The sequence below is a fragment of the Xenopus tropicalis genome, chromosome 3 (assembly GCF_000004195.4).
Source record: "Xenopus tropicalis strain Nigerian chromosome 3, UCB_Xtro_10.0, whole genome shotgun sequence".
Taxonomy (NCBI): Eukaryota; Metazoa; Chordata; class Amphibia; order Anura; family Pipidae; genus Xenopus; species Xenopus tropicalis.
Genome location: NC_030679.2, coordinates 56,183,259 through 56,255,347, shown reverse-complemented (window position 1 = coordinate 56,255,347; position 72,089 = coordinate 56,183,259). Strand labels below are relative to the sequence as shown.

General features: G+C 38.0%; 1 protein-coding gene across 3 annotated transcripts; it reads right to left on the bottom strand.

The window, feature by feature from the left end:
• Positions 1-20,855: 20,855 nt before the first annotated feature.
• socs2 (suppressor of cytokine signaling 2) lies at positions 20,856-61,747 on the bottom strand. 3 transcript variants are annotated; one of them, XM_031897658.1, is made up of 3 exons: positions 60,946-61,447; positions 58,544-58,855; positions 20,856-24,318 (listed from the first exon to the last, which is right to left on the bottom strand). In XM_031897658.1, exons 2-3 carry the CDS (start codon positions 58,689-58,691, stop codon positions 23,861-23,863), a joined length of 606 nt encoding a protein of 201 aa, XP_031753518.1. In that variant the 5' UTR covers positions 58,692-58,855; positions 60,946-61,447; the 3' UTR covers positions 20,856-23,860. The 3 variants fall into 3 exon arrangements, with proteins under 3 accessions (XP_031753518.1, XP_012814072.1, NP_001120898.1); XM_012958618.3 differs by having other exon boundaries at positions 58,544-58,848; NM_001127426.1 differs by lacking the exon at positions 60,946-61,447 and adding an exon at positions 61,649-61,747 and having other exon boundaries at positions 23,861-24,318; positions 58,544-58,848.
• Between the last annotated feature and the right edge of the window lie 10,342 nt (positions 61,748-72,089).

Sequence of the window (72,089 nt, the reverse complement as noted above, 5' to 3'; positions counted from 1 at the left end):
TAGCACACAAACTGAGGAACAACATGATATATGTGTAATCATTGTTGAGGAAAGGTTTAAGGTAGCTCTGCAATTCATTCATTTCAGCACAACAACCCTTTTCATCCACAATACTTATCCTGTGGTCATCCCTGAGCTAGTAAGAGTGGCTGCATTTGCAAGAATTGAAGTTATCATAGTATTCAGATAACTTAGAGAAATCTTAGGCAAAAAAAATGTTGTTTTGTGTAGTTGGACATCCAGTAATTGAGTTTTGAAGAAGTGAAGCGAATTGAGCAAGCCTATGTGGTATGAATGATCACAATAGATTAACATTTTATTTGTCATGTATTCATACCTAGGGGTATTTGATGCTATGCCTTGTTGATTTTTTTCCAGTTAATAATGGCCAGCTATAGAATATGCTTCACCACGGATTTCATGCAGTGTAAGGTAAACTATTGTTAACTTAATGTAGTGTACAGGATACTACAGGCAACTTGCTGGCTTAGTTTTTCTAGTTGCCGTTTATACATGTAACATGCAACCCTGGGCAGGCTTAATGGCAGTAGACAACTACTACTGAAACAAGGTTAGGATTTTTAGCAGTTTCCTTGACTTGAACTTTAATCTTGAACACAGTATGGACTTTAAAATTGACTTTTCCTTATATTGTTGGACACTGTTGCTTTTAGAAGTGGTTGGGAGAAGGATTATTTGGGGTATTTATATCCCAGAATGCCATCACAAACATGTAGTGTGCTTTCACTGCTAAATACATTTCACAATTCAGTTTAAAACGACTGCCTTGTGCTGCTTGATTACGGCTTTTCTTCATTTTTGTATACAATAGGTGGTACACAGACACCGTCAATTAGCAGCCATATAACCTCTTTAACTTTCAGCCAAGACTTGCATTTCATTTTTTTGAACTGTGTGGTTTGCACATTAAAAAAGTATACCATTTTCTATACATGATTAGTTCTTCATTATGGATTACTTATGTGATTGCCACACGTGGCATAAGGACAACAACCATATTTTATAAATAAATGTTTGTTGTATGAGCTGGTGTCATAACTGATGCACACACACAAAATTTATATAATTGGCCTCATAGCAGTCAGTAAGGGAAACAATGAAAAGGACTACGTGTTCCTTTAGCAAAATTGTAAAGTAAAAAAAAATACATAAGGGCTCATTTACAACAGAAAAAACAAGTGCAAATGACATTGTTCAGCAAGAGTGCCATCTGTGACACATCTCAGAACAGACGCAAAGAGTTATGTCTATTTATGTATGACGCTGCTACATGTTACAAGGCTAGAACACGGGTAGGTTATGAGAAATGAGGGCTATGTGATTTAATTTATAATGATCAACAAATTATTGGCATTATTATTGCAAAGTCACTGAAACACTACAGATGTAGGGGCATGTTTATCAGAAACTGAATGGGGAATCCTTTGCTGGGATTTTGGATAGTGCTGGGCGGTATACCGGTTTAACCGATATACCATTTTTTAAAAAAAAAAACGATATGGTAAACATTTTAAACATACCGCTACACCGGTATGTGCGCCTCCTGCTATTTTTCTTCAATTATATCCGGGTTGCGCCCGTGCGCATGTGACGTCGTTAGGACGCATCGCTGGAGGAACCACAAGTTGGGTAAGTTCTGCTGGGGGGTTGTGGTTGGAGTTGTGAGGGGGTTGTGGTTGGAGTTGTGGGGGGGGGGTGTTGGGGTTGGGGGGGGTTGGGGTTGGGGGTGTTGTGGGGGGGGGTGTTGTGGGGGGGGTCGGGGTTGGGGGGGTTGTGGGGGGGTTGGAGTTGGGGGGGGTGCTGGGGTTGGGGGGGGTGTTGGGGTTGGGGGGGTCGGGGTTGTGGTTGGGGGGTTGGGGGAGGGGTCGGGGTTGTGGTTGGGGGGGTTGTGGGGGGTGGGGTTGGGGTTGTGGGGGGTGGGGTTGGGGTTGGGCCACCAATATTTATTATTTATTTTTTATTTATATACCGTCAAATACCGTGATACCGATATAATTTTGAAAAATACCGTGATATAAATTTTTGGTCATACCGCCCAGCTCTAATTTTGGATAAATAAATCATATTAGCTCACCAATTTGATAGAACTGTTAAAAATAATTATTTTTCATTGTCTGGTTTTTTTATTGTGACTGCCTGAAATAGTGCATAGTACATTCTGGCTATGGAAAATAATTTTGTTTTGTTACTTTTTTTTCCCATTGGATCAGATTAATTTCAATACTGAGCAAAGCCACTTTCAGATGAATCAGAAAAAGCCAGTCTGACTCTGCGTTGAACTGATAATATATTCCAATAACCATTACAGACTGATTTAATGTAATATCGATAGCTGAGAATGCTTCAGACGGAGTGAGCAATAAGCTATACAGTCATACTAATATGCATAAATGTACATATGTAGAGAGCTACAGAGGTGTAATGAGAACGTGACGGGAACCCCAAGGGGTCTGCTTCCTCTGTAGTCTCACTGGAGAGCTAATTAAAATGTATTATTATAAAGAATATCCTTATACTATGTGTTAATGAAGAGAAATAGAAGTTCAATGTTGTTTTTAAATTATGTAGACTAATTCCCCTTAAGCTCTGAATCTTTATTACAGGTATAGGACCCATTATCCAGAATACTCGGGACCAAAGGTAAAGGGTAGACTTTAAGGGGCTAATTTACTAATCCACGAACGGTTCGAAGGCGTCCGAATGCGTTTTTTTCGTAATGATCGGTATTTTGCGATTTTTTCGTAAATTGTCGCTACTTTTTCGTAGCCATTACGACTGTTTCGCGCCGAGTACGAAAGTTTCAGATTCATTCAAGCTTCAGTATCGTGACTTTTCTTGGGCCAGGTTGGAGCTGCAGAGTGCCATTGAGCCCTATGGGAGACTTTCCTTGGGCCAGGTTGGAGCTACAGAGTGCCATTGAGTCCTATGGGAGACTTTCCTTGGGCCAGGTTGGAGCTGCAGAGTGCCATTGAGCCCTATGGGAGACTTTCCTTGGGCCAGGTTGGAGCTGCAGAGTGCCATTGAGTCCTATGGGAGGCTTCCAAAATCATGCAAAGTCTGAAAGTTTTGCCCGCCGTTACGAGCGCTCAATACGAAAAAGTCGCGACAATGTACGAGCAAATCGTAATGGTTACGAAAAAGTTGCGACAATTTACGAAAAGTCGTAACGGCGACGAAAAAAATCGCAAAAATACGAAAAAGTCGCAAAATGATCGTTTTCCAATCGGAATTTTTCCAATTCGGATTCGGATTCGTGGGTTAGTAAATCAGCCCCATAGTCTACTAAAAAATCAATTAAACATTAATTAAACTCAATAGGATTGTTTTGCATCCAATTAGGATTATTTATATCTTAGTTGGGATCAATTACAAGGTACTGTTTTATTTCTACAGAAAAAGGAAATCAGTTTTAAAATTCTGAATTATTTGATTAAAATGGAGTCTATGGGAGACGGGCTTTCCATAATTTGGAGCTTTCTGGATAACGGGTTTCCGGATAAGGGATCCCATACCTGTATAAGCTTTTTTACTGTGCCTCTGTACAATTGTTACTCAAAGGGGCAGGTCATCTTAGTACTAATCAATTAGATGTAAAAATGGTATTCTAAGACAATTTATTTAGATTCTAAACTGTTATATGGTCGCTAGGGTGCCACTTACTATCTAGCAACCAGTGATTTGAATGAAAGGCAGATGAATAGGAGGAGGCTCGATTTTTCCGGTTCAGGTTTTTCGCCGCCCAAAAAACAGCAAAAATCTGAATAAAAAGATATATGGCAGCTAAAATCTGTTAAGATCATGTAGAAGTCAATGGCGGGTGTCCCTTTTAAAACTGGAAGATCTTTCTTTGCTTTGTGGTTTTAAAGGTTTTCAAGTTTTTTTATGTTGGCTTTTGTACGACAAAATCTGCGGTTTTCACTTTTTTCTGCCAATTTATTTTTTCTTAATAATGACTGCTATTCGTGGAAATGAGTTTAGTCGTGGTTTCAAATAAATATAAAACCACAAAAATCTGAATGTTAAAGGGGTGGAACTGAGTATAAAATGACTAAAAATGACAAATAATAAAAAATCAAGACCAATTGCAAATTGTCTCAGAATATCTCTTCATCATACTAAAAGCTGATGAAAAGGTGAACAAGCCCTTTAATAAATTCTCTCCTACATGTCTAAGGGGCAGATTGAACTGGAAAAATATATATATTTTTTAATTATTGATGCCTAGCATTTTTTCCTGTGGATTTCTCATGGACCTTTATTGTAAAAGATTTCCCACAACTTGAAAAATCTTTGATTCTAGAGAAAAGTTGTGAACATATTGTTGGAGAAAAGCTTTCATTCATAGGAAATAAAATTAAACCAGCAGGAAGTAAAATGCAGAGAAGACAATTTGGCCTTTGATAAATCTGCCCCTAAAAGTGCTATTAAATAACATTGAAACGCCCAAGCTATTAGTCGAACTCATGGTTAAACTGTTGCTAAGTTACGCATTTCCTCTTTGCTCTCAGTTATCTTTGTGCTTTACTCAGCAGAGCTATTCAATGAAATGTTAGATACCATAACATCTTGGCAGTTGCAAACTTTTGCCATCATGTTACAGACCTATAATTTGCTCCATAAGAAGGGAAGGGAGAAACAGATGAGGTAACGTATTGTTCTCAACAGATGACAGAGTTATAGGAGGAATAAACAGAAGAGACCATTGCAGAGATTGTGCTGAGTAGCTGGGTGCTTTAGGAAAGAGAAGCAGCTCTATGGGTGGGGTACATCACTGTAAGTAATACCTTATATTGCCTAACATATAGAGAATAAGGAGACATGGATATGTATGAGCAAAGTTGACATTTTAGTCTCATTTTCTTTTCTTTTAATAAACCAGTAAAGCCATGCTGATCCTGAGTAATTCTATGACTTTGGAGGCAAATCAATATCCCCGAAGACTTCTTGCATACCAAGCATTCCGCTGTTTTAGTTCATTCTGGTTCATGTTTTGCTCTTTTTGTTTTATTTCTTCTGTGTTTTCTGTAATTAGATTTCGTTTTAGCTGTCTCACCCAAGCTAACAGTGTAGCTGGAACGGAGGACCATATGCCTGGAGGATTAGAGGAATATGCCAAAGAACACTCTAAATACGCCCAAACAATTGCTAGTCTTATTGTAATCAGAGAAAGTATTCATTTATCCTTTTAAAATTAGGAGCAAGCTTTGGAACTCTGCTACCCCTGGTGAACTTTCTGTGTTTTTAACTGAATACAATCCTGGCTGCCTTGGACATCAGTTGATTTCAGCTGCAGTTGGTCAGGGGAAGTCTCTGAATACTTTACGTTTCTCCCTGCAAGACGCTCCTCTATGCCGTGTGCTTGGGTGTTAGCACACATCCTGAAAACACTGCATTCAAAACATTTTCTGTGCACATACATTTCTGAATATGAAGTAAGTCCAACCTGTTGCTCTGGGCAAACATTTTTCTTTAAATAGTTTTTGCCTGCATGGCCAAGAACAAAGGAAGGGGGGAGATTGCTGCAAAAAACACGTTCAAATTTCACTTCCATGTCACAAATTATTTTTTTAACAGTTTGCTATAATCTGTCCACTTTTATATCTATAAAAAATGTATTAACTACATTACTCTACTCATCATCCACATCTCTAGGGCTGTCAGACTCTTTTCTTGATTTTTCAGAAATAATGTTTGCAGACAGAAACATATATTAATGGTTAGGTATACAAAGCCATCAAAACAAGTTAAAAGGAAATCAAAAACTAAAAATACATTAATGTTAATTTACTCCCTCTGTGCACATTTGCAGTTTTCATTACCTTTCTATTTTTAGCCCTTTCTGAGATATTAGCAGTTTTAGGCTCCTAATACCAGGCTTTTGGCTCAGAATCTCACACCTAACATCAGAGAGTCAGCAGCCGTAAGGTTAACTGACTGAAGAGCAAATGCCTAGAAAGTGCATAGACAGTAAGGGTCGCTTACTCTCAAAGACAGCTGTTGAACTAAAAGACTAATGTTAGCAGTAAAAAACTGCTAATATCTCAGAAAGCACTTCCAAAAAGAAATTTAATGTAAATTGGAAAAGTCATTAGACTCTGAGTAAGTTTACATCAATTCATTTAATGGGTTTAAATCCCCTTTAATCATGTGCACAATTATATAAAATGTCTCGCAGCTGTTTCTATATAGACAGGACAGCCTTGATCACAGAAACCTATAAAGGCCAACAGCTATGTGGAACATCTATTATGGTGTGGATAGGATCAGAAACATGGCCGCAGAACAGGCATTCTTAATTTGCATTTTCTGTTTGAAAACATTTTTTTTTTACACAAAAAAGCCCACCAGGCTTTAATATTATAATAACAAAAAATTCCACTAGGTATGAAAGTGATAGGGAAGCACCGGGGTAAAGACTGATATAAAATCTCTGTAAAGAGCTGCTTAAAGGTGCTAGCATGATATAGATGCCAAGAAAAAATAAGTAAATAAAGTCACCCAGTCTCCTTTACTCGATTCTGTATAAGAAACCCCTCTAGGGTTACATTTATCGATGTACAAAGATGCAGTTGCAAAATTATTATTGAAAATTTCCAAATGAAAAAAATTGCAAATATTTGGAAAACTTTGTCGCCTAAAACCTGAGATTCTATAGAAGTCAGTGGGAGAATATATACAGCATTCAAGCAAGTTGATGTCTGAGGTTTTTATTAAGAGTTTAAGAGACGGTTGAGATTTTACGGCCTCATTAAAATGAATGGCACAATGCGATTTTTGTTTGCAATTGCCTGTAATTTAAAGTAATCAGGATTAACCCATAGAAATTTCTTAGATATACCAGCGATTAATGAAAAAAACCACACAAGTTTTTTAGTGATTCTTTACCTGTAATTGCATTTTTTTTTGCAAACCCAAACTAACTGATAAATTTGCCTCCCTGTATGTTAGGATTGCAGGGTGAGTTGTTGGCTGGCTGGTGAGGAATGAGTTAACATGCACTGGCCACGCAGCCTATCAGAGTCAGGCATAGGTTTCTGCGTGCACTCCCCTTTGCCAGTTCAATCAAATCTCTCACATAGCTAGTACCTTTGCAAACTTTCAGCATTACCTGGGAGCTGGCCTGTGAGTAGTCACAATAGTTTAAGAAACCTATGCTTGACTCTGATAGGCTGCGTGGCCAGTGCATGTTAACTCATTCCTCACCAGCCAGCCAACAACTCACCCTGCAATCCTAACACTGTGACATCTGCCCAAAAACTCTAAAAGAAATACATGAAGATACACAGTACAACTACTGACTTATTCATTCGCCTGACTTACAAGTCAGACAAACTGTCAGTAAAGTAAATCAGATCCAACTGGTAAGATCAGTACAAAGGAATTTGGATGCACTGACTTCTGCTGAAATCAAATGCATGTTCCAAATACGCTGTCTGCCTTAATCAGCTGGATGACATAGTCAACAGATGTCCAGTATGTGCCTACCGCCTTGCACATGCATGGAGTCTGGCCCAAAATACATTGCCAGCAGTTGGTTGAATAGGAATCAGCTGCAGTGTATAGTATAATTGAAACCTAAATATAAATTTCCTTTCTAAAAATAAATTGTTGCCCTCACTTTCTATGAACAAATAAATGCATTATAGTGCTGCATTAGCTATGGCAAATGTGGGTATTCAGCTTTACACTGCACCATATTATAAACTGTTTAAGGAAAAATGTCATCAATTCCCAAAGAAGCTTTTGTTAATGAAACCACTCAGGGTCACCATTGTGGTCGCCTGATGCAATTGTGCATCACACACAGTTGCGCCTGATGCAATTGTGCTGAGCCTGTGTGTGCATTTTTACAAAAATATCAAGTCCAATGGACATCATTTCTGGTGTTCAACGTGCAAGTGATGTCTGCACCTAATTCTTTAGGCCTATGTGTGCTGTGCATATTGACACTGGGTGGCAGAGAGTACTGAAAGGTGCTGAGCACAACTATAAGGATGTGCAAAGAGTGCATTTTGACACAAGTAAAATGCAAGTAATAAAAGGGGTTAAAATGTAATCACTGTGGGGAAAGCACAGGAGAGCAACTGCGCTTGTGGACCTTAATGCGCCCTAAACTCATAAATATACAGACAGCTGCCTAGCAGAAATGCAGCATAAAAAATTCCCACTGCAAAACCTGTGAAACCAATGGGTTTATTAATCAATTTTCAAGTTTGTGAAATCGAATAAACTTGCATTATAAATGCTTGCTTATTTATTGATATGCAAAAGTCGTTTAAATAAAATATTGAATATTCCGAATTTGCAAGTTTACAAACAAAAAACACTTGAAAATGTTGAATTGAAAATATTGCTTGACTTTGCCTAGGACATCTCCCAGTGATATCTACATGAACTTGTAAGCTTTACATTCAAACGTTTTACATTCAAGTTTTCAGATTCTTTTCCCTTAATAAATGTCAGACATCATAGTTTTTGGGCAGTGTTGTGCCTCTCCATTCTAAGCATTGCAAGTGTGATCTCTATAACATCATGTTGCCTTGAGATAGCAATAACTTACAACCTCAGTAGTTTTGGCAGACAATTGACTCAATCAGAATGGCACCTTGGAGATCATTGAGAAGTTTATTCCAAACTGTGAAGATCTTGACAACAGTGAACACGTAAGATAGGTCAAAAGATCATCATATGATCCACTCCAGCAAATATACGTGTGTACGTAAAATGGAGTCTAGAGGTACTGCTGGGGATGGAGTTAACTACACAGACCGAAAACTACGGGGGGAGAGATGGGAACAAATGAAATGAAAGGCAAAGCAGGAAACAACAATGCATGTGTAACATGACAGGCAGTAATCATGAGTCCAGGGCTAGTTGCAGAGCTTCCCTTAGGTGGCATTTTTTTGATTGTTGTGGTTCTACCAGGGAAAAGCAGGGACATCAAAAACATTCTACCCCCAACAGCTGCTTTCACTTGAACTGTCTCTGGCCCAGACATGTGGGAGTAAGTGGGTATGGCTCATGAGGGTGAAAGAAAGCTTTTCCAGGTGGATCCTGTCGGTCACTGTATGTGCCTGCCATAGGCAAAGCATTTCACATTTATTTAAGTGGAAGTCCATAAAACAAAATATAAGACTTAATATTTTGAGCAAGCAATACAACAAAATAAAACCTATGGTTTTAGGGCCCTGGTTTCATAAATCCAAAAAGAGTCTGTTATTTTTTCAGTGTTAAGTAGAATGATTTTTATATTAATTTGACCTTAAACGAGCTTTTGTCCATGAATCAAACAACGTGGGAGGGACATGTGCGCGCAGCTGTCGCAGACCAGGTGGGTCCAGCCAAATAATTCTACGAATACGATAGTAATTTAACAAGCATGCCATACAAATCACACACATGCACGCAGAAATAAAATTCCAGGAAAGATAGTCCCATTTCTCCAAACTACCAAGCTGACTCCTTGTGTTATAGAGTTTGTTTTCATTCTGTGAAGTTAATGTTCTTGTCCAAAGTGTATATAAGGCAATGATCAATGAGAGTTTGGAATGGACTGGGGGATAACAGGCCAATCTCCAATTTCCTTTACAGCTGGAAGTAACTGAATTGCATTGTTCAGTCTTGTTACCCACACAGATCATATATCAGAATGTAAAAGACTGTGAATCTAATGGAGGACAGACAACACGGGGACATACAAGGAGTACTGCACAGACCCCATCATTCCAGGACCCCCAGACTGACATGGCTTTCTGAAGGTTGCTATACCTACTGCTTAAAATGTGCTAAATGTTCAAGTTAAAAAAGCAAAATAAGAATAATAGCATTTAAGCATGTCTGTGGAAGCTTGGGGATCAACACAAGAATTTTACACTTGCAAATTTATATTTGCTATACTAGCAAATATCCTAAAGAAAACATGAAATTAATGCTAATGTCCCACAGGGAGATTTAGTCACTGCAATTTTTAAAAAGCGGGTTCCAGCGACAAGTCGCTCGTTTTGTATCTACATAAAGAAGAATATAAATCGCCAGTACCTAAACTAACAATACTACTTCAAATCGCTTATTGCTCCAAATCACTTCTAAGACCCCTTTTCAAGCGATTTTACAAAGAAAGCATTGTCATTCATAACTATTGAAATCGCTGAATGTAAAACCCACTGAGCAGGAAGTCGCTGCGATTTCCCCATTGCAATTAATGTAATTTCTAATTGTGGGAGGGGAATATGACACCTGGATTTGTGGAAAATAAAATCGCTTCAATGTTGAAATCTCTAATAATCGCTTGTTAGGAAAAGACTTCTCGCTGGAACTCGCTTTTTAAAAATCGCAGCAAGGAAAAACTGTAAATGTGCAACACAGAAACTCTGTGTGGTCCAGAACACTAAATCCTGTGGCTGATATATAGCTGGCCATACATGCAGCGATGATATTGTACAAAACCTCGTTATTAGGTGCGTGTAAGGCGGATCGACGAGGCGACCGATATCGCGAAAGACTCGCCGATCGGCTAGGTTAAAAGATTTTTTGTTGGGCGCCACCGAAGGCACCTAAGCAAAATCTATGTTCAGGGCTGAATCGGCAGAAGGAGGTAGAGTTGTTTCTACCTCCATATCTGACGATTCAGCCCTGAACATCAGTGGAGGGTGGGAACGATCTTTCCCTATTGTACCTATTTCCTTTGAAAAGTTGACGTTTACAGTGGCCCCCCTTGTGTGGCCCCTTCTGTCTGGCTGCTGTGACTGCTTACCTTTGTGTAAGCTTTAAATGGTATCAGTACTGAGATTAACCCTGCATTGTTCACACCTCAGGCTAAAAGCCACTGTATTGTTCACACCTTTAAGACCCTGCATTGTTCACCTGTTCACACCACAGACTGTAGGAACAGTGCCAGCATTGTGTCACTGTATGTACTGCAGTACAAATTGTTCATCTTGGAGTGGTGATGATCATGATAGGTTTCCCTGTCTCCTTCCCTACTCTGCCTGCCCTGCTCTACTCTACCTTCCCTAAGCTGCCTGTGTGTGCCATACTCTGCCTGTCCTATGCTGCCTGTGTGTGCCATACTCTGCCTGCCCTATGCTGCCTGTGTGTGCCATACTCTGCCTGCCCTATGCTGCCTGTTTGTGCCATACTCTGCCTGCCCTATACTGCCTGTGTGCCATACTCTACCTGCCCTATGCTGCCTGTTTGTGCCATACTCTGCCTGCCCTATGCTGCCTGTTTGTGCCATACTCTCCCTGCACTATGCTGCCTGTTTGTGCCATACTCTGCCTGACCTATGCTGCCTGTTTGTGCCATACTCTGCCTGCCCTATACTGCCTGTGTGCCATACTCTACCTGCCCTATGCTGCCTGTTTGTGCCATACTCTGCCTGCCCTAAGTTGCCTGTTTGTGCCATACTCTGCCTGCGCTATGCTGCCTGTGTGTGCAATGCTCTGCCTGCCCTATGTTGCCTGTGAGTACCATACTCTGGCTGCCCTAAGCTGCCTGGGTGAGGGGGGGGGTCGCGAACACACATGAGCGGGGAGAGGCGGGGGGGAGGGCAGCGAATGAGGCGGCCGGGACAATCACGCTTGTAATAACATAGGTGTGCTTTGGAGTGGGTGTGGTTTAAGAGCTTTCAGAGCTTTGGTAATGTAGGTAATGCACTCTCTGCACTAGATGAGCTGAAATTCCCATTGAAAAAAATCTGAATTTTGGCTCTTAAAGTTACCAGGAGCAGCTTTTTGCTGCCCTAGTATCCTGCAGGGTGCTGCTGCCTAAGGTGAGTTTTTCAACTGGCTTCATAGAAGCTGTGTCCCTGCTTATGCACCCTTATGTACAATGGTGCGTATAACATTGGTACTGTACAAATGAAAGTAATAATAATAATAATAGCATCAAAACAGCCACTCTGATGTAGTGTTCGTAGAAAATTCAGAATAGTAGATGAGCTAAAAGAGGCAGTAAAAGATTACAGAGAAGTCTCATATGCTTAATCTACGTAGAATGATGTTTCTCATTGTTCACGCCAACAAAAACTATGGCAATAACACGGCTGCTGTTGTACGTGCTACAACTGACAGATATTGCATTCATGATTATTTCTTTTCTGTTGTTTCAATTTATAAAGTTCCAGCGCTGTACAATATGGTTAGAGAAAAGCTGGAATATTGTGATTAAAGACTGAACTGCCCAGAAGGTCTCAGAGAGGGTTTTTTGAAAAGTACATTTTAAGAAATGTTTAATGCTGGAATCCAATGATACTTTTGTCTTATTGTAAAATTCTCCAATATGTTATAGGAAAGTTAAAGAAAGTGTAACTGGAGAAATAGGTCAAATGTGCTAATGCTGCTCAGCTAATCTTTCAGGTACCAGAGTAAATTACTCATACATACAGTATATGACTGCAGTAAGTGGCAGATCCAATAAGCGAACCTTAAACCCTACTTGCACTTAAACCCTACTTGGCCACTGAATCTTTTATAGCAAAGCTTTAAAAACTGTCTGAAAACTACAGAGCAATAAATTATTTTCTGAAAATGAGGAGTCTCTTTTTTTGGCATCTTTATCATGAGATAGCATGTTCTAAATAAAATCTGGATCATTCCATGTTACCTGGCAAACTTTACAGCTTTATTATTCTAATCTAGATTATTACCTAATAAAAGACCAGATCAATGTATTAGTCTAGTGATACGACTTGTGTGGTCTGTACAGAAAAAGGGGTGTCTACCTCTCTGTCTATTTATGAAAGTATATATATATTTATTTAATATATACTTTTTTTTATTTATAGGCCTACATTGTACAAGGCATTATTCTAGTGCATTTTTGTTTGAATGTGTTTGCCAGGTTAAAGTAGTCAAATTCCATTTTTTATTTTGGTAAAAATCTTGCAAAGCTGCACAGGTAACCAACTTTTTAATCCAGAAATAGAATTAGCACTGCATTCATTATAAAGCCAGTCACTCTGTAAACTTTGTTCAGTGTCAGCACTCACCAAATTTGTATCCAACTGCAGCATCTTTACATCCTTCATGAGTCTAATCTAAAGCATATTGTATCATTTCATTTTACCTTATGGAAGGTTGTTTAAAAGTTTTCAAATTTCCCCCTACTGTTTTTTTCCCCTGTATGCACCAAAAAATGTTGTCTACTATATGGCAGGAAAAATTGTTAGATGTTGAAAAAGTGATACTATAAATATTGGAAACTTGTAAAAAGACAGATGTTAGATATCTCAGATAACAAGCTGGAGAAATAGACCTCAGTGACAAAGACAAAGAGTTGGCTCGGGGAATGCAGTCTCCCATTTTTACACACGGAACCATTGTTATGTATTTATTTATTTCCTGTTTATATAGCACCGACACATTCACATCAGTCCCTGCTCCATAGGAGCTTGCAGTCTAAGGTCCCAACCACATTCACACACACCACGGTCAATTTAGTGAGAAGCCAATTAACCTGCCTGTGTGTTTTTGAAATACACATGGAATGGTAAATTGGCTGATTGTTTTTCAACTTTTGTTACACATGAAACTGTGTTCTAGGTGATTTGTTTCATAAAAACTTATAGGAACAACATGGCGCCTCATAAATGCCTAGGTCATCATTTCAGTATATACAAGTGCTTATTAGTTTTGCACAATAATGGAGGCTGATGTTGATGGATGCACAAAACTGACAATACTGTTTGAGAGTAGCATTGTTTCCACTTTCAGTTAGCTTATAAATTAGCCAGAGTTATGTGGGACAATGAAGTAGATTTGGAGCAGGGCAGTGACACGTGGGGTAATGGAGCTCACAGTATTAACAGAGAGTCATCCTCAAGTCCTGAGTATGTCTTATTTTTGAGCAGTGACTTTGTTAGATATCTCAGATGAAAACCAGATGAAAGAAAGCCAAGCAGGGAACTGTAAAGCCAATAAAAAAGCTATAGAACACAAGCCACTTAAACAACCAACAGGCAAAAATAATAAAAAAAAACACAGAAAATGTTTCATACCCATATTGTGACATGAACCAGAATGCCAAAGGCCCATTCTAATATCAACAATAGCAGTCATTCAAAGCCAGAAGCTCCTGATCAAAGGGTCAGTGTTCTCTAGTAAAATATTTCCAGACATTTTAATTTCAAACCTACTACTTCTCCTGCTTTTTACTCTGGGTTCCATCAAATCACTGGACTCCAGCCCAAAAACTGTTTAGATTTTAATGGCTTACGTAGTCACTCTCACAAGACCTCATAAAATGATACTTTCCTTTAATTCCGACACGCAATCTACTAATATCCACAATCAGTAGGCACCTAAAGCATTCAGCTCTTTGACTTGATGAGCTTCTAAATCTAACAGTATGCAATGTGCAAGCTCATTGTATTGCATAGGACCCTGACACTTGGGACCACAATCTAAATCCTGGATATAAAATGTACCATCTTACTTTTTTTGCTGTTGTTAAATAAGAGTCGTTCTGCTGTTTCAGCTGTGATGATGGACTCTTACCACTTGCTGTCCAGCTTTGTAACACTAAAAATGGGTGCTGTAATTTACAAATCATAAATGCATTTAGGGTGCAAGGGGAATAGCAACACAGTTGCATGCTTTATTCAGATTCTCAGATTCACAGACTCACACTAAGCAGTACCTATTCATAAATTGGTTTTTATATGAAAGATTTGTATGTCTTTATAAACCATATCTACTTATTTCATCCGTGTAAACAAATTGAACGACTAAATCTTTGTCTGATGCTGCTGTTGTGCCTTACAGTGTTAGGGAGAGTAAAAGTGGAAAAACAGGATGTGAAGGATATGGAATATTGAGGAATTTTATGGAAATACTAGGAATGTAGGTCATGGGTTCAAGGGTAGTCATCATAAAAGCAGTATGTGTTCCACAACGTCTTAAGGGTAACATGGACAAAGTGAAGGGTCCATCTAAAACTACTGGAAGAACCAGAGCAATTTTGCAAAATGCTATTTTAACAAATATATTTTTCCCCACATTGTAGTGGTTTTTACATAGAATTCTAATTTAAGTGAGGGCGATATACTGCAAAACGGGCGCAAATTATTGCCTTCTCTTCATGAACTGTATGCAAGTTTTTTGGCACCAATGCATAGTACCAATGTATTTGTAAAAAGCAACATCAACATCCACAGACAAATATGGGCAATGGGCGAGTCAGAGTTGTAGTGTGATACAGATATGTCAAGGTAAAGCTCATGAGGCGGCATATATAGATATTTCTAAATAGCTTCTCAGTAAATTATCATAATTATATAAAATTAGAATTAATGTACTCCTCAGTGGCACAAACCTGATGTATTTCGTAAGGGCACTTTTGACTTTTTTTGAAAAACTATTCAGCATAATATATATATATACATCACTAGGAAGGGCATTCCTCAACCTCACTGCCCTCACCGTGAAAAACCACCTACGCTGCTTCAAATGTTTTGTTCTTCTAATCCAGTGATCCCCAACCAGTGACTCGGGGGCAACATGTTGCTCACCAACCCCTTGGATGTTGCTCTCAGTGCCCCCAAACCAGGTAGTTATTTTTGAATTCCTGACTTGGGGGCAAGTTTTGGTTGAATAAAAACAAGATTTACTACCAAATAAAGCCCCCTGTAAGCTGATAGTGTGCATAGAGGCTGCCTAATAGCCAATCACAGCCCTTATTTGGAACCTCCATGAACTTTCATGATGCTTGTGTTGCTCTCCAAGCCTTTTTACATTTGACTGTGGCTCATGAGTAAGAAAGGTTGGGGATCCCTGCTCTAATCTAAAGGGGTGGCCCCTGGTGCACTGGTCGTTTTTATAGGAAAAAAAGAACACCCCCTATCTGCCTATAATCCCCTCTAATATAGTTTGTCATTTTAAAAACAAATACATTACTTGGTGAGAAAAAAAAATATAATGATAGCAATATAAGACTGTATAAAAGAGCATCACATATAATTAAGTGCATTCATGGTAGCAAGTAGAGTTAATTCTTAAAACATAACCTTTAACAGCTCTGAAGAAGAAACAATAAACAGCGTTTGAGTTTACAGATAATACTTTAGCCGCTGGCGTCATGAACAAGATAAACTGCACCCTAACATAAAGAGACTTGCCGAGGGAGTCTGTCGGCAGTAGGGTTAAGTGTATGTAAATATTTGGTACTAGCCATCTTGCAACATACTTGTATAGAATGAAACATTTTCCTGTAGTATGGTCAGATTTCTTAGAATGTTAGAAACACTGATTCCAGGAATTTTTTTCTTTTTCCTTCACAAAAAAAGCTCTGTGGGTTTCCACAGTTATTATATGATTTTTTTTTAATTTTTTTTAATAACAGAATATCGTTACTCTAAGTTCACATTTCCTGTCAACATTCATACAAATGCAAAACAATCCCTCCTACCTTTACATATCAACAATGTGAAAGCCTAATTTTATTGCTAAATAGTATGTTTGTGTATTTGTGAATTAGAATATGTTGTTACATTTGTTTGTTGCTACAAGTGGAAACCAGAAATGTTATATTTTTATGTTGAATTAGTAGAACCCATGTTGGAGGCACTGATACAATCAGTCAAATCAATATTAGTAGCTACTTAAAATACCCAGACCCTGGTGTAATCTAATCTTCATGAGTTTAAATGATGGAAGCCCTGCTTGCTGAGCTGTCCAGCTGCTGAATAGCTTATAAATACAATAAATTAATATGCTTTCTCTTATTAAGTTTCAAAAGCAACTTTTATTTATGGATGGAGGCCATTTTATGTATGTTGAACACATCTTCGAGGGGGCATGTATTTCTGTGCACATCCCACACTTACAAAAATTTGGCATTGCAACCAGAGGTTAGATTTAATATTTGTTGGGGGTAATGCCCTCTGACTACCATACCCCCAATTAAAGCACACAGGAAGTAGAAGAAGATGCCAAGAGTTGTCAAATAATTGAAGATTTTTTCTTTCTGGAGACCAAAACTTAATCACACTCCAACAGTCATTACTTTTCCACAATTCCACAGTTTTTCATAGTCAGGAATTCATAGAACAGTTCAACACTTAGTTATAAAATTTCCACTTCTTACTCACAACTCTTCCGATCCTTGCCATAAGCCTCTAATGCCCTTCCAGGGAACCCAACACATTTACCACTACAGGGCTGAGCCCATGACACCAGCATTGCCAGGCACTTCTGAAGTGTCTCAATAATTTCTTGGTCTCTGCTGAATACCTCAAGAACTACATTACCATGGTCACTCCTCACTCACTCTCAGCTGCCCATACTCACTGGCCTGAACTGTCCCACACTACTAAGGGGTATATTTATCATGCTGTGTAAGAAGTGGAGTAAAGCATTACTGGTGATGTTGCCCAGAGCAACCAAGCAGCAATTAGATTTCAACAGTTAGAAAATCAAAGCAAAGCATCTGATTGTCTGCTATGAGCAACGTCACCGGTGATGTTTTACTCCACTTTTTACACAGCATGATAAATATACCCCTTAGTGCACTATAACACACCTAGAATATGCTGGCTAAACCTCCCTTTAGTCACTCCAGTGCTGGGTGGAGTTCTTCTTCTTCTTTAGAGGTGCCTCTCCGGTAGATGTTTTTCCAGTAATGCACACCTGGTCTTGTGTCCCATCTCTTATACACTTCTTGCCACAACCTTATAGAACTTTTTGGGGTGTTGCCCTTTCTCTGGTGGACCAATACTAAAATTACAACATCATCTACTTAAACTAACGCTAGACTACCACCAAGTAGGCAAACATATTGATTACCCCAACTAACCCTTGGCAAAACCCATTTCACCCCTTACATATTGATTATAGTTAAAATACACCTAGTTTCATATTAGTATAAAAAGTTAAATTATTTGGTGACTTGGGTTTGGATATATATCTGGATACCAGCAATAAAACCCCTCTAGATTTAGTATGTTTTTGTACTAGTTCCAGCAATCACCGATAAAACACAAAATATAACAGGCACAACATATTCATTTTAGAGACTGACTTTCTAAAACCATGCGACATCTTATCTATGATCATGTTCTGACATGTAGTGATGGAGTTCCAAAACTGCATCCCTCACCTTGTATATTAGGGCTACATGTCTAGAGGAAAAGCAGGAGTTTCTGAACAGTGTCCACCTGTCACCTCCTGTTCTTGCCGTTGGCAATATTTCCTATGCTCACTAATTTGATAATCAATACTCCAGCAAAATGCCACATGACAGTAAAGGGGTTGTTCATCTTTTACTTTTACTGTTAGTATGTTATAGAATGTCCTATTCCTAGCAACTTTGCAATTGGTCTTCATGATTTACTTTTTGCAGTTTTAGAAAAATTTGCCTTCCACTTCTATATCTTTCAAGATTTTAAATAGGGGTCAATGAGCCTGACAGCCGAAAAACTATTGCTTTGTGAGGTTACAGTTGCATTATTATTGTTACTTTTCAGACCCTCTGATATTCATATTCCACTCTCTCATTCAAACCACTGCCTGGTTGCTAAGGTAAACAAACCCCTAGCAACCAGAAGGCTGTTACATTACAAACCGCAGCATGGAGCAGTGAGAGAAAAGGAGTAGTAATGTACAAAAACTGCTAAGAAGGACTCTGAAAAGGTACAGTGACTCTTTGGAGTGGTACTTTGTTTTACCAACTGTGAATTCCAGTAAGGTAATGTTCAGTTTCAGCCCAAGAGTGGCAAGGGCTTTTCAGGGTTTTTTTGGAGCATTTGTTTGCCTGAATTTGTAATAAATTGGACATTTTCCACTTCTCTGCATAAGAAACTCACTCACCTACCATTACATAACTAATCTTTCCACACTTTAGGAAAGTCATTGCTCCATGCTATATTGCCACATGACATATACACAGCATACATTCCTTTTTTAAATGCAAGTTAAAAAAGCTCCCCAGCACACTCCACTTGTTAATTGTAAAAGCTTACCACAAAGTCTTAATGTAAAGACAATTATTACCAAAAATCAATAATTATTACTGGGTATGATTCATAACCAGTAATTATAATAATAATATGTTAGCATTTGTGAGCATTCATTTGTTTTGGAAAACTGTTTAGTATTTCATGGAATATAGATTTTTAGCTTGCTGCCGCTATAAAATATTTTGTTTCGTTAAATTTTAGTAGGTTTATTGTGTATATAGTGTTTTGACAAATAAAATACTGACTTGAATTTGTTTTAAAAAGAAAAGTTGATAAAATGACGCTAGCCATACATGTAAATATCCAAGGCATTATATTGCTAAGACAGGCTGTCGGTTTGCTCCAATGAATGGTTTGTTAAGCTGCTGATTTGTTCAGGAGAGGCAAGCTGGCAGCTATTATCAGCCCACATAGACATACACATTAAACTAGAAAATGTCTGTTGCTATAGCCAAGAGTAAACCTGAGGTTGCACAAATTTAGAAATTATATTATTTAGTGTTAATGTAAGCTCTCTTTTTCAGGGACCTGTGACCTTGTCTCGCCTTTTCATTTCTCCAATAATGTATTGCACAGATGTGCGAAAATTCTTGGCATATTATGAATCACCTTATTCCATGTGTTTTTGCTCGTTATGTTTGTAAGATTAATATTGTATGGGTGCGTTTTGTGACCTCCCTGTTTTACTCACCAGTTCCTTTATCCCTTGATATTTCATAGAAAAAAAGTAACTGCCTCTGAGTTTGGATAGCAATCAAAAAAACTGAACATTTAGAAAAAAAAGAAAAGGCTTATGGAAAATTTAGGAAAAAGCAAAAGCAATCAAAAAGATATTTACTTTTTCACAGGTGGCCTGTAAATGTTACAATAAGTGTGGTAACGGGAGCACCAACATAAATCAACATGTCATAAGAAGGTGTGCATGGTCAAAATGATAGAAAACTATTAATCAAAAAGAAAGAAAAGTATGACCAAATATATTGCATTGCATCTCCCCTTCCTAAATATCCAAGATTCATTCCCCCAATTAAAATATAACCTTTATTAATAAGCCAAGGCTAAAAAGTTCAAAATTACAGTGCAAAAAAAAAAAAAAAAACCCACTTAAAACTGCCGGTAAGCAGGGCTAACGTATTACAATTGCTTGTGCCCTGAGGGGGATCAATAAAAGGTTAATTGAATCGCTGGCTGTCTATTTGAATGGTGGAATAATGTGAGTGGCAAATAAGGTGGTCCTCCAGCAAATAATACGCTCACCAATGGTGAGTCTGTATACAACTAGTGAAGTGAAGCACCTGTAAATGTTACCTTCTGATATGCTGCTATAAGTAACTAGTCTTATAGGAAGCGTTGAACCTCCTGCAAAACTCAGGGAACGTCCTTGGGGGTTCAACTATAGTCATATCTATGAAGAATGAAATCAGAATCTATAGTCAGAATCTAATAGTGCCAGCAATAATGCCTGCTTACTTATGTTTTATTTAGGAAACAAAATGTTTGGTGCCATTTTTTTTAAATTGGGGAAGCTATGGTATCTTGTCCTTGATAAAGGCCTTAATGTAGGCCAAAACGTGTAAAATAAATGATGAACCCCAGATTTGACACCGTTATTTTATGTAAGTTCTGGAGGAAGAAAAAGACACGTAAAAAATGGCGGTGATTTTACGCCATTTTTTACACAGCGGAGCCTGCCAAATTTTGTTGCCATTCTTTACACAGCATAATAAATCTGCCCCTTAATGTATGGAGATCCAGAGATTACAAAAAGACTCTTATCCAGAAAAACCCAGGTCTTCAGCATTCTGAATAACAGCTCTCAATATTGTGTTGATCCTTTAAAAGGGTCATATTCACAGGCTTTTGCAGAGTTTCACAATACACATTTTATTTAATATGTTGAAATTTATTGTCTTATAGTTACAGCAGAGAATACACACATTTTAAATAGACATGTTTGTAAAAAAAAGAAAGTTCTACACTGTAGATAATAAAAGCAATTGCTGATACTCCCAGCAGATTACACTACAATAATGCAACTTTATAGCTGCATTTGAGCAGATCCATGAAAATTCATGGACTCTGGTGAAAAAAAAAACAGTTGAATATAGATCCAAGAATTTGTAGGTCTATAGTGCTCAAGTTGAGCCTTCAAGATGCAATAACAGACAAAAATATTTCACCCCCAGGCAAGCCTGCATACATTGCAGTTCAATTATATTAAAAATTTTGCAATAAATGCTTTGGATTTTTTGCTTAGAGACATAAAATTCCTCTCTTCTAATTTAAAGGCAATCATTTATTGAGGAAGTGACCTACACTGACTTGGGCAAACAGTTTCCTGGCCAGTGCAAGCAGGCAGAAAGGCTCAAGTACATTGCTTCATCTTGCAAAAAAAATATGGAATATGTTGTCCTATTATCTAACCAAATCAGCCAGCAGCCCCAGGTCCCCTCAGTGGTGCTGTCATTGCTCCCACAAATGGGAGACAAAGGAGACAGGGGTGCAGTGCAATGCACCTTTCCTCAGCAGAGAAGGCAAACATGAGTAGCACAAGATGAATTATGAGTTATTGGTGACCAAATCTAGGCAGCAATACAACAGGATTTTGTCATCCACAGGCATTATTTGTAGGGATGCACCAAATCCAGACTTTGGTACAGGATTCAGCTAAATTCCAGTTGAAGGATTTACATATGACAATAATAGTGTTCAGCAGAATCCAAGCACTTAAAAGTTATTGTGACTTTAAAGCTCTGGACATTTTTTTTTCTTCACAGATGATGCTATTTGTATTGTAGCAAATACAACTAAGGTTTGGATTAGGTTTTATATTGGCTATGATTGCTTATTTAGCTGGAAAATGATTGGTTCTGTGCATCCTTAGTTATCTACAGAGTTTATGGTGGCGTTTTTGAGAGAGGCTGTTGCGGTTAATTTTGGGACCCAACTACATTGTTAACTACACTGTAAACAAAAAAATACATAAATATTTTTTGTATCTGATAGGAAATTTATGCACTTTTTTTTAACATTAGCATACCAGACTGAGCTTATATTAAAAACTGGCATGTTCCCCCTCCTTTAGAAACCTCAGTATATTTTTGCCTGTTACTGTTGCTTGAGAGCTAAAGTTAATATTTGCTACTGAAAAGCATTTTATCTGGGGTGGGGGGGGGGGGTGGGGAGGAAATACCTTCCAAGTGCTTCAGTATGCATTTTAATCCCCTTTAAATGGCTGTTTATTTGAGCCTTAAGACATGAGGCACCTAAAGTAGCAAACTGTTCAATAACAATCAAAATTCCACGGTTTTAACATTGTACATAAACTTCACATGAAGAATAAAGTCTTTTTACACAAAGATACATAGTAAGATTGTACTGTCATAACCATACATATTATCAGTAAGCACAGCAGGTTTCCCTAGTAGTAGCAAACTGCTGTTCTTGGCAAAGTAAACACTAGTAGGCATGACATTGTACACAGTGCTGTTCCATGCAATGCCTTCTCCAGTCAGAAGACTTCTCAGTGCCCATCTCAATGGATGTGGAAGGTGCCATGTGATAAAAAGCAATGCTAGTAAACAATAGCCACCATTGGTAAGCTTTGGGAGTTACTGGCACTTACTAGTGTGCAATTCAATTGGACTCTTCAAAACAAGTAGGCCATATGGTATGACTTTGAGGCCGGATGCATTCTTTGCTCTCTGTTGTCATTTAATTTTTAGTCTTTCTCGATTGCATGCGTAATGCACAGACTACTTTCCAAAAGCCTGCAGATGTAATTAGTGAAATCAAATTAAATTAATTCTGTTACCTGAATATGACAGTAAATCTGAGTACAAAAAAAAATATATATATATACATGGACTTTGTGAAAAAATATGAAAGACTGCAACATATGGGTCAATGGACACCATTAAAATTGGTGTCAATCTGCTGTGCATTAGAGATAGAAGCACCAACACCTTACTGTATATCTATCTCTTATGAAGCACAACTCTGTTTGCATATCCATATTTCCTTCTATTAGATTATAGGCTACAATAGCACCAATATTTAGACCAAGGCACAGAAATGCAAGATTAAGCTGTCTGGCTTCTGTGCCATTGTGCATATACATGAACTTGTCTATTGATTGAATGTACAATTCAGCATGCAAGCTACAATCATGTTATATTATAGTATGCCATCCTGTTTTGGCACTCCCCTGTAACTATTTTGTTTCTGTGTGATATTGTTGTGTATATGCAACACATATATACATATACACATGGCCATGCAGAGAAAACGTTTTCTGAATAATTGTTTTTGTTTTGCACAGTAGACAGACAAATAAAAAACCCTTGATCCCATTAGTTATGTATTTGATCCCGTCAGCTAATTACATTTGAATTTTCTGAGGCCATTTAAGTGCAACAATAAAGACCCAAGGTCCAAAATTACTGGCTGAAAGATGGGATACACTGTTTCTTTGGCACCCAGTTGAACTTTGGCCACGTTAATCCATGATTAGCAGGCAGCATGCATGTGGAAACACGGGAATTGAAAAAAAAAGAAAAAAAAGGGCTGAAGCAAAAATACTTTTTGGCCTGTCAGATAATGCGTTTGATCAATATCCAAATCTTTACAAATTAGAACATATTGATCCCCATCATTAAAGTGAAAAAGTAGATAAAGTGGATTTAAGAAGTACTGTAAAAGTCAATATGTTCTGTAATGTTCTTCATTGCCATCAAGTAAATGCAGTCCTATGATACTGTTACTGAAATGAAATGACACTGATAGCTTTAACCACTTAGAACAGTCCAGGTCACTGTTAATTAACATTATTTTTTCTAAATTTGGAAGAGGATCTTCTCCATGCTTTACTGGTGTTTAACAAAACATCTATACATGGTAACGATATTCTGTAATATACTCTTTCAGTCTCATTGGTAATGGCAATTCGTCGATTTTGTCGGTACATTTGTTAACAGTCATTCTACAGAGATGCTGCAAGGACGGAGCGGACGTGTATAGTGGCTTCACCAGCCACAGGTGGACTGTTCTGTTTGGAAGAGTTTCAGACTCTATCTTCTTATTTTTTGACAACAGCACATAATACTCGATCAGATGGACAACACTGTCAAACTGTTTTAGTCTGGATCTCACACAGACTACTGAGTCCAGTCGGAATTTCCCTTCTCGGTATTCAATACGTAAGTTGGTTGGCCCTGCTGACGTTTTCACGGAGATTGTTAAAAGATAGTCTGTATGTGAGCTGTCTCGAACCAGAAAGGTTCCTTCTGGAGCATCTTGCAACTTTTCCTTTGCCTCATCAACAGTCATATTTCCCCAATACCAGCCTGTTAAAAACAGGAAAAAATCATAATAAGTTTTATAAATGATTACTTTACAATACATGAGATAGCTAATGAGCCTATATTCTATGTATACATGGTTTGACAAAGGTAAATTGCACAAGATGCATATACTTGGAATGACAATACCATAAGGTAGTAAAAATTCTCCTTTATGCATATACTCATATCTTTGGGTCACTGTATTTTGCAGAATTGGTCTTACTACAATAGCTGCCCAAGATTTATTGTATGTTCTGCACAGGCTAATTAAACATGTTTCCCCTTCTATGTATTGTACCATTTTACAGCTACAGAGTTGGTCCTACTCAAATATATTATAAAGTCATGCCCCTTTTAGCTATTTGCCAAAGGGTTATAAGAAAACTTGTGGACAACATTCCAGAGAGATGGACAGCTTAGGCATGACATTGTCTGCAAGCTGAGTCTGTAATATTATCAGTAGTTTGAGAAAATGCAGAAAAAGATATATATATTTGTAAATCTCTTACCTACGTACATTTAAATACTGATAACATTTAAACAATTTAGGCAATCCCAACCACAAGTGGTATGGTCAGAAGTTTCTGGGGACCAGACTGTAATGAAAAGGTGTAACCTGATTAACCTATATCAGCAAAACACATTTGTATAAAGCTATCCATTATAAATCTCCGAAAACTGAGAAGACAGAAGGAAATAGCCAGGAAAAAGTACTTTTTATGGTGTAGCTTATTTTGAATAAAAAAAAAAATTGACCCAAAATAACCAATGCTAGGCAGGGGGAACACATGTACAGAAAATCTCTTACCTAACGCCACTACAAAACAGGATCTGCAACTGTAAGCTTGACAACAAAAAATGGAACTAGAACAGGAAGCTTAAAGGACTTCAGATGAGGAACATGACAGCAATATTACAGGGTTAAGCAACTACCTGTTGAACTACAACTTCCAATATATATCAACTAATGTTTTTTGCTGTAGTTCAGTGAGAGAGCTGATCCCCGAAGTAAAATAATTAAGTATTTTGATTTATACAATAAAATTATATTTTTGTAACATTGGGAGAGGAAATCCACATGCAAGCTTGGTACTTGTCAGCAGTAGATGCTGCCACAAGATGACAAGGAAAGGCTGCCTACACATGGACCACACAATACAGCTGTGAGTGCTGGGACCTCAAATTAGGACTGGGCAGGATCTTTGTCTATGGAAACTGTTATCATCTGAATAAATACCTGTCAGTGGCCAGATGGGGGCAGTAAGATTCATATGTTTTAGCAGAACAACAAAACTATTTGTTTTAGATTCCTAAAAATGCTAAACAATAACAATCTGATCTATTTAGAAAAGAAAGACTTATTTGATCACCTGCTACAAAATGTGCCTTCTTTGATAGTGTTGCAATCATTATGTACGTACATTTTTTACATAGATACTTCCAATAAACACAACCTGAAAAGAACATCTGTCATATGACCAGGTTAGGACTGTTAGAGCGTGATACACCCAGAGGCAGCATTAACCAGCCCTAACGTCTGGAAATCTTTTCATTTAGAAAATAGCATTAGCATGAACACTTATAGCAGCCTGCTCCTATCAGAAAAACATCTTCTATTTGATGCAAGAAAATGTCACACAAGGCAATTGTTACAAAAGCATCAGCAGCTCTCCCTACGTCACACAAAACTTAATTCATAGGTGATCCACTACTTGGCTCAGTTTTTTCCCACAGCAACATTCAGCTTTTAGCATTTAACGCAATACTACAGGCCGAGTAATTTAAGCAAACTCTGATGGGCTGCTATTGGTCTCAAAACCTACTCAGACATTGTTCATGTTATTACAGTGTTCTTATCCCCCTTTATTACATGCCATCCCAGTACTAATCTTCTGCATATCCCAATGCAATAGAACACATATAACCGAAGTCTTGTATTACACAAACCACTGGCACCGTTTGTCATAGCTGAGTAACTCACAGCAAACAATAGTCAGTTAGCTACTGCTGGAAGGATAATAACAGTTAACATCTTATTAGTTATTTTTTCCAAGGTACAGAACACTACATGGGCAAAAAAATGTCTCACAAACTGTAGCTGGGAATAATAGGAGCTACACCATGGGGCTGGCCACTGTTTTTGTGGATCCCACTAATATATAATATCATGCATTAACTAATTTTACATCTTCACAGATTTTTTCTCAAAACAATTTTTTTTGGTCTGCTACAAAATGTAAAATGGGGGTTCTACTATATAGCAAAAAAAGGAAAGTCGTTCTCACCACTAAATTTTAATTTATACAGAAAAGACAAAAGGTCACCTGCAGTATATTGCAATATCTTGTAGATTGTAAGCTCTTTTGGGCAGGGCCCTCTTCACCTCTTGTGTCGGTTATTGATTGCTTTATATGTTACTCTGTATGTCCAATGTATGTAACCCACTTATTGTACAGCGCTGCGGAATATGTTGGCGCTTTATAAATAAATGTTAATGTAATATATGGTTGAGCAATCACTGTTTTGCTTAAAGGGGAGAGCATTTTTTGTAGAGTAAAAAAACTAAAATGTGAGCACAACTTTGCCTTTTTTGCTATAGCTTATACCGTAGCATTGGTCAGCTCCATGTTTTAGCTCCCATCTTTCCCAGGTCAGGTGATCCCAGTGGTGACCAATAAAAAGGGCAACCATTTGGGGATTTTAACCTTGGAAAGCAAGTTTCAGGTAAAACTTAGTCCCTGTGAAAACTGTATAATGTAAGTAATCGAATTCTTAATAAATCAGATGAAAATGAGTGTAAGACTGGCCAGACTAGGGATGACTTTGGTTGGCCAGCTAGAATATAATAGAATAGAACTTCAAGCAATGTGATAACTGCTTATTAGACAATATTACATTGTAAAATAAGTTTTTTTTATTCCTGTATGACTTTACTGATGTTCCACCATAAGTGTGCAACACTACTAGACAGTCCTTCTAAAATTCTGGCATTGGCTATTTAAGCCACACACTCATCATTGCCAGCACAGGTGCTACTACAACATACAGTGACATTTGTGAAAATTTGTATTTCCTAATTTTTGGCAACAGTTTGCAGAAGACCACTGTAGTTCATGCATGGAGTGAGGTCCATGCAGAACTGGCTTTGTGAGATGGAAAGGGAAGAACTTGAATGTATAGAACCCTGATCTCAACCCAACTGAACTCCTGTGCGCTGAACTGGAATGCCAATTAGAAGAGGAGCAGAAGCAAATCCTAACAATATTTCAGCATATGGTGGAAAGCATTCCCAAAAGAGTGGAGGACAAAGGGTTTTATTGGCAAAATGAGGGCGAACTTAATATTAACTTTGGAATGAGATATTTGACAGGCACATGTTAATATAGTTCTAGCAATTTAGTTTATTTACAGAGACCTATAAGTAAGTGTCAGATAAACCAATTAATCAGGGAATGTTCATTTAGTATGGAGAACTGTTGTGCTTGGTAGAACCTCTCTCATATGGTCTCTATTTCTGGTAGTCTTTTCATTTGGCATTTCAATTCCATATAACAGAATAGTTTCCAATTGTTGTGGGTGTGGATAACAAATGCAAGGTTTAAATGGCTAACTATAGTGTACATACAAAATATCTGGTGAGTAATATCTGTGTTATGAGACTATGTAACAGCTTTATTACATTTTGTACATAACTAAATGGGGCGAGTTTCATAAACTTTAACCAATCTCTTAGGAAAATCTACAAAAATATTTTTCTATTTATTAAATATATTGGCCACCAGACCCTCAACTACAACAACCGAATTGTGCTTGGCATAGGAAATACCTTTACTGTCAAAGTATTTTGTACCCCCTGTGCAGAGCTTAAAGAATCTAGGGAGTTGCCATGTTTTGTTTATATATAACTCAATGAGCCACATAGCACTTTTCTTTTTAGTTCTGAGGAATAGCACGGCAATACTTTTTTCAATGCTGGGGCAAAATATGTAACATGTTGATTCAGGTATTCATATAACTAGGAACTTAGAACATTTGTTGAGGTCAGCTTTTTAGCTGAAGTTCAAAAGTGTAGCGCCTCTCTTTTTCCATATACCTGGAAGGAGAACGTAAACCTTTAATGTGCAAATATGAGCTTGTTGTGCGATAAAATGAAGCAGTTCTGCCACTGTAACATATACAGTGGCACAAGCAGTGTCAATGTAATGGCAAATAAACAACAAATTCATTTAAAATATATATATATTTTATTTTTTTTTACTTTGCTGTTAATTTTCTAAGCATAACGGTAAGGTGCTAAAGGCAACGGCTTGGGGCTACAAGTTCCCAGAGTACACGTGTGGATTCTAATCCTCTAAGGCAGCGATCCCCAACCAGTGGTTTGTGAGCAACATGTTGCTCCCCAACCCCTGGGATGTTGCTCTCAGTGCCCCCAAAGCAGGTAGTTGTTTTTGAATTCCTGACTTGGTGGCAAGTTTTGGTTGAATAAAAACAAGATTTACTACCAAATAAAGCCCCTGTAAGGTGATAGTGTGCATAGAGGCTGCCTAATAGCCAATCTTAGCCCTTATTTGGCACCTCCATGAACTTTTATGCTTGTGTTGTTCACCAAGTTTTAAATGAAATTAAAGCCACATTCTACTTCCTGATCCCAAAGAACAAAGTCAAACCAGTTGTCCACTGAGAAGCCTCTGTATAATGAGCTGCTGTAGGAGGGGGAAGGAAGGAGGTTTATTTATATAGAGGCTACTTATGGACTGCTGATTTGACTTCTTTGCTCTTTGGGATCAGTCCATCAAGTTCTAACGTTCTAAGTAAACCCAGCACACACAAACCTATACTTACCTATCTATACACTCACATATATAAACTATATATACAAACATTAATACTAACTTTAGATATTAGTATCACAATAGCCTTGGATATTCTGCTTGTTCAAAAACTCATCCAGGCCCTGCATATAGGCCAGGGGTGGGCAAACTACGGCCCGCGGGCCAAGTCCGGCCTGTTGGTGTTTAACAATTCGGCCCGCCGAGGTTGGCGTGTCTCGCTAGTTACTTGCGCAAATCAGAAGCGGTTTTAAGCGCAAAGGTTTAATATCGCTAATAAATAATCTGCCAGTGTCAAAAATGGCCGCTGGGCTGCTTCCTCAACCTCCCATCACATGGACGCAGGTGGCATCTCCGATTGGCTGGCCCTGGGATCGCTGGTGTCAGAGCACACACAGGAGTGCGCAACAGTCGAGTCTGGATGAGAAGAGAGTTGGGCAGTATCGTGCAAGGACGCGGGTAGAGACTACTTTACACTAATTAGAACTTTAGACCCACTGCAATATTTTCCAATTTATGCAATTTAACTTACAGATCAATATAATATATTATGTGGCACTTCCTAAAATGTATGTATAACACCACCACTGTCATAACTACTTTCCTTTCTCTCATAAACATATTCTGTCTGATTGTTCAAGGGTCTTATTATAAGATGGGAGTTAGGGAGGCCATTGCTAATTCTCTGCAACCCTAGCAACCAGAAAGACAGATTCTTATGGGACTATTAAATGTTTACCTCATCTCTGAAGAAAAGATATGACATTTAATAGTCCCATAAGAATCTGTCTTTCTGGTTGCTAGGGTCACTTACCCAAGCAACCAGAGAGAAGTTATTATTCCAGGTCTGAAAGAGACAAAGAATTAGCAATGGCCTCAGAAGATTATGCAAATCCAGAATAATAGTAAAATATTTAATTTAAACAACAGGAAGATATACATCCCAACTACCTGCCCTGCTGCTGCCATTTGCCACCCTGTCTGCATTAATTCAGCTTTATTCCTTTACTTTCTGGAGCTTGCAGGCACAAAAGTTTTGAGTTGGGCAGGTCACCTTCAGACTTGACTAGTCCCTAACTCGGAGTCTGCTCCTGGTCTGGCAAAAAGTCATTTATCTATAGTGGTTCTGTGTGTGTAAGTTTATGTTTGATATGTATGCATCTGGTGCTGGCCCGGCCCACCTGTTAAATTTTAAAAGTCAATGTGGCCCCCGAGCCAAAAAGTTTGCCCACCCCTGATATCGGCATTAACAGAATCTGCCTAGAGATCTAGGAAGGGCATTCCCCAACCTCACTGCCCTCACCGTGAAAAACCACCTACGCTGCTTCAAATGGAAGCTCTGTTCCTCCAATCTTCTCTAAGATCCTCTAAGGGGGGGCCTCTGGTCCTCTGGTCGTTTTTATGGGAAAAAAAAGAACACCCCCTATCTGGCTATAATCCCCTCTACAAAAACCCCAAAATTCTTCTCCATTAAAGATACTCCCAACAAACAACCATTTAGTATATAGCTCGCATTTATATTATTTCTACTTCTCAAGTGCACTTGTCCACACTGAACCTCATTTTCCAGTTTGCTGCCCAGTTTTGCAATTGTGTCAAATCGCTCTGCTTAGTGGCAGCATCCTGCATGGACTGAGGACTGACCCCTGCGGTAATCCACTAACAACACTGGCCCAATTGGAAAATGTTCCATTTGTCTGGCACAAGCTCCGTTTCTTGCACAAACATTGAGAAAGGGATGATATTGTCCTTTTAAGATATTCATTTTTTTTTTTTAATAAACAGTGAATCCTCAACCCAAAAGTTATGGGCAGCTGTTCCCATAGCAGATCCCAGTGAGCTTCTCAAGTTAACTAAGCTGCAAAAATATTTAGCAACACAGACATCCATTAACTAAATGTGATATATAAAAATAGACGGTATGCATGCTGTGACGTGCACTCTGTGCACATATCAAAGATAAACTGAAATGCGAGCTGGAATGCAAGCAGGCCAGGCACAGGATATAATCTTCCTGCAGTAAGAGAGGGAGACGGGTATGTAAGTGCTTGTGGAATGAGACAACAATACAACGGAAACAATTAGGAAAACTACACAGCTGCTAGTCAGCTGCTGATACCCACGTGCTAGGGTGGAACATGTATATCAGAAAGGGGAGGTTACGTTTTCATTACTTTTACCTTTTTCCAATCAACTCTCCCATATTGTAATTGTGGCTTATTTATGTTTTGCATTTTGTATTCCATAGCTAAGTTATATCAGCCTCTGCATGGACTAATATTGTCACCAGAGGTTTTATTCATAAAAGAACTACAATAGTTCAACTGCACCTGTCAATAAAAGCAACTGCAATCAGAATTAAACCCTGCACATATTAAAGCAGAACTATACATTCTGAACATGTAGATTATTTCTTAATCTGGGTTATACATTTTAATTAATTTTTCTCTTTAACATATTTTCCCTTGAGCCACCATTTTGTTACATTTATTAATCATTTACTGAATACCTGACTAGAACAAATGTAGGGTCTAGCTGTAATAGAAAGAAGCTTGGGAGTAAAATAAAACCAAAAGAAAAAAAAATATTTTATGAAAATGCTTTGTTTATATGAAATATGGCTATATATTTAATATATATATATATATATATAAATATATATATATATATATATATATATATATATATATATATATATATATATATATATATATATATATATATATATATAATATGGGTGATATACTTCTTTTATAGAGACTTGAAACCTTCACATGTATAGTTTACCTTAAAATATGTTTATTGTACTTCACTTGCACTTCTGTAGTAAGAATCTCATCTGCTTTTTTCTCTTGCCAAACAAACAAAACAACAAAGCTAACAAGATAAAACTATGCTGGCTCTCCTTGCTACATGTAACATCACATATCATCTATTACATGCAGTGGTGTAGCCCAACAGCAAAAGTATTTAAAAGCTGCCCTAAACCTTGGGAATAAGGTAATAGGGGTCATTAACTTACCACATTGCAGTTGTAAGCACACACATTTCTCTGCAGTCACTTGTGCAAAAAATACCACTTGTTACAGGTACTTGAGTACCAACATGCACAGGGTCCTCTTTACTTGTGGTATCGGTTATTGTTTATTGTATGTAATCTATATGTTCACTGTATACAAATACTTATTGTACTGCACTGTAAAATATGTTGGCACTTTATAAATATGTGTAACATAGTAATGATAACTTGTGCTCTTTGCAATTTGGGATAGTTGCACTAGGTGCTGCTGCCTTTCTCCTGCTCAAAATCGAGCAATGTTGTGCCTATTCTCACAGGCTGCTGTGGGAACCCTGGAGCTACCGCCACCTCCAAAACATGTAGTAACTCCAGGGTTCCTCTGTGACTTGCATCAATAGGTGCTAAGCAAATATGCTTAAGAGTTGAGCTTACACAACTTTCTCGCACCCAAAATGAAGGTAAGCAGACTTTCATAGCAACTGCATCCAATATGCATTGAATTACAACTAGGTTAATTTTAATACATCACCTGCAATATCATAATACTGCAATTACAATGGAATTGAAAACAGCACTGTGGGAAAAAAAACATAAAGATTGTGCTGAAAACTACACTGAGCCCCCTGCAGTGCCATAACTAAGAAACCTTCTATTGGTTGCTTACCAGTCAGTGTCCCTTTGGGCCTTGCCTGGCCTGCTTTCTGTATAGTTACATGCCTGACAACAAAGTCAATTTAGCATGTGGATAGTGATAACATAATGAAGGAAGAGTACAGTGTTATGTGTGGGAAATAATTTAGCCATCAGGGAAAAAACACCAGGTGTGGATGTAAGTAACTGTATAATTCTTCAGTGACAACATGCAGGAGCCAGACACATACAGATCACACATGATCTCACTGGAGACTCCTTAAATCTTTCATTAAGCTCATGTATCAATATGGCTAGCAAAGAGATCAGTAAAAACTTTGCAAGCAATCAAAGAGCACCCAAAATCTTCCTTGCTCATAAATTTTTACCAAAGTACCCCATATTCAAAAGTGTTTCCTCCAGTGGGTCACTATAAAAATGTTTATTTTTCCTTGTATCTGAATACATAATTACCTCCCTTTGTTCTGTTTTTTTCTTCTGCAAGGGTTTATGGAGTTTCCAGTTTATGTTGTGGCTATGCCTGCTTTACTTTAAAGTATGCTGATGATATGTATCTTTGGCATCTATTGTGGCCTCTAGTGTAATAATCCCCATGAGGGCACTTGCAAAGTGCCATTTCGAGCACAACTGCCATGTTTTTTCCCACAATACAGAATTTTCAGCAATAAAAGTGTTCGGTGTGCAAGTGACGTGTGTGCCCAATTCTTTCTTTAGACGCAAATGTGCTGTGCATATTAACGCTAATTGCAAAGGGAACCCAGGAGCTAACACCTGGTCAGGAGGTGGCGGTACCTCCAGGGTTCCTCTGTGTCAATAGGCTCAGTAGCAATCAATTCTAAATTGAAGGCAGGAGGTGCAGAGGGCAACTATATGGAAGTGCATGGAGCGCATTTTGACACAAGTGCCTTAAAAAAAATTGGTGTTGCGCACACCTGACTGCAGGGAAATGCCGGACAAAAATTAACTCAATGGACTTTGTATGTGTTCTGGGGTCATTGGTCAGTAGCAATATTTGTAATAAGTTTAGTGTTCTGATTAGACATTGTAATTTGTATGTACTGTATGTTCTAAAAGTACAAACATCTGTAGCAAAAGGCATACAGGCATCCTCCTTATATGCTGGAAGAAAAACATATTTTTAGCAGCTTGCTTAACAGCTTTCACGTGACTCTATAGCCTATTTTTTAGCACCAACACTGTGGTTTTGCCTATAAAACTCCCATGACTAGATTATGTGTATGATGGACATAAATGTAAAAAGCTGAATTAAACGATTACTCTTGGTCAGACATGTGAGAAGTCAGCGTATCTTTGTCTTGTTTAATTTTTATTTTTTTATTACAGGGATATTGGAGATGTCTGCCACTGCCTAGTCACTCCCACTGAACAAAGATCATAACTGAATGTCTGCCACATATCAGTGTTATCATATAAAAAGATACTGACATTTGTAGTAGCAGTAAAATAAAGCGGCAGCAGTAAAATGAAATAACATATATGGAAGTCACGTCAGCTGCATAAACGGACATTTAACTCCCAGGGTGATTGTGAAGTGCCATAGGTTGCTGATCCCTGACCCCAGCTGTTGACTTTAATTGGTTGATTTTTGTATAGCTGGGAATTGTTGCAGGTTAGAACATTTACCAACCTCAGGACACCCTCTGTAACTAAAAGAGGTCCTTTAGGAAATGTAAATCTATATAGACTAATAAACCACAGTTTATACTGGGAGTGTTGCTGCTATGCTAGAACAGGGATTCTCCTAAAAAGCTTTTTAATCTCCCTCCACTGACCTTTAAATTGTTGCTAAAATGGAGCATAGATTGTCAATGTTATTGAGGATTTTTTTGCATGTACAGTGGACCCTGAGTGACAGATTAGAAGAACTGTGGCTTCTGAACCAAAATTTATCAAAGAGTCCTTCACAACAATGAATAAGTATTAATTTTAATATGCTGAAATCCAGCTGCAAAACATTTATTGTCTTTCTGCATCATTTGAAATCCTGGCAGGGGAGGAGGGACTAAAACATTGATGTTACAAATTGTAACAACTTCTCCACAGCTTACAGACAGCATGCAGAAACTACATAGCCCACAATGCATTGTACTGTGATGTTCCTTTCCTTATTGACATCACGTGTGCAGGGTATCGAGGATACAAGCTGAAGGCAGGCTGAGGACTGTCAACTAATGTTACATTTTATTTGAGTCTCAAAGCAATCAGCCAGATCAGCAGGAGAACAGGGGTGGGGCTCAGGTAACTGTTCCAAACCATATTATTACATTAAAGGCTGCATATTTTTTAATTGATGTATATTGCAACATTGCTTGAAATTACATTTACCGTATATACTCGAGTATAAGCCGAGTATATAGGAACCCTCGGCTTATACTCGAGGCAATTAGTAAAGTCAGCCCCATATTCCGTTGCGCACGCACGCCACATCTGGAAGGTGGCAGGTTGCTCATTCGCCCGATCAAACCTCATAGGTTCTTCACACTGCGAAATGAGCGCAGCCTTGGCAAGGGAACCGCCAATGGGCGCCGCCACCCCCCACCTACCCCCCCCCATGCACACGACATGACTCGGGGCAAGTACTAAAGGGAATTAATGAAGCAATCCGAGTTATTGGTTTATGTTTAGTGGAATGTAAGTAGTAAAGTCAGCCCCGTATTACCTTACCTACTGGCCATCGAACGCCGTGCGCGCGGGGGGGAGGGGGATGCGCGCGACGTGACGGTAGGAAAGGTAACAAGGTAACGGGGTGGTGGCGGCGCCCTTTGGTGGTTCCCTTGCCAAGGCTGCGCTCAGTTCGCAGTGTGAAGACACTATGAGGTTTGATCAGGTGAATGAGCAACCTGCCAACTTCCAGATGTGGTTCAACTACAACTCCCAGTATCCAGGGTGCTAAGAGTTGTAGATGAACATCTGGACAGCAGCATGTTCTACAACCTTACTCCTACGTCAGACCTCCGTGTCCCAGGGAGTGCGAAAATATACGACTCTGCCCATTCACATTTGTTTCAGCTATTTTTATAGTGCAGATCTTTTATTAAATACACGTACTGTTCTTGGTAATTAACATTGTGTAATCTACTTCAATTGCTTTAAATCACTGATGGTGCCTATATTTCATACACAACTCATGCTGTTAAGGCATCAGCAGTGTCACTTTCAGCCATTAAGAATGTACTACATTTGTGCCTACATGAAAGTGCCTGGTGTTGAAGAGGGCAGTTTTGGTGATCCCGCGAACATAACACCCACCAATTATGTAGCTCCATCATGAAAATATATACACCCCAGATGTCTTATACAATTTTAACAAATTCAAGGAAATTGTACCAAATTCACATGGCGTGAGGGAAATGCAATTTGGCCAGACTGCATAAGATCTAGGTGTGGAATGTGTGACAATCATTCTCGTCACCAATTAACAATAAATAATAGCAAACAATAAATAAGAGCATTCCAGCAAGGGAGGTAGTTGTCTGCAAATCTCTATATATTGGACTCTGTGCCAGGCCATCCACAGTGAATTGTTGCAGGATCTGCATATTGTGTCGGCTTTCACTTTCTCTAAGTCTGTTGGTAGCGCATGTAGGAGAACCAGTGCTGGGGATGGTGCCAGGGGGATGTCCAAGTTGGATTTTTGTGAGCTCTGGTCCCTATGAAACCACATTGTCCAGCGCTGCCCTTACTACTCTGCCCTTACTACTCTGACACAAGCTAGTGTGCAGGTGTGTGTTAAAAGAAATGGATGCCTAGGCTTATACTCAAGTCAATAAGTTTTTCCAGTTTTCTAAGGTAAAATTAGGTATCTCGGCTTATATTTGGATCGGCTTATACTCGAGTATATACGGTACTTTTCAAAAAGCTTAAGATGTGTTTGGGTGGAGTTCCCCTTTAATTATGAGTGATTCATTGAACATTTGCTTAAAGGTGATGTAAGTCAAAAATAATAATTAGATGGCATTTCTTTAGGTTTAAAGTTGCCTTAATCAGACAGAATTTAATCATGGGTTTATATCCTCTTTAGGGCTCTGGCACACGGGGAGATTAGTCGCCCGCGACAAATCTCCCTTTTCGCGGGTAACTAATCTCCCCGAATTGCCATCCCACCGGCGAAAATGTAAATCGCCGTTGGGATGGCATATGCGGCGCCACGATTTCAGCGAGATTGCGGAAGTTGAGAGGAAATCGCGGCGCCGCGTATGCCATCCCACTGGCGATTTACATTTTCGCCGGTGGGATGGCAATTCGGGGAGATTAGTCGTCTGCAAAACGGGAGATTTGTCGCGGGCCACTAATCTCCCCATGTGCCAGAGCCCTTAATAATTAAATGACAACACTTGCAACCTGCCAAATAAGTGAGAGCAATATGTTTATTTCTATATATAAAGCGAAAGACCCAAATTGGTTAGTATTTTATTCTAAAATACCTTTACATTCTAAAATAGTGATTGATCAATTTGCATACTGAAACATTACCTTTGCCTTTCATTAATTCTCCTTTTATAAAATGCAGATTAAGTTAATATCTGTGTAGCCTAATAATTTTCTTCCACTTTGCAACTCCATATGGGTGTGGCAATGCAGGGCAAACAAGGTGTCTTCCTCATCCATTTGTATGGGCGATCATACATAAATGCCATGTTTTAAGGGGCAGTAATACCACGAGTCAATAAATAGTGCATGTATCTATTCTAATGTAATCTATTGTCATGTTCAGGAAATGACTCAGACCACTAAAACCCTCAAGTTTAATAAGCAATAAATATATATAAGCAATAAATATCATGTAAATGATATCTTTATAAACTGTGCTTAGTGATGTCAGCAGTTATAACTGGTGCCTAGTGATGTCAGTTTTGTCACATGACTCTCTGAAACTTGTGTATTATAAGAAATTATGTAAGACTTCCGTGACCTGTAAAAAAGCACTGCAGATTGTATCTAAGGCATATTAAGTTAGAAGCTGAACATATTATATGTAGTTGCAACTGAATCATCCTCAATTTAAAAAATACACTTATAGCCATGGTGGCTGCTTTGTACGGCACAGGGCATTATAAGTGACCAGTTTTACTAGTGAAGCAGAGATGAAGTCAATCCTAGCAGTCTAGCAAATAGAAAAGTTGTGTTTACCACTAAACATTTTTCAGTTATAGAGAGAGGGCGTAATAAGCTTGTAACAACACAATTCATAATTCACAATATCATGGGACAGTCTCACACCTTGGATAAGAAAAGGGGTGGGGCTTTGTGGGAAGGTGGGCGGGGTAGATACTGCACTTACAAATATCAACATTTAGACATGCCTCCCAGTTGTCCCAGCATTTTTGTTGTGGGACAGTTCCATACCATGGATGTGAAAGGGGGTCAGGCTTTGTGGGAAGGTAGGCGGTGTTTGGATAGACCCGGGAAGTGTCTAGACATAACTGGGAATAGTTGGGTAGAACAGGGGGTGTGGTCTATTTTGTCTCTTATTTAATTATTCAAAAATTAGGAGGTATGCATTCAAATATCTTGACAAAACCACCTCCACTTTAATCAAAGCAGGGATTGTTTGTGCAAATGCTGCAATAAATTCAAGATAGCTAACTGCTTCAATGTTATCCCTAGTCTGGCCAAAGCTATACCCACGTCATCTCTCCTAGGTGTCTACACTCACAGGATGAAAAGGATTATAATATGCCCAAAACATGCTGGTGCACAGCTACCCATAGTAAGCAACCTTTGGTAAGAAGTGACTGTTCTAATCCAAAAAACCCTGCTTTTATAGCCCTAATGTCTCACAAACAACTGTTTTAACCCCAGTAGCATTTTCTGTGGGGGTACCCTCAGTTGTAGGGTACTACTCACTCATTATCATAGGAGGTGTCAAAAATAGCCATAGAACATGACCACTGACAGAAAACACAGATGGCTTCAGTTTTTAACGGTAAATGCATTCTGTGACCACTTTCGGTGTTTCCCAATGTAATTAACAGAATGCAGCATCCCACAATTGGGATGTTATCCTCCCAGGACAGAAATTCAGGAGGTATTCAGTTTTGCTCTAGACACTGTACACACCATTATGTCCACCTGTGTTTGTTAAAGCCCAGCTTTCTCCCTTGAGAAACATAAATGTAGATGACTACTAAAAATTCTAGCAGGGTTGACAAGCCTGTGATATGTGTTTACTGACACAGGGGAAAAAAGTTATAAATCAACATTACATTTTTATTTGTGTTTGTGTGTTACCGGATATATATGCATCGTATATATGTGTGTGTGTATATTTGATCTGCAAAATGTTGCTGCATCGGTTGGGCAGGAGCAGTGGATTAGCAGCATCATACATCAAGAAGTTTATTTTCCTTTATAAATTGGCATCTCGACAAAGCATTGTGTAAACAGGTCAGTATAGAATAAATAAAGGATAATAAATAAAATCAAAATCTATAGGTTAAAGCATTGAAATCACTTCCTTTACGGTAACCCTGTAGTTATGTATGCTCCAGAATGTCCACACTTAAAATGCGGGTAATCTAAATTTACTGACCCTATAATGACTGAACAAATATAAAGCACTTTTCATTCAGTCGACACAAAAAACATAGTAATGTATTTAGTAGGATTAAGTCTAAAGTTTCTTCAGTTCAAAAAAGTGATAGGGAATTCCCCAGCATTTAATATATTCATAAATATTCATCACAGTGGTTCCATTGCTGTAAAAATGTGATTCAGTCGCAATAGTACCATGGTGCCCATTGACGCAGGTGTTAATTTTTCAGTGTACATGGCCGTGTGAATTGTTGTGAAACGGCCAGGGTAAGGATGTCAAAGCGGCATTCTACATTGCTGACTAGTCTAGCCACACTAGACTTTGTTGCTTCACCTGCAATGCACCTCCCCATTGTTTGTTGGTCTGGTGTTTTTGCTTGACCTCGATTTTGTTTGCTTGTAATGCTTGTAATTCCTTGTCTTCAGCCTCAACATTGGTTGCCACAGTTTCAGCCCAACTGTGTACAGTTCTTATAAACCCTGTTTTTTATAGGGTGGTGGCAATCAAACAGCAAATACTGGTAAGTATGCATGGGTTTCCTGTATACTTCAATATACAGGTTCCCCCTTCTTTAATAACTGCTGCACAGTCCAACAATCCAGTTTGCTGTCTTTTACATCTTCCATTGTTAACCTGATGTTTTTGTCCACCGAGTGTGTGTGTTCACTGAAGGCTGGAACCTCATGTGCTTTAATTTTGACCCAGGTATCACCTGCATATCTGAACCAATGACTTGGAGCTTTTCACTTGAAGATGTTCAGTGCCTTCTCTCCACTTCTTTCATGTAAACGTTTGCTAGGATGGGAGACATGGGAGCTTCAGCTAACACCTACCTAAATAGTTCAACGGAACCATTGTGATTAGATGTTGGTTAGTGTACTACCCTTAAGGATTGAGTTAAACTAAAGAAGCCGCTTGGATGAGTGGTGAAATGTTTTCAAGAAAACCAAAGAAAATCCAGTTTTTTAGACTAAATTCTACTAAATACTTTATATCAGCATGGCCTGGATAAATGAAAATATTTATAGACAACAACATAACACTTTATATAATCAGTAAAACGAAAAAAACAAAACAAAAAAAAAATAGAAAGCTACAAAAACCAGTAAGTCTGAGAGCTGACAGGTGAAGCACATACTGTCCTTCTGTACATGCCCTCTTGCATGTTTCTATTGATATAAAAGAATTCATGTAAGACCAGCATGTAACATAGTGTTATTTCCTGCCTAGTTGCCAGATTAATTCCAGCTTGGAACAATCTGCCCCTCAAACATAACACAGTGCCATCATGTTAATACGATACAGCCTATAAAAGTGCTTTGCAAAATTAAACAAAAATGGTATGAGACTGAATGATGAACTGCTAGGAACTAAGTTACTTTTAAAGACATTGTGGCAACAAAACTTATTTTTCTTCTGGAGCCACCCAATTACAAACTTTCTCTGCATCACTTCAAATTGACAGCTGCAGGATCAGGCTTTTTTCCATGTGGATAAGCATCCTATTATGCTTCCTTTCTACTCTCTCTTATGTGGAGGGTGCTGTGTGAAAAACAGAATATGATAAACAGAATGCTGCTATTTTTCCTAAAACCAATTCTGAATTAAATACACCAGTGACACCAAAGAAGCCAAGGTCACAGAGATGCAAAAAGGTTATTGGCTAAAGGGTCACTTTCATGGTCTGTTCCAGGGTGGTCCTACACCGTCTGGACAAGGCACCCATCCTACTTTACACAGGTAGGATTTATTTACAACCCAAGCTCTACTAACATGTTACACTTTTTCAATGTTCTCATTCTTTTGAATTCCTGTATAACAAGATGATATAGGGACATAAAACTGCCAAGTGATTGGTGGTTAAAGCAAAGAAAAACACAAAAAAAACATAAACCAGAGGGCAAAAGTTGTAAATTATTAGGTTTCTAAGATTCATGGCCATTTATTTAGGATATGTGGTGGTTATTTTGTATTATTCTGCATGTGCTACAGAATAAAATTCTAGTAAACAAAATGTGGGAAACTGACCATAAGGCTTTTTTCATTTGTAGCAGGGAACCGGTCCCCATGAATATACACTCGCAGGGCTGTATAAATAAAGGAAGATAATAATAATATTTCCCCTTAAAGCTAGCAAAGCCTTAATAAACCTGTATGATAATTCTTTCAGTTTGCCTACCTGCATCTTGATATACATCGTTCTTGGCTTAGAATATTTTAGAAGCTATAAGAAAGTTTGGGGTAAAACCCCCTGTACATCACTGTGTCTTTAGAAATAGAATACTGATTGGAAAAACCACCCTGTGCCTTAGAGGATACTGTTGTCTCTGCTGCAAGGAAACTGGTGGGAGAAAGAAGCCAGTGACAGGATTGTTTTGTAGACTGTGGATTATGCTACTCGTTTATTTATAACTCACTCGCCAGGCATTTATTTGATGCCAAGAAATACATTTCCTAGAAAGATAAAATTCAATAGCCCAAGAAGTTATTCTGGACACTAACAAATGCAGGACTCTATAAGCTACGAATAGCAGAAAATATGAATTGAAATTAACTAAAAAATAGAGTTTCTCAATGTGAAAATTGATGAATTACAAAAGGAAAATATGATACTCTTTCCAACATGACTGGAAAAGCAATAAACTTAAAGTAACACAGAGCCAATACCTGAAGAGCGCAGATGAATGGGATATTCCTAGCTTTATACATGGTGCTCATGACACTTCAAACACAATTGAACATTTTGGGACCCACATGGCCCTTCCTCAGTGATCCATCATGATCAACCATGTCAGAACAATATCACCAACATGCCAAGGTGCCAAACACTTTTGTAGCCAAGCTGGTCTGTTGTACCACAATGTAATAAGGATCTTGCTATTTTTTTCCTCATTATTTCCCCTTTTCCACTGTGGGTTGAATGGGTGCAGTTCTTCAGCAGTAAGAGCTACAATTTTTTTTTATCTATATAGGTGCAGTTTTACACTGATTTACCTCTGTGGATTTTTAAAAAAAAAATACAGTATCACAGTTTTCCCTAGTAGTGATTTGTTTTGTTGTATGGTTAATTGTATTTTTATATATACTAATCACATGCAGTGCATATATGTACCATGGCACAGCATTAATTTCAATGGATATGCAGTCAGTTAAACCCCATCTCTAGTTCCATCTATAATTCATAAGCTGGGAATTCAAAGTCTGTCCTCAAAGGCTGCCAAATATCTATCATTTAAGGCAGATACATTATGAAACAATCTGCATATAGTCCTGGTGGGTTCCAAGATATGAATAAAGAGGGACACTAGGGGGAAAGATCTTGCATTTAATTGTGACCTACAGATCAAGTTTTTAATCATAATGGTGTGTTTCTTATATGGAAAAATACTGTGAATGAAAATTAGCACTGGTAAACAATTTTTTTTACATTTTTCAGTTAATGAGGGTGTACTTTCCAGCATGGCAATATTTGTGGCCACAGAAACAGTACTAGAATGCAATTCAATAATTGCAAGTTATTTGTTTGTGTAAGCTTAAGATGCAAAAGAAACCCTGTAATTTCCAGGGTTCCTTTGTGTCCAAGCGACCTGTACTTTACACCTTGAACAATATGCAGCAGTGTAACAAGTGGTGTTTGTGCAAGTATAGCAGAGTGTGTATAATCAAGTGTTATACTTCTGCAGACAGGATTTTAAGGATTTTAAGGGACTCACTGTTATGCTTCCATTTGTAAATGAGCCCTGTGGTTTACAGTGTGCTCTAACCCACAGTTTATAAAGTGCCGGTATTTTAAAAAGCTAAGGAGATGTGTAGCAACAACCTTGTACTGACTACTGATTACAATATCACCTTGTACAGTTGGTTTGTTTCTTCTATCTTATCTAAAAAAAGATTCCAAGAAAAGAGGAAGAGGAGGGAGCAGAGAAAAACCCCATGAGCTGCCACTGGTGAGTCATACGGTGTATGACAAGTTATTGTTTTAATCCTGATAATGCGAAAGAAGATTCATGGAAGCATTCTGCACTGTAAATCAACTATATTTAAAGGGAATTTGTCATGATATTTATGATATACATTTTATTTCTAAATTACATTGTTAACATAGCAAAAAGTCACTCCACCATTTAAAATTTTATTCTTAAACCAACAAATATATATTTTTTTTCCTACTCCTGTGTAAATGGAGCTAGATTTCTTACTATTGAGTGCTATTCTGATACCTACTATAACCATACCTCCCAACATTTTAAAAATGAAAAGAGGGGCAAAAAGATTTGGTGTGCGCAGCGCGGCAATTTTTTTGACCACGCCCCAATTACCAGTATTTTCAAAAAATACTCCTTTTATATAGTTGAAATGGTGGGATCAGACACAAAATGTTCTATACCCTCATACTGTGCTACCTAAGGAAAACAATATAACAACTCACATACATATACTACATATAAAATACAAATATAGAGAGAAGGCAGTCAGTTATTAGTGAGTTATAACTATGTACCAGTTTTGCCCCCCCCCCCATACACAGTTCCCCCAATGGCCCAATAGACAGTACCCCCCATATAGAGTGCCCCCATAGACAGTACCCCCATACACAGTGCCCCCCCCCCATACACAGTGCCCCGCATAGAAATTGCCCCCCCATAGAAAGCACCCCCAATTGACCCCATAGACAGTAGCCCCCGTACACAGTGCCCCCAATAGCCCCCATAGACAATGCCCCAATAGTAAGTGCCCTCAATAGCCCCCATAGACAATGTCCCCATAGTAAGTGGCCCCAATTGCCCCCATAGACAGTAGCCCCCCGTACACAGTAGCCCCCCCCCTTACACAGTAACCGCCGCCGTACACAGCCGCTCTTTCTTCTTCTGCGGCTCTGCTCCTTATGCGGCAGCGACAGGCCCTTTTATAAGGTTGTGCCCCATGCGTATGACGTCACACGCGCACAAGTTGCAGAGCAGCAGAAGAAGCCGACATCGCGGGTACAGCCAGCGCTGTGCTTGATAGTTCAATGAATGTCCCGGAAATGTGGGATGCGCTATAAAAACCGGGACTGTCCCGCGGAAAGCGCAGTTGAGGGGTATGCTATAACTGCTGTCCTTCTCATTGTTTTGCTGATTGGCTTGCTGGGGGGGAGGGGGATTATATCTCACCAACTTGCAGCTCAGCAGTAAAGTGTGACTGAAGTTTATCAGAGCACAGGTCACAAGGCTGTGGCACCCCGGGAAATGAAGCTAGCCACATGTGAAATTTGAAATTAATTAATTTGAAATTAAATATAAAAAAAATCTTTAAGCACAGAAACTAAAATTCCTGTAAAATTCTTTTCTGAAGGGTAGGCAATGGCATCACAGGCACCTGGGACATGGTAGTACTGCTATGGGAACTATTACCCAGAATACTCAGGACCTGGGATTTTGCAGACAATGGATCATTTTGTAATTTGGAACACCATACTTTGTCTAATAAAAATCACTGAAGCACTAATTAAATAATAATAATGATTACCTATATATTAGTTGGGATCAGGTACAGGGTACTGTTTTATTATTACAGAGAAAAAGGAAATTATTTTAAAAAATTTGATGTATTTGATGTCAGTGAGGTCTATGGTGGGATGGCCTTCACATAGTTTGAGCTTTATAGATGACAGGTTTCGGAATAACTGATCCTATATCTGTACTGCATATTAGTTAGTTTGATCATATTATTTTTCACCAGCCAGGTAGGGACAAATACATCTGTCACATAGTGAGGAATCAATTAAAAAATGTATGTTGTATTTAAAATTGCAATAACTGTATTACCATATGGTAAGTATTGCAAAGCAAATAAGATGCCAAAATAATTAAGATGATTGCTGTCAAATATACCATCCGAATGATTTGCCTAGCGCAAAATGACTAAAATTCAGAGTAGATGACTGGTATTAAATCCATCCTGGCTGTTATGTTTATTTTTATAAGATTTGAGAATGATTTGTTGCCATAGCAAGCATGAATATAATGTTAAAGTAACAAAGAACTTTAGAACATTTTCTAAGAAACAGTTTGAGGAGAAATCTATTTTTACCCTAGTTCCCAAATTTGATCGATAGCAGTCTTTCTAATGATTCTGTGCAATCAGCACATGCATTGCTCTTTCAGGAGGTTTAACATAACATTTTGGGCTACTTTTAATATGGCCCATAAAGTGACAAAAGCCACTACTCTCAACCAGTCAAAAAGATAAGTCACTAAACACATATAAGGGCTCTGGCACACGGGGAGATTAGTCGCCCGCGACAAATCTCCCTGTTCGTGGGCGACTAATCTCCCTGAAGTGCCATCCCACCAGCGAAAATGTAAATTGCCGGTGGGATGGCATACACGGCAGCGCAATTTCACTTTCCTCTCAAGGCAACTTCGCGATTCAGGGAGATTAGTCGCCTGCGAACAGGGAGATTTGTCGGGGGCGACTAATCTCCCGGTGTGCCAGAGCCCTAAGAGTTCAGTCCATTAAGTTTAGGAAACTATTTATCGTAATTTGTCTTTTAATTGATGCTGGCAAACCTTAATTCAAGATTCTCCTATTGTCAGGATCCAATATCTACGGGACATTCAGAACTGCAGAAGCCTGAAAACACAGCCCTGAATATTTACAGAGTACCTGAAGTTGGGTTGCTGCCATAATTCCCTGTGGAACCAACCTTACTTTTGGTGGTCCATAAAGACAGAATTTTTTTTGTTTTGGAGGGGGGCGGTGGACTGCTGTAGACCAGAAAATAGAACCATTTGGACTAAACAGATTGAAATTCCTATGACATCAGGTCCACAGTGAGGCATTTTTGCTTCACGTCAAAATTTTACAGGAGGTGGTGGTGCTTAAATGTTATTTTTGATATGCAACTATCACTACTAATAATAATATATTTGCTTCCTTATTAATGCTTCAACTTACAGAATATTAGTCTTTGGAAACAGACTTTACAAATAGACATAATTACATAATTTGTAATGTTTTAATGTCTGCATTATTTTTAGATTATTTAACTTTAGGCCAAAATCTGTGTGCATACCTCAAATATGATACCTTACAGAGACCATTTTCCTTTTTATGAAAGTGTACAGCCATGGAATTGTCCTTAAAATGTGCATATTCACACTGTAATCACTGTACACATATGAAGATATATAAACAACTGTACATGTAAGAACAAAGGAAGACATAGATTCAGCTCTGGCCCAAAAGGCACTCCCTGGCTGACTGAGCACAAGAGCAGATAGGATAAATAATGTGAAAGTACATAATAAGGGAATAGGTAAACAGAGTAGTGTAAAACAGAACACAAGGTTAGAAATAATACTGTAAATAAAGGACAAAGGCAACAGAAAATGAATGAATTGCTCTTGCAAGCAAGAAAATAGCTAACAGAATGGGAAACAAAAAACAGCTAAGAAAAGAAAGATGAAGAAGCAGAAAAACAGCTGGAATAAATAAATGAAAGACAGCATACCAGCAAAAAGCACAAAGAGAAAAAAGGCAACAGAAAATTAAATACCAGAAAAACAAGAGAAAGTAAAATAGGGAGCAAAAAAAATCATATACACACACACAAAACATCTTAACAGTCTGTTCAAAAGAAGGGTCACATTAGTCAGTATTAAAATACCTGCACACCTAAAAAGTATTCCTCTACTCACCCAAGAATTATGCACTTCTGTACAACACAGGCTTGGTTAAAAATACAGAAATACATTAAATTAACTCTAAATCGTTGATATTACTATGCAAAAACCCTTATTTGAAAGTCTCAGCAGACAGACAGTGCCATTTCTCATGCTACACTGTGTAAATAAACAATTATCCATTTTTTTGCAAATTGCTTTTCTTTATAATAAGGCTGTTCCTTGTAACTAGTGGTACCCCATCAAAAATCCCCTCCCGCGACATAGTAAAGCCAATCATTTTATGTTTAAAGGCTTTTTATCAGCATTTTAGAGTGGTGCTTCATAATAAAGGGAGGACCCAAGCGTTTCAGATAATAGATCCCATTTCTGCGAAACAAAACTATTATTAAAAGAGAATGACGTAGCCATTTTAAAGCAAAACTACTGCTTAGGGGAATATTTGCATTATATTATTCAAAGTTTAAAATGGACTAGAAGTGTTTTTCTTTTGTTATTGTTTATGACTAATGCTGATTTGAATATTTTCTTGAATTCAAAATAAAGGAAGATCATATGGGTCCTCCACTCCCTTGTTTCCTTATTGTTTACAAAATTGGTAAATAAATATTCAAGAGAGACAGCCAAAACCTGTGAACACAAAATACAAAATGGAAGGTCATAGCTCTAAACAGTGTCAGAAATGCTGGGAGGCCAGAGTGTACTATTAAATTCTGGGGGCCACAATATGGCATAAAATACTGATATGCCTAGTGCTTCTATACTTTTGAGGACATGAAGTAGGTGTGTCCAATGTTTTTTCATCCATATTTCGATTTTTCAAATGTTCCCCAGAATAACTCTGTGAAGATAATAAAAGAAAAAAATGCAGGGTCTGCATGTGCATTCCATGGCTATATAAAGTATAGTTAAAGTATAATGGAAGTTTTACTGATCTGGCCAAAGCTCAAACACACAAAAATCAATGCACATTTCCTGGCTTCTTAATTTATTCTGCGCCAGTGCATATATTTTCAAGTACAGAATTATTTAATTGATATACCACCAAAAGCCATTAAACTAGATCCCTATGTTAGTCTTAACTAAAGTTCTCTTTAATTATTAATTATATTGTGCACAAAAAATGTGCTTCTTAAGTGTATGAGTGGCTCAGAATAAGTATTAAATTATCAAATCCCACCCTAACTGGCATTAAGACTGGGCCCTATCCACTGCTTTAAAGGAACAGTAACATCAAAAAATTAAAGTGTTTTAAAGTAATTAAAATATAATGTGCTGTTGCTCTGCAAAAAACTGGTGTTTTTGCTACAGAAAAGCTACTATATAAATAAGCTGCTGTGTAGCCATGGGGGCAGCCATTTAAGCTGGAAAAAAGGAGAAAAGGCACAGGTTACATAGCAGATAACCAGTAGATAAGCCCCATATAATGGGGGTTTATCTGTTATCTGCTAAGTAACCTGTGCCTTTTCTCCTTTGAATGGCTGCCCCCATGGCTACACAACAGCTTACTTATATAAACTATAGTAGTCTTTCTGAGGCAAACACACCAGTTGTAGCAATGCAGGGCAGAAGTACATTATATTGTTATTACTTTTATACACTTTCATTTTTTGGTGTTACTGTTCCTTTAAGCCCCTTTAGAAACCCTTTTAGAAGCAGAACATTGGAAGGGAGTAGGGTAGAAAATTTAGTGGCAGATCAGTTATAGAAACAATGATTAGAGGGTGAGCTCAATTCTATCATTATAATGATATCAAATTAGTGTTTGTCCTTGTCAGTAGCCTATAGAAATAGGTTTCTTACCCAAACAGCTCTTCAACTACAATACTTCCATTAAATGAGACACAAAATTCTTCATGCTTACTACAGCTTTCTGTGTGCACTGGCCTCAAGATTTGTGTGTGCACACATAAGCACAAGCTTTAGAGGGAATATTGGTCTTAAATATATACAGTACTTCTGATAATAATTTCTTCCATTATCTCCTGAATAATATTTTGGTCTCTAAGGCTGATCAAAAATGGGAAAATATTGATTTTGTTACTAGAAAGAATAGACAGTATACATTTTAAACACAAGTTTTCTTTAGTGTGGCCATGTATAATGTATATAAAAATGTTGTATGCTGCCCCTTTTAAAATAGTATAGAACAAACATAACCTCTAACTTACTAAATATTTTGGTTTGATTACTTCAGTTACAGACGCAACCTGCTTTGCTTCTAGCCTAATATGAAAATCTTTTGAATCTCTGATGGATTTTTTTCCATGTAATTTGTGGACATCTGGCAAAGACTGCTGACTGTTGCAGTTCAGTTACACGTTGACAGCCACATACTGAATTCTAAACCCCCCTGGCTTATGTCTAACCCCTAATAATGTCCTTCTCCATATCTCATCCCACTGTACAGTATTTTCCCTAGCCGACGCCTGCCATCATTTCCTTTGTCACACCATTTACTTACCACAGTAACGCTCATGTAGCAACTGAAGTTCAAATACAGCATGAAAAAAAACTAGTCACGTAAAAATGTGTGGGATGAAACTTCCAGGAAGTTTTTTAATGGCTCAGTACTGGGAAAAGAAATCACCTTACATAAAATGTTCCCTTAATACCAAGTACTACTTGGTGTTTCTGCGAATTTCCTAAGGACAAGATGGGTTCCTCCCTTTCTTCAGTAATAATATCTTAACATAAACTTCACCTTTTGGTTAGAGTTGGAATGCAGCAGTGTGACTAGCCTAGCTAAACCTGTACTAAAGGCTTGCGAACAACAAGCAGATGGAGGATCTGTTCTTGGGTTTTATAGAAATCATTATGTTTATGAGACAATGGCCATGCCATATGCAATATTATATACATATAAAATGCACAGCAGACAACACCCATAAGAAACACAGGAAATATATCTTAAAAAGGATCATTTTAGTAAGGTAATTAACTAAACAACAGAAAGCATCACAATATCTATTTCTGTTTTGTAACAGTTTTATGTAGGTGGGCCTTTTGGGACATGTGACTGACTACTAAAAGTCACAGCCAATCACTTCATGGATATACACCTGACACTTTCAAATGTGCCGTGCCATGTAGGGGAATGTGCAAATTATTAATGCAGCATTTTTAAAGGACACAATTATCAAAATAATATTATATGTGCATGAACATTACTATGGGGCCCATTTACTAAAGGTCTTTTTTTCCACAATTCCTAGGATAACTGGAACAATCTTTTTTTGCTTCATGGTTTTGAAGTTTTTCAGGGTATTTCTTACTCTTATTTGTGCGACAAAATGAAAATGTAGTGTTTTTTGCATTTTTTTCCATTCATGCTTTTTTACTGAATCACTTGGAATTTGTGGTTTTAGAGAAAATTAGTTTTTTTGTGGTTTTAAAAACCTCTTACACCACTAAAACGAAAATGTTGATAAATGTGCCTCCCCATGTTGAGAAAGTGCTCTAATTTTAAAAAAGGCAAAAGTATATTTTTCTCTGCTTGCAATTTTGAACTGCATTAGCTGAAAGTCATGGGTCTTCCATCAAGTCGATAAACATTAGTTGTCCCATAATTTTTTAGGCAATTTTATCTCTCTTTCATAGAGTCCCAGGTTACCAATTACCACTGACAGCAATGATTTTCTGCTTTTAAAAAAGACTCTGGGTTCAATAGATGATGTGGCTCAGTAACAACCCAATTATGGAGACCTTGCTTTGATTAAATCAGCTTCTTGTGATCTTGTCATGTCTAATGTAAAGCCATAAAAGGTTCCGGAATATAGCTATAAACATGTACAAATGTGTCAAACTCTAGTAAGTAAAAACAACCAATCAGATGTTTACATGTTTCAACTGTGGTTGACCAGTAGAAGCTAAATTTTCATTGGTTAAAACACAGGAAAACATTGCCCATGTTAACATATAACTTTTTTAGCCATCGCTAGTCCCTACCCTAAAGAATTGCATAAGGCAGGGAAAACTGCAATTTTAAAACAAAATAATATAATATAAAATAAAACTACAAATATATGCATGGAAAAATACTTTCACAGAGTGAAGTGCAAGAGATGAAATGAAATCTGAAGGAAACTGAATTATATTAATGGGTTTAAATTAGGTTTACATTTTTTTTAGTAGATTTAAGGTATGAAGATCCAAATTAGAGAAAGATCCCTTATACGGAAAGCCTTGGGCCCCAAGCATTCTTGATAACAAGTCCTATATCTGTACAGCCAAATTAAATGAATTTTCCAGCAGGATTGTGCTAACCTTTGGGGGATTCATATTCTTCTGAGTTTTATGTTATCTCTCTGCACAGGCTGAAAACATGCTTTATAAGTATTATACCGTTTCTGTCTGCTTCTAAATGACCCTGCTGCATGTTACATAATTTCACTCCCATTGAGTAGTAGGCCACTGCTGGCAACTCTACAGGAAGGCTATGGGAGATGATAAGGACTCAAGCCTAGAACTGCATGCTGAATTGCAAAAATATGAAAATAACTGAACGTTGACCTTACTATATACATTAGACAAATTTAAAATGAATGTCTATTGGTCATTTAAGAATTATCAACATATTTTATTTATATAGCGCCAGCAAATTAAGCAGTACTTTTGAAGAAGATTCCTTTGTAACTAGTCCAGCTAAAATAAAAAGGTTTAACTCATCATATCACAGCATGTTCCAGTGAAGGCTGCAAGGGTGAGCGCCCTTTACATGCAACACTCACAAGTACTGGAAGTACACATTTATTCCAGCTTAGCTAGAATCAAGTACGAGGTTGTTACCTTGCATATGATGTCTGGTAATCTGCATAAATCCATATTTAATATTACCAGAGAAAAAACAAATAATTAAAAAAAAATAATTATTACTTTCTTAAAATAGACAATGGAAAATGGTGATCCTATATTATAAAGCAATCTGGATAATGGGTTTCTAGGTAGATTGTGCACTTTTGGGTTTGACTCAAGTAGTTGGAGCCAGTTGACTAAGAGAGCTGAAAATGAAATCCAAGCTTCAGGGAACAATTACTTGTTTTTGGGTGGAGGCATATTTATTACAGCGCAATAAGTAGCTGTGATAAGTACAGTGAATATTTCTTAAAATACTGTACTAGTAACACCAACTTTTAAAATTTTCTTCAAATAACCTTATATATCATCAGTATTATTTATTTATACGGAGCCAACAAGTCACTAAGGCATTACAACAATATTAAAAGGATTCTTCTTCACAATAATGAAAACATTTGCCAGGAGTATTGTCAATGAAATTCCTATTTATTGATTTTTCTCTTTGCTGTGATTTACTAGCAAAATAACTTTTTGGAGAACACTCTGCTTGGGAACTACACCCAGAGGTTATACAATATATTGCATACTCCATACAAATAAATGCTGTTTATTCCCCAAAAATTTAAATAAATGTATTCCAAAGTGATGCCAATACTTTTATTTTAGGTTGCTTGTAGTTTGTTTCTCTGCAAAAAAATGTGTCCATTTCAGTCACTAAGCTGTCAAGATCTCCAAACATTCTGTGAATTAAATGGTTAAATTGTCACAAGGTCCTTTTTATATCTGTGTGTATGGGATTTCTAGGGGGGGTTCTGCCATGCTTTACAAGGAAAATAACTTCCAGTGCTGATTCTCCTATCTCTGTGTCAGTGCACAATTCTAACATTCTATAAATCTTCTGTGGTAACAAAATATAATTTCAGCATGACACTGTTCATAAGAGAGTAATCTCAGTGCTTTGACTCACCATGCCTAAGTTTTGCTGTTCCTAGAAAATGAAAGTAAATTGTTTGCCAACACTAAACGCATCCCTGCAAAGCTAACCATTTCCAAAACGCTTCTAATTATCAATGAATTGTCAGGCACCAAAAATTATTCTTTTCACTGGTTACTTTTTGTGGTTTAGGTGTTGGATCTCTTATCCGGAAACCCAATATCTAGAAAACTCTGTATTATAGGATCCATTTAAATCAAATAATTCTAATATTTTTTTGTGTTGGATCATATCACTTTGAGTAAATTAAAATTTGGATTTGTATGTTTCTACTATATTTTACTCTGGGGGGGGTCTATAAATGTGGCTTGGCTTTAGTGGATGACACTCATTAGCACACTGTTGATATGTACATATGCATATAACCTGGCATCTGTACATTACGCTAACATGAAATAAAATTATAGGGCTAAAAAAAACTTCTGTATATATGTTTGTTAAACATACTGTGTAGTTAACACATCTCAAGCACAATAGTGACAACGTTTATCATATAGGCAGTTGACAATGCTGATTTAATGAAAAATATAACCAATCTATTTAGTATTGTTTATCTTCCAGTTCAGTGTGAGGGCACAGTATATGCTGTAAATACTGTGCATAGGGGAGAAAGGCCTGTTATAAGAATTCACTGCAAAACATTTTTTGGGCAATAATGCACTGGGAAAAATAGTTTCACTAGGTTTTATAATTTTAAATAGCCAATTCCGCTCCCAATACATTCCTTCTCTACACATTATACCTAAGTTGGAAGCGTCATATTGCTTGCCTCAGCTGAGATATTATCCACAAACAATAAAACGGCACCATCCAGCAGTCAAAAATATATGGAGCGACTGTATGCAAACCACTGTGGCAGCTCCTCTTTGTATGTAGAAAGTTGGTATGTGTAAGCTTTTGACTCTAACTTGGCTACACTATACCTGCAACTGGGCACATATTAGATACACTTACCATAACTGCTACATACTTCTATTACATTTAAGAAATCTATCTTTATCTATCTTTATAGATAAGTAGTGTATGGAAAAGTGGCTTATTCAGCTGTAGAATGATGCAGGGAAACATGTACATTTCTCCATGTGTTAACAATATCTAAGTTGCTTGTTTCCAAATCCAAATAGGTTTCTCAGTAAAAACAATACCTAGAAGTACATTCTGTTGCGTGCTGCACTCTGTGTTTTATTTGTTAGCCCAAAATCCTTTAAACCCTGAGGAATTTTGTATACTTCTATGAGCCTCAAGAACCACTCATGTAACTTTAGTCTTTAGAGACTCCCTGAAAACAAAGTACAGCACTACAAAACAGTAGTTGTGATACACTAATAAAACACAAGCCTATTGGATTTATTTAATATTTAAAAGTAAACTTAAGGTATGGTGATCGAAATTACGGAAAGACTCTTTTATCTGGAAAACCCCAGGTCCCACGCATTCTGGATAATAGATTCCTTTATATCTCAGTCACTCTGCTAATTAAAATCCTACACTGACTTAAAGGAACAGTAACATGAAAAAATTTAAGTAATTAAAATATAATGTGCTGTTGCTCTGCAAAAAACTGGTGTTTTTGCTACAGAAAAGCTACTATATAAATAAGCTGCATTGTAGCCATGGGGGCAGCCATTCAAGTTGGAAAAAAGGAGAAAAGGCACAGGTTACATAGCAGATAACTAGTAGATAAGCCCCGTATAATGGGTGTTTTATCTGTTATCTGCTAAGTAACCTGTGCCTTTTCTCCTTTAAATGGCTGCCCCCATGGCTACACAGCAGCTAAATCATATAAACTATAGTAGTCTTTCTGAGGCAAACACACCAGTTGTAGCAATGCAGGGCAACAGTACATTATATTGTTATTACTTTTTTACACTTTCATTTTTTGGTGTTCCTTTAAGAAATGGATTTCATGTTGGATCCCTGACCACTCTGGCCAAAATGTTCTTTTATAAAGATAGATAGAATTTTACCTATAAAACATAAAAACATTGAAACTTTTGATTGCACTTCGCTGTGACATTTTCAAAAAGATCATAAAATATTAATTTCAAAAACTACTATTCTACATATTATCCACTGGCCCACACGTCACAGCTTGTCAGAATTTTGTCAGCTCTCTATTCATTTATACAGGATTTTTATATTTATCAAAGTGTGAAAATAAAAGGAATTCTGTTTTCACCCTTCCATAAACATGGAAATTCTATGTAAGCAAGCAGAGAGCTGTGATATTGCCCTCTAATTACCTGTTGCAAACTCTGTTTTCACTTTTTTCATAAATATTCCCCTTTAAGGCAAATATTTCATTACAAAGAGCTAATAGCACAATTATTAAGTTGTGAGGGTTTTTAAGCCAAACTAATGATCGCAACTGTGCAACATTTTACACCTCCACAGAAAAAATAGCAGCGCTCAGTGTTAATTTTTGTCTTTTATCGTGTTAGTTTGTCAATTTATCACGTATAATTTTACACTTGGCTTCACGTTCACATAAAAGGTATGTGATTTTACACAGCACACCATACTATACCATGATGCATGGAATTTTTTTCTTTCTAAATATGCTTCATTGAGTCATTCACTGAGGTCCAATGAAGTGGGTGTAGACAGAAAACAGCACCCCTCAATGCAAACTAAATAAGCAAATGCTCACAAGGTAAATCCCCTGAGCAGTACTATTCTCCATGCCTCTTTACACAGTATTTTGCTTACAAAGCTGTGGAAAGATCATTTGGAATATTTAGAATGTATTTATTTGCATGTTTATTATTTAAACTCCATATATAATACAGCACAATATGTATTTTTCCTATTTCTCTTTAGTACACTCAGGTTACAGTATAGGCCACCTGAAATATGCACATCACTTTCTAAAAGACTATTATACTACAATGCAAAATAAAATATTTTATCAAATATTCAAAGGCTGTCCTCTAATGACAATGACAGTAACACAACTGTATAAATAAATAAATGTGCAGTACTTTGTAAGATTTTTTTTTCTTTAAAGTTGCTGATATTTTAGTCTACATTTTATAAAGTGACTTAATATTTACAAGAACTGACAACTGTACATTTTATCTGAGCACTACATTATGTTTATTCAAATGTGTCAAATGACATTGAGATCACATTTCTTATAACCATGGGGGAAACCAACTATAAGGACATGCTCCATAAAACTGAGAGAAAGTCACAGCCACAACAAAAATCAGTGGTACCAAGTTCATGTTTACAAGCTCACAAAAACTGTACTGTGCTAATACACAAGTAGCTTCAAAGGCAGTTTTGTAACACTCACAAACAGAACTGTTGCTGATCTCATTTGTTAAAGTTGTTAATTAATTGAGTTACCAGCATTAAAGGGAAACTCAACCCCAAAACAGTTTTTTGCATAATGAAAGAAAATATATTTAAACAACTTCGATTTCCATTAATTACGTTTTTTTTGTTTTAAAGTCAGGTGTAAATGTAATTGCAGGTAAAAGTATCTGTTTATACCTTTCTTTTTTCTGGGTCTGACCCTGACACCCTGACACACAATGTAGCAGATCTAGGTCTGTTCATCAGCTGGCCACTGCTACACTGTTTCAAGAGCCGGAACAAGAAGTACTGCTAATATCAATAGCCAGACCATATATAATATGTTAATAATGTACTGGAAAGTTGCTTTGACTTGTTATTGTTAAGGAAAAAGCAAGGTCGCCATTGACTTTAATGCTTGTAATTTTAATAACTAACAGACTTTTATTATGCAAATAACAGTTTCTGAGTGATACAAACCATGTGCTCTTACACATGGGCATGTTTTTGTGCATATAAAAATAAGCGCATGTGCATCAAAGTGCATCAAAACACCTATATTGCAATTATATGCATTTTGTAAATGCAACTAAGCATATTTCTCTATTTGACTGTATTATTATGGGGCATTCAATGCATAAAATGTAGAATATTATAAAATTACAATATAAACACAGCTGTTGTAAAACACAGATTTGAGTGTCTGTGGGTACAATCAGGCAGAATAAATTGAAATCAATTAGCTTGTACGTTTAGGTGCTCTCAAACTTGCATCTGAAACGCAAGTCAAACATACAAAAAAAAAATTCCTGTATGTAAGAGCCCTTAAACAAAATCATAATCACTCAGCCACTTAAAAACAGCACATAGATTTCAAATCCCTAAAGTTTTCCAGAGGCAAGCATTTACATGTATTATTTTGAATGCCATCAGTTTATATATCAGCCATAATTAAAATTGCAGGATTGTGCAAAAACACATAAAACGGTGCTGAGTAATGCTTATGTGTCCTATTAGACTCCCTGTTGTGCTTATTTATATCTTATTACATATCCATATATACATATCAGAGTCACCAACTTTAGCTGTTAGTAACCTTGAACTTTGGGTTAAAACTGAAGATCTATAAACTGTGGAATGAGCATGTAAATCAATAATTTTTGTATAACTTTATTTATTTTACCTTGATTTGTTCAGTACATTGATTGGCAGTTTGGCACAGTTGTGCATTCTATATTTAATACATAAAATGCATGTCCCAATGATATTTTGATCATTCACTACTCTGCAACCTACAACTATACACATGCTTACTCTAACTTGCAGAGCCTCTCCATGCCAAACATATGTCTACTCACCACCCACCACCAGCACGACCACCCTCCCTCACACAAAGTGCTGTGCCAAACAGAGGTACAGTATATAACGCAAGCACAGAGGGAAAGCTTGTAACACACACATTAAAATACAAACTTAGCATAAACTAGAGAACATTTCCAAGTTCAACAAATTTTGCAGTTATACCACGTTGCAAAATGCCTGTGCTGGCACTTTTAAACCATCTGGGCAAAGGTGCTAGTGGTGATTTACTTCTTATTATTTTATTCTTACTTAACTATACCAGTATGCAGATTTTGTGTCCACGTGTTCAGTTCACATCTGCTTGGTGTCTTATAAATGCCAATAATCAGAACCATACTTTCTAAGAAAATAAGTACTGGAGAGCTTTCAACTCTGCCTAAGCACTGACCACCTGTTTGCACTGAGCACAATTATAAACTGTATATTCAATCCTGCACAGGCACAAATACCATCAGGGAAAAAATAAATAAACAGAAAAATAAGAGTTTCCTTCTTGGCAACAGTAGTCTCCCAGTTGTATTACAGCTCTGACTTTTATTTAAGAATAATTAGATGTTAATAGAATAATATAACTGCTTATCATGGCACAACTTGTAAGGGCTTCAATCTACTGATTCTTAATTATTTCTCAAGCAGCAATATTAGATATAGTTAAGAGCTATGTGATTATGCATCATTTCTTTTTAAAGGCAATTTACCTTCTTGTCACATAATAAAACTGGTTTAACATACAATCACCATAAGGGGCAATATTAAAGAATATATTTCCAAAAGACCAATTTTCACATAGCAACAGCTATTAAGGCTAAAAAAAGACACATGTATCAAGTTCAAGATTCTTTTTCAGAATTACAATAACAGCCACTTGGACATCATATCGGTATGGGACACTTTAGGACTGGCATAGGCTAACAGGCGTTGCTCCATATATATTCCACACTAATATGCCTTCACAATCTCACCCTGGAAAGTTGTTACTGGTGCCTGTGACATGTCAAAACTATTGACAGCGGCTACTAAAGCAAGTCCAGTGAATGCTTGAATGGGACCTACCTGATCTCCTGAGCTCACTCATGGACTCAGCAATGCGATCCTCCCGATCCCGCCCCTCCTTGATGCCCCCGGGCGGTGAGCCGCTCTCCCCGGAGCTGCTTTGTATGGTACTCGGGCTGTCTGACGTTTCGGGCGATCTCAGGGTCATTGGACAGCCCGCTGCGCTCAGCAGCTCCACTATTAGTAGGGACTCAAACACGGGGCTTCCAGCCACAGTGCAAAGCGCTAAGAGCAGCCAGAGTGCATGTCAGGAGTCCAGTTCCCGTCGCTTGACTTGTGATCCGTGATATTCCCGCCGCCTTTACCTGCAACCTCACAGAAAGAGACGGATTAGGGAACAGTAAGACAACAGGTCACGGAGATAGGAAAAACTATATAAATAACTTTACGTTTCAAGAAAGTACACCCATTTGCCGTTCCATTATGCTGAGATCGCAGAAAGAATAGTGGCACAATGGGTGACAACGCTACGACTTCCAATTAGTTTGTTAAAGGGCAGCAGGAGCGCAAACCGCACAGAGCGCTGACAGCTAACCTGTGCAGTACTCACCAGCTAGGCACAGCCTGGTGTAGTAATAACTAACAATAATAACAGCAAGCATGTTCCGTATTACTCGGCAGCCTGCACACAGTCCAATAACGAAAATGACAGCAAATCTCTTCAGTAGAAACGTTTTTAATGTAGGCTGGAGATCGCCTGTATGAATAGTAACAGCAAACCTGTGCAGTAATGTTCAATCATTACTCTGCAGTCTAGACACAACCTGGTAGCAGAATAGTAATAATGACATGCAACCCTATGCAGAGGTATAATCGTTACCCTCCAGTAAGGCCCCCCCTCGTAGGAAATGTGCAACAATTACCCAGACTGTTATTCACCCATAACCCGCAAAACCCCGGCACGTTTTACTGATTTGGGGGCAACACAAATAATCTATGGCACCTTGCCTATTCAGTGCAATTAAGATTGAAATATTTCTGAAATGACTGGAACGTCCCTGGCTTTCAGTGAATGGCCCTATTCTTCCAAAACGCTATAAAAGTCATTCAGGGGCACGGCCAGCTCTAGCGATAGTTTCAAATTGAAACATGAATCAATGCTGTAAACTTCCCAGTACTTTTTGATCGCCAGGTACTGCCATAACAATGGTGGCTTTAGGAACTAAGGGGTTAACAAATGTGCACGTTACGGTACCAGAAAGTGTTATTTGTGTCACCTTCGGTACAACACACCTGCACAAGCACCAGTTGGTCACCTTGTAAGGACACTGGGTCATTTGCTCTAGTGCATTCAGAGTCAGGAAATCACTAACAATACATAGTAACATAATCTCGGCAGCATTACAGGATCGCATACAGGTCATCTTCGCGTATTATCATACGATCGCTGCTGTTTTTGAAAGTTCGGCCAGTTTGTAGACGCAAGAGCAACACAAAGAAAGAAACAGCAGAGGATCAAGCTCGACTGTCTCTCCCTACCCCGACACACCCGATCTTCAATTTCCCCAAATATCACCAGACAGAGCTACATTAAGTTGCTGCAGTAACAGAATAATCGCTGCACCCTTATCAGTCCGATCTACCCTAGCGATTCTATCATAGATTGAGTCGTACAGCTGCAGTCCGATCTACCCTAGCGATTCTTTCATAGCTTGTATCATACAGAGGCAACATTAGCGAGAATAGCAGCCCATATTCATACATTTTCAAGTGTCGCTTTCTGAAAGAAACATCGACCCTGCTCTGACGTACGAATTCTATAATTGTAAAACAAATCTTGCTGTAAACCATTAGCAGTTCAACCCCTACTAAACAGGGGCCCTTCACCAGGTGCGAACGGGGTCACACCTTTACCAATGAGGTGCTCTCCTGTCTGCAACCCCTTAGCTCTCCCCTTGATGTTGGGATCTAATATAGCCGGAGGGTCGCTGGCTGGGCATCCCCTCACATGCGATTACCCAGGTACGACTGACGCCCACCTGTGTGCGGTGCCCATCCCCAAAGACTCTCCACACACTCTTATTCTGCACCAAGAACTGTTAAATAATGTATCTAGTGGACCAAGTACAGCATTAACATTGTAACTAGTGCAGCACATACTGTACCTACTGCAACAAGTACTGTATAAATACTATATCTAGTGCCCCAAGTATTGTATATTCAGCACCTAGTGCAGCAAGTAATATAACATATTGAATCAAGTGCACCAAGTGCTGTATATCCAGGAACGCACACCTCAGGGCTGTCTAGGAAAACAGTCTGCTTCTACTTGTTTCCCCTGCGGTTCCCAGTTCTATGTGGATCTTGGATGCTATAGTGATCAGTATAATATGTAAATATACATCATTATATATATCTAGATATTTCTTAAATCACCTTGCTCGGATCTAGGGATATTTTACCTTGTGCTCTGGTGTGATACGTTCCTCCTTGAGGAGGTTCCACAGCTCTGCATTGACTTCCTTTTATTCTAATATTGTACAAAAGATCCCAAGGATGTGACTTAAACATTAAATATGTAGCTGGAGGAGGGGGTGCAATTCCTAGATCAACCCCCTCCCTCTAATCTCATTGGATTGCTTTTTTCCCTAAGATATTGTTGTTTTTTCTAACCCCCCATAGCCCTTCATCTCCCCCCAAAATCCGCCTCCTATTAGGAGCCTGATATTGGGTTCTACAGCGACTCTGTGCTGTGGAGGTGTTGAGACAATGTGGCGCCTGCAGTACCCCCCAACTCTCTTCTGTCTGCGTTTTTTCAAAGTCACAGTCTGGATTTTGTGTGTGTGTGAGTATCTGTGTGTGTGTTTGTGTGTGCGCAGCTCAAGATGTTTGCTCAGTATATAGGAACAGAAAGCAGGGACACACACACACAATGTCACACACATAGCCACACAAGGAGTGATCCACACACAAGGCACTCACTGCACTGGCTCCACGACTACTGGGCACACACACACACACACGCAGCGAGCAAGGTGAATGAGGGCTGTGCACCATCCCACAGCTTCCACACTGTATGTTCACAACTGCCTTTTTGCAAAGGGGAAAAAACAGAATGATTGTTATGATGCTTATGAGCGCAGCCTGCATTCCCCCCCCCATTACCGTGTGTCCTCCTCCTGTGCGAATCTTTGAGTGTCTCCTCTCCCCCTCCCTCGCCTCTGATCTGCTTGCCTGTCTCTCCCTCCCCATATCTGGTAAATGCAAAGGCCGCTTTCCAAGAACTTTCCAGGAATTGGCCCACGTGATCAGTGTCTCCGCGCTGCGCTCTCTGCTGCCGCCCCTGTACATGTGCGGAAGTGCAAGCTTTCCCCTCCCAGACTCATGGGCTGCCGCCTGTGCTGCCACAGGGCACCGGAAAGCAGTTCTGGTGTTTCCCTGTTACATTTCTCTCTAGCAAGTGGCAGGCATTCCTCCAGTTCTTAGTTAGTGCGGGCGGAGACAACATATTTTTTTTTATTTAACACACAGCGCTGTCTTCGTAGTTCTATTTTATTACTCATAGCTGTTACGTTTTGTCACTGTGAGGAATGTCTACTTTGTGACAAATAATGGAAAGTGCCAGTTCAGTGGGCTAGCACAGGGCAACATGTATCCAAAGAATATGTAGTCATTCTGTCAACTGAGCTGGATTTCTGCAGCTCTTCATTATTACATTTCAGATTTTGGGCACAGAGCTGGTTTAAAGGGTTCACCTTCAGGTTAAATAGAATGGCTTATTCTTAGCAATTCATATTAATTTTATAGTTTTTCCTTTTCTGACTCCCTCCAGCTTTCAAATGGGGGTCACTGACCTCTGCAGTGATAACAATATTGCTCTGTGAGGCTACAGTTTTATTGTTAATTTGTTTCACTTTCTTAGGCCCTCCTCTATTTATATTCCTCTCTTTCAAACAACTGACTGGTTGCTAGGTTAATATGAGCACTAGCAACCAGATAGCTGCTAAATTTCCAACCTAGAGAGCTGTTGAACAAATAGATAAATAATTCAAAAAGTGCAAACAATGCAAAATAAAGACCAACTGCAAATTGTCTTAAAATATCAATCTCTACATCATACTAAACGTTAATTTAAAGTTGAACAAACCCTTTAAGGTCAAACAGATGCCCTAAACACCCAGTCCCATATTTCCCCTTTACTAGTGGCAGATTTTGGTTGCTATGTAAGTAATAAGGTAATATAATATCTAAATATAGAGCAGTCCTGTTTAATAATGCTTAGCCCCAGTAACAGGAGCATCTTTTGAAAAGCCAGCACTGATCCTGATAATCATAGTACATTCCCTATAATTCTGTATTGATTTAGAATACAAATGCAGCTGTACACAAATAGACCTTATTATTATATATATTTCACCATTTCTTCTAGTTGTTAAGCAGAGCATTCTGCAAAGAAGCAGTCTCTCATATTCTGTTCTAGCCTAGAAGCCATAACAGTACAGTACAGTACAGTACAACAGTACAGTTTAGAGTGCATGTCTTTGGTTGGATTTAAACTTCATTCTACAGGTCTCACATAGCAAGCCTCAGATACAGCCAGGAATAAACAGGCCCTGTCTGCACTTCATCCAACAACTGCAGGCTTTCTAGGAAGCTGCCTGCTCTGTAATAAACTTCTCTGTGCACCTTGGCTGGCGGGGTGCCTAAAGCAGCTCTCGGTGTTTTTCCATGCAGAAACAAACCTCCAAAGGCTGAATGCTTCTATACATCTCCCCCTCTCTGGTCTTGTGTGGGTTCCTTCTTCAACATCATCCACCGTCTCATATACACTTCTTTTCATTAGCATTATGTACATTATGTACAAAAAAATAAAATAGCTACAATGGTTTGGCATAAAAAGAAATGTTTCCTATATTCAAGGCAATGGCTGAAAGTGAAGCATTTATATACAAATAATTCCTGGAAGTTTCCGCCCTTTTTACGTAGCTGAGCATAGTACACAGTATTACCAAGTGTACTTTACGCATATTTTGACTGAAGTTATTTTAGATTTAGGGATTATTTTCAGGGGTTATTTCATCCTCCTTTGAAAGGTATGCAGCATAGGATTAGGTGGGGAAAATAAATGCTAAATTGTTCTTTTTATTATTTCTTTAGTGTTATTTAAAAAAAAAAAAAAAAATTGAAAACTTTAGTAAAAAAGTGTGTGTGTATATATATGAAGTCGGGGGGGCATAGAACCTTTTGTACAAGGCACAGTTATTATTATCTCACCTCAGCTGTGTAAACAGTTGAAAGTTTTTTGGTTTTGGGGAATCAACATCAGAGGGGAATAGGGGGTAATACATACATGAAGGTACAAAGTCAGGGCAGACTCCATATAAACCCTTGTAACAAACAGATCACAGTCTAGTAAATATGATTTAATACAAGTCTATGGTTACGAAACAAAAGGAAACTATTATGTTTTGTACACTGATTTTCTTACAGTTGAGGTCTCTGGCTGTTTAAGAACAACATTCAACATTATTGTGGCACTTGCTACATTTTTCATTGGCTATAACTGAAAGCAATCACTGGTTATTTCCTACATTTTATCGCAGTGACTTTTTTTTCTTTGCAAAACCTGCTAAAGTAAAAATGTGGGAAATGACTCTGAGTTCTAAGGTCAGGGCCCCCATTGTGGACTCAGCCAAATTTGCCATATGTGATATAGCTTAGCAAAACATTTAGGATGGCTAAGGGATGTTTTTTTTTAACTCCTCATTAGTGTCACTGCTGTCAATCTAGAAGGGCCAAGCAATACAGGCTACAATGAGAATTATTGCAGTGGCACCTAAAACAACAATAAGTAATGGCAGCTTGTTCCCTCATGAGTATATGTTGTCAAGTCAACACACTGCCAAATAAATACACCATGATGAGGCCCAGTTGGTACATTGCCAGCAGCCTAATCCACATTACAAAATGTGTAAACCTTTGCTTTGGCAATAACAGGTCATTTACATCATGTTAATTTTATTAGGGCAGCAAGAGTAAAATTGTTAAACACAGCTCCCTGTAGCATCACCCAAATAATATTGATATTATTTGCATATTTGGGGCCAACAGACTAAACCAGTACTGTAACTACTCATTCCCGGGCCCGGGTGCAGGGCGTGCAGATGGGCCCCCCACTAGATACATTGTTAGTTCCGAATTCACTCTGGCACAGGAGTTTGGCAGGCCCAGGTGCAATCTCACCCTCCACACCCCTGGTAGTTCCGCCACTGGACTAAACCAGAGCTTTGGGCCCATTTTTTGGGCCATTTTAATCTTCATTTAAATAATTTTGCAGCTTTAAAAACAATTAAGTGGTTATCAAATCTGACCCAACAGAACATCAAATGAATTTATTTCACTATTTTTAAGTTCTTTAGTAACTTAAAAACTTAGCTTGAAGTAAAATTGTTGACAGATCAAATTTGCTATGATTAAAGGGATCATTCACCTTTAAGTTAACTTTTAGTGTGTTATGGAATGGCCAATTCAGTATATTTTCATTTTTCTAACTCTTGTCAGCTTTCAAATGGGACTTACCATAGCAGCCAAAATCTATTGCTCTGTGAGGCCACAATTTTATTGTTTTTGTCACTTTTTTTTTACATTTCTTTTTATTCAGGCCTCTCCTATTCATATTGCAGTTGCACATTCACACCCATGTAAGGTTGCTAGGGTAATTTGATTCTAGCAACCACATAGCTGCTAAAATTCCAAATTAAAGAGTCACTGAACAAAAAGCTATTTTATTTAAAAACCACAAATAATTAAAAAATTAAGACCACCTGCATATAGTCTCACAATTTTATGCTCTAAATCAGGGATCCACAACCTTTTTTACTCATGAGCCACACGCAGATATAAAAAGTGTTGGAGAGCAACACAAGCATAATAACAGTTCTTTGGGGATGCCAAAAAGGGGCAGTGATAGGCTATTTAGAAGCCCCATTTATACTGTTAGCCTGCAGGAGGCTCTGCTTGGAGTAAAACTGTGTCTCTGTGCTTTCAAAACTTGTCTCCAAGCCAGAAATTAAAAAATAACCTACTCTGAAGCCACTGGGAGCAGCTGGGGCAGCATGTTGCTCATGAGCCACTGGTTGGGGATCATTGCTCTAAATCATAGAGCAATGTTCATTTAAAGGTGAACAACCCCTTGAAGTTGAAGTGGTTTCATCATATGAACTTTTTTTAGTCACAACTTGTGCGTCATCCTAAAAGAACATTAAATGCCTATTTGTCAGTTTGTACATATCCATTTACAAAAAAGTTGGGACACTGTGTAAAATGTAAATAAAAATGGAATGGGATGATTTACAAATCACTTGAGACACTTAAGAGACTTAAGACAATTACAAAGACAACATATTAAATGATAAAACTGAGAAATGTTATTGATTTCTAAAAAATACAACTTGTTCTTTATTAGATGCCAACAACATGTTTAAAAAAATTGGGACAGGGCCATGTTTCTCACTGTGTTGCGTCACCTCTTCTTTTAACAATACTCTGCTTGGGAACTGAGGAGACCAATTGCTCTAGTTTTCTAAGTTAAATGTTTTCCCATTGCCTGATATAGGATTTCACGTGTCAACAGTTCGGCCTCCTTGGTCTTATTATTTGTTTCATAATGTTCCAAATATTTTCAATAAGTGACAGGTCAGGCCTTTAGAGAGGCCAGTTTAGCACCCGGACTCTCTTTGGAGCAATGTTGTTAAAATATTGGCAGAATGTGGCTTGGCTTTTTTTTTTCTGAAATAAGCAAGGCCTTTCCTGGAAAAGACATAAGGTGTTTGAATCTAGTGCGGCCTGCATTAGGAGGCTTAGGTCACAGCCATCAAATATTGATTTTTGGCCTTGGTGTACAGAGATGTCCAGATTCTCGGATGAGATAGATGAGATTCTCTCGTTATTCTTATTTGTCTGTGCACTGTTTCACGGAGTGGTGTATCCCACCCCATCTTTACTTCTGAGAGAACCAGTTCCTCTGGAATCTGCTCTTGTTATACCCAATCATGTTATAGACCTGTTACCAACTTGTGAGATGTTCAACCAGTATGAGTTTCACCATGTTTTTCTTTTAGCACAGCACACACAACTTTTTTGCCTCACTGGCATCAAATTTAAAATGAGCATATATTTTTCAATAAAATTAGTTTTAATAATTCATATGTTGTCTTTGTACTATTTGCAATTAAATATTGGGGTTAAATAGTTTGCAAATAATTGCATTCTGTGTTTATTTAGATTCTACACAGTATCCTAACTGTTTGGGGTACAGGGTTTTACTTAAATGCAAGAAATGGCAACATTTGGGACAATAGTGAGAACAACCTGCTCATAGTAAAGTATGAAGCCTTTTATTTTATCAAACTTGCTATGATTCTGTTGGTGGTTTGATGATTTGTTGTTATATTTTTTAATCCCTTGTGATACAATATTCCCTCTAATGCAGCTTCATGCAGAGATTAATCACAGAGAAAAGACGCCTACAATGTAAAACTCATCCTATATAGTTCAAGGCATATAGGCAAATGTCATCCTAATGAACTGAATCATCATATTCACACTGAGCTTCACGTATCCCTTGTAAGATCAAGCTAGGCCAGTAAATGGCTTGCATTACTGATACTGCAGAAGACTTCTCAAAATGTTATTTGCATACATTGGATCCTGAATAAGAAAAACAGGAAGTTTTTATCAGCCCATATTTACCCTGCTACTAAGGTCTAATTTAAGTGTAATTTGCAGGGGAATGTGAAAATAACATATAGCTGCAATTTATTATGGATGGAAAATGCATTGTGAAGGCCTAAACGTTACACAGTAAAAATTAGTTTTATTTATTATTTAAAATAATGTTTAACATCATTGAACTGGGTGTTATAATTCCAGAGTTAGTAATTCACAATTTTCTAAACAGTAGTAATTTTTACCAGGCATACAAATTTTCTATGCAGATATGCCTTGATTGTCTTGTCAATATAAGCAAATACACTGGAGTAAATACTATGCTTTCCTTTAATGTTTCTAGTACTGATCTAATTTGCTTTTACTGCACTGCTTGCTGAAAGTCTGCCGTCTTCCTGTGTCTGTGCTGCTAGCTCATGTGCTTGCTAAAGATAGTTTCTTCATTTCATCATGCCAATACAGTCTGCTGAATTACTGTTGACTTTTAACCCCTTGCATACCAACTGAGAGTTGAGTTGCATCACACAAAAATCAAGCACAGGGCCAATCAACTAAACTGTGGCTAATATAAAAGTATTATATGGACGTTTATCGCTTTGAACTGCAGATGGGAAGCTGTGCAAAATCTCTGCATGTCATAGTTCATAATGGAAGAAAAATGTATATTTTACATAGCACCAGACAAGGACCTTTGTTTCTCAAAATGGAATTTCTATTTTGGATGTAAAATTTGAGAAGCATTTTAAGAAGTATAGGGTGCTAGGTGTAAGGAAGATATAGGATACTGCCCTCAAGGTATCAGACAGCTGAGCACAAATAATATTTGCAAGTATGAATAATGGAGTAAAAGGGAACCAACTCACATTTAATAGCATGTGAGATATTAGACTGGGTAATAACTGACATTGTTTGTATACACGCCACACAGAAATATGTAACTTATACTTAGTTATATGTAAGTTCCAGTAAGGGGGAATCACTTCCAGTTAGTGTTATGTCACTGTCAATTAGCTTCACATTACTTACAGTTGTGTTAAATTACTCTCTACAGCATTTACAGTTAGTGTTATATTACATTCTATTTGTATGACATCCTTTTCTGTTAATATTAGATCATTTCCAGTTAGTGTTACATTATTTCATATTGGCTCTGTGTCACTTTCTGTTGGCTCTATGTCACTTTAGGTTTATGCTGTGACACTTCTTTACATCACATCCAGTAGCTTTACATTACTTCCAGGTTATACTCAGCGCCGGATTTCAAATTTGGGCGCCCTGAGGCCACCCCCTTTCTGCGCCCCCCGCGAGCAGGTATGCGCCAACTTTTTAACTCCCATATGAAGTAGTGGGGAGAGTTCCCCATTGCTCTGTATAGGGGGCAAAATTTAAAAAGTTTGTGCTGCCCAAGGCCTGGGGCTTTGTGGTCTCACCACAAATCCAGGCCTGGTTATACTGGGTAAATTTTAGTTTATTTTATACCAAATTCTATTAATTTTAGGTGCCTTCAAGTTAGTGTTATGTTACTTCTAGTATACTCTAACAAGTATTAAATCACGGGAGCACTTATCGGACACAGATAACTGATATACTCTATACTACATCCAGTTAGTATTAGGTCATTTACAGTTAAAGGAGAAGGAAAGGTAAAAACTAAGTACGCTTTATCAGAAAGTTCTATGTAAATACAGCCATAAGCACTCACAGAAAAGAGCCATCTATCAAAAGAAACACAGGATTTCTTGTCTCTTTTTTTGTAAACATGTTATTAGAGTATCTGACTTCCTCTCTCAGAAAAATCCTTCATTCCTGGGGCCAGAGTCTGTGCAGTTCCCTCCTCACTCCCCTCTCCTGCCCCCCCTTCCCACAAGAATGCTAAGAACTTAAGAATGTGTGATCTGAGCTATAAGGGCTAGAGCTGCAAGCAGGAAGCTACTTAAAGGAGAATGCAAGTCAAAATTTAAAAAGCATACTGCCCAATAGTCCTCCTATTGTTTAGTAAAAACGCCACTCTTTTGGCTCACCTAATCAAATATTTACTCAGTCACACATAATAGAACAGGCAGCCATCTTTAAAAAGGTATTCTCCCTTCCTTTCCCTCCTTGCTTCATACTGCACATGTGTTTCATTCCCTCCCCCCCTCCCCTCTGGCAGATCCGCTTCTGATTGGCTGGTGGGCATGTGTAGCTCAGAACAGGAGACAGGATCAAGTTACACACATGCTCAGAGAATAGGAAGGCTGCCGCTGGCACCTACAGGAAGGACAGAGAGATTTCAGTGATGTCACTGTAGTCTTCACACTGCTGTAGGCTGCCAGCACCATATCTCAAAGAGGCAAGCAGGGATCTGGGAATTTAGATATGCAGTAAGTACTTAAAAAGAATGCCTTTAGACTTACTTTTAATATATATTAACCTTTCATTGTCCTTTAAAATGGCAGCTGCTGTCTCAAACAAACGGAGAAAGCTTCTAGGGCTCTTAACTCAGGTATGACAAAGCTTTCTGCAGAATATATAAATATGTGTATAGTGTTCTAGGTGGCACTAATGTGGCTTGTAATTTACTATTGGCAGTAAAATGCCAAAATGACTTTCCTTCTCTTTTAATGTTAGGGCTCTTATATTGTGTTCTCTCACCCCTTTGCGGTTAGTGTTAATGCATTTCCATTTAGCCCTTTATCATTTTCAGTTAGTATTGCATCACTTTCAGTTAGTGTTACATTATTGCTAGTGAATTTTACATCAAACCATTTAACACTGTTTGTTTAGAACTAAGAGCTAAGTAATGTTAGGTTACTTCTAGTTCATTCTACACCACATCCAGTAATAGTTAGGCCACTTCTAGTTTACTGTTTACCATTTCCACTATACTATAGGTATATCATTTCCTTTTAGCTCATTATATATTCTAGTTAGTGTTTCTTCAGTTTCATTTAGTATATCATTATTACAAGTTAGTGTTTTGACACTTTCTGTTACTGTTAAATAATTTCCAATGGCAAGGAAATTAAGTGGGAACCAATGCTCAAGGTAGTGAAAGTTGTAATTAGAAAGCCACAGCAACTATGTGTGGTTCACATAGTCAGTAAATAAGCTTGCGGGAATATCCCACAGTTCACCTCAGTCTATAGGTGCATGGTATAAAATTCAAATGAAAGAGATTATGTGGGATTCCCAATTATATCAAAAGGAAGATAACTACAAATTAAAAATTATTTATTAGGACATAGAATATTCGCCTAACACATTTCATGCCAATTAGCTTATAGCTTATGAGTAAGTGCCCAATAGGCATGAAACGCTTTATCTTTTTAATATTCTTGGCAATCCCACGTTATCTCTTTCATTAAAATCTCACATAATTTCTGGTAAGCTCTGTGTGACTTCCACTTTTGCTTTTTCTCACTTCCAGAGTCTATTTAGCTTACAATTATCTCTACATCACATCCAGATAGTATGACATCATTTCTGTAAAGTTTTAGGCTACTTGTAATTAATTGTACACCAAACTTATTTAGTGTTAGATCACTTAGAGTTAGTGTTAAGTAGGCCCAGAATGCAATATGAAAAAACCTGGCAAATGACAAAGAGGCTGCTGACTGGTCAGGGCCAGATTTCTAATGACAATGCCCACAGGCCGCCCCCATTCCCCTCCACCCTGTCAGGATTGCACATGTGCATCCATTTAGCTCACATACACAGCACTGGGGACAGGACGTGCTGAAGTTTTCTGTGCATCCCGTCCCCAGTGCTCCGTATGTGAGCAAAGTTTAGGTGCAGCTGGGTGACATACCGCCCTAGGCCCAGGCCTTTGTGGCCTTGCCACAAATCTGTGCCTGAGACTGGTGCATTATATTATGACTGATTGTTTGGGCCTTTGTGACCTGTTATGCCAAGAATATACTACAGACATGGTGTTAGACCACTTCTAGTTTATCCTACACTACATCCAGTCAGTGGTAGTTCACTTCCAGTTGGCGTTAAGTCACTTCTGGTTTATCCTTCACCACATCCATTAGTGTCAGATCACTTTTATGTAGTCGTTCCTCCATCACTCCAAATAAGTGTTCTGTCAATAGTACTTAATGTAATGTCTCTTGCATTTATTGCAACATTACATTCAGCTAGAATTTTGTCATGTCTAGTTACAGTAGCTATATTCTACTTACAGTTAGTGTTATATCACTTCTAGTTACATTAGTTTTACTTCACCTTTTCAGTTACTGCTATGTCACTTTCACTTAGCTCTTAGTACTAAACCTCTTGCTTAAACAGTGCTCAAAGGATTGATTTAACAAACTGCTAAGTATGGATATGAATGTGTCAAGACAAAATAATTGCAGTCCTAGCCCCCCTTAATAAAATTAGCAGTTAAGATTACATGTGAGGGGGAAATTTGGGAAAAATTAGCTGACTGGGAAATAATACTTCTTAAGGCCTCTATACAATGCACCATAGAATGGGTCCCCTTGTGCTCCCTTGTGCTTATTGCTACCAGAAACTTTCTGGTAGAAATAAAACAAACAGAAAGCACACCCAAACTCAGGGGTTAATGGCAACCATAGTTTAATAAGCTGGAAAATAATACATTTTTATCACCATTTTTTTTTCTAAGGATGCAGTGGTGCCTACTACCATAATATTGGTGTAGGCGTGTAAACATCAATACACTATAATCCATTCTTCCAATAAATGTGTGGGCGTGTTTCATCATAACATTGTTGCAAGGCAAAATAATTTTCAATGTGTTAAAAGATCCACACACATGTCCTACTGAGCTATGGTGTTGCCCAGGTGCTGCTCTGAGCGCATTCTCTCTGGTATCAAAAGAGATGATGGAATGCATTATCAGAGCAAATGGCCCTTGGGTAATTGTCATCCC

Coding starts and splice junctions, on each gene's coding strand:
- socs2 (NM_001127426.1), bottom strand. CDS start 58,691: ATGACCCTGAGATCGCCCGAAACGTCAGACAGCCCGAGTACCATACAA. Junction 24,319..58,543: donor GAGTGAGCTCAGGAGATCAG/GTAGGTCCCATT, acceptor TGTTTTTAACAG/GCTGGTATTGGGGAAATATG.